At 43.5% G+C, this 55579-nt stretch overlaps 3 protein-coding genes, 1 long non-coding RNA gene and 2 pseudogenes across 6 annotated transcripts in view; 4 read left to right on the top strand and 2 right to left on the bottom strand.

Annotated features, from left to right (window-relative positions):
* Positions 1–9173: 9173 nt before the first annotated feature.
* Positions 9174–10278, top strand: LOC311341036 (annotated as a pseudogene). Its single transcript has 5 exons — positions 9174–9287; positions 9388–9516; positions 9638–9778; positions 9852–9957; positions 10090–10278. The product of its transcript is annotated as an uncharacterized misc_RNA (transcript).
* Positions 10279–10662: 384 nt separating this feature from the next.
* On the bottom strand, positions 10663–12734 carry LOC311340187 (annotated as a pseudogene). Its single transcript, XR_014684113.1, has 6 exons — positions 12420–12734; positions 12039–12169; positions 11804–11951; positions 11464–11712; positions 11074–11334; positions 10663–10866 (listed from the first exon to the last, which is right to left on the bottom strand). The product of XR_014684113.1 is annotated as an uncharacterized misc_RNA (transcript).
* Positions 12735–30302: 17568 nt separating this feature from the next.
* foxe1 (forkhead box E1) lies at positions 30303–31427 on the top strand (the record flags this gene model as incomplete). Its single annotated transcript, XM_084465742.1, has 1 exon — positions 30303–31427. One exon carries the CDS (start codon positions 30303–30305, stop codon positions 31425–31427), a length of 1125 nt encoding a protein of 374 aa, XP_084321868.1.
* A 1453-nt stretch (positions 31428–32880) lies between these two features.
* Positions 32881–47336, bottom strand: spag5 (sperm associated antigen 5). The gene is made up of 24 exons (XM_084465937.1): positions 47295–47336; positions 46716–46791; positions 46494–46622; positions 44124–46393; positions 43449–43641; positions 43248–43364; positions 42850–42942; positions 42153–42287; positions 41469–41588; positions 41278–41370; positions 40763–40897; positions 40289–40382; positions 39842–39989; positions 38278–38328; positions 37945–38119; positions 37427–37560; positions 36650–36818; positions 36092–36224; positions 35539–35806; positions 35046–35178; positions 33893–34021; positions 33645–33719; positions 33445–33525; positions 32881–33319 (listed from the first exon to the last, which is right to left on the bottom strand). The coding sequence occupies exons 2-24, from the start codon at positions 46740–46742 to the stop codon at positions 33248–33250; spliced, it is 4974 nt and encodes a 1657-aa protein (XP_084322063.1). The 5' UTR covers positions 46743–46791; positions 47295–47336; the 3' UTR covers positions 32881–33247.
* Positions 47337–52715: 5379 nt separating this feature from the next.
* Positions 52716–53331, top strand: LOC311341334. Its single transcript, XR_014633305.1, has 3 exons — positions 52716–52824; positions 53059–53163; positions 53299–53331. It is a non-coding gene; the product is annotated as an uncharacterized lncRNA (long non-coding RNA).
* A 1770-nt stretch (positions 53332–55101) lies between these two features.
* Positions 55102–55579, top strand: part of LOC311341035 (uncharacterized protein) — a gene marked incomplete at both ends in the record, with an annotated part of 3725 nt that continues 3247 nt past the window's right edge. The window contains 2 exons of the mRNA XM_084465955.1: positions 55102–55198; positions 55309–55383. Coding sequence (XP_084322081.1) covers positions 55102–55198; positions 55309–55383 — 172 coding nt within the window. The remainder of the gene's footprint in view (positions 55199–55308; positions 55384–55579) is intronic.

The raw sequence follows: 55579 nt of genomic DNA, 5'->3' as shown, positions 1-55579 counted from the left end.
ATAAAGTCATATAAACAACAACAAATATTAGCTAAGAATATATTTCTGTAAGGAACTTATATGACATGTGAATTGCTGTGGAGTAGAGTAAACCCACTGAAACCAATCGGCTAAATCTAAATAAGATTAACATTTTTAAGATTATTTATACAAAGATAGAAAAAATTAAATAAAACAATATGAAGTGTCAGACTACTTATGTATTTGAGCCAGTTACCAATGAAGTAACGATGAAGTAAGATTATTAAACTGATAAAAGTACATCGTAACTGTTTTGAAGTGGCGTACGAGGGCAAAATCTGTGTTCCCTTCATAAAATACAAGTTTCAATCCTCCAATATGTATTAACAACTTGAACGTGGACATATTTGTGAACATGGTTGATGTGTTTATGTGCAAAGCCTTGCTGTTAAATCGGGTCGTTTTTTTCCTCTTCTATACAGCAGGTTGTTTTCTTTTGGTTGTAACATAATCCCAGATAGTCTTTTAGTGTTGGGTAGTTAAACTGTCTATATGCCATAAATACAAATGCTAAAACCTGAAGTATTGTAGGTCAAACACTGGTCTGGGGGACTTCATATTTCACCAACGGTTAGATTAGCAAAGAGAGTCGACTTCCTTTTGTTTTGTTTTCCTTTTCTTAAAATGAGCAATAGTGATCAAGTATAAATGACAGATCTACATAGTCGGTCTAAACTCACCAAATACCCAGACCCATAACACAGGTTCACATTTCCCGGATTTCCATTGTTAACACATGCAATGACAACAGCTCGTCTGTTGTCTATTGGTCTATTGTAAGATAGCAGACAAACGTTACTACAATATTTATATTATTGTCCTCTGTTGATCCATGTGCCAGTTCGGTGCACGCTCTTCAGGACCCAAAGACATCTCCACTCTTGTGCGTTTGATGCATTAAAATCTCCACAAAGCGTGTGTGTGTGTGTGTGTGTGCATGCGTATGTGTGTGTGTGTATGTGTGTGTGTTTGTGTGAGAGAGAGAATGTGTGCGTGTGTGTATGTATGTATGTGTGTTTGTGTGTGTGTGTGTGTGTGTGTGTGTGTGTGTTTCTGTGAGAGAGAGAAAGTGTGCGTCTGTGTGTGTGTATGTATGTGTTTGTGTGAGAAAGAGTGAGTGCGTGTGTATGTGTGTGTGTGTGTGTGTTTCTGTGAGAGAAAGTGTGCGTCTGCGTGTGTGTATGTATGTGTTTGTGTGAGAAAAAGTGAGTGCATGTGTATGTGTGTGTGTGTATGTGTGTGTGTGTGCGTGTGTGTGTGTTGTCAGCGTGGCTTAAACAGCACTGCTGTAACAGCAGCTCGAGCGCCGTCTCGCGTCTGGCTATTTTTAGGCATCCCCCCAACTACTCTGCGTGTTCCCTGGAAAAGCATAAACTCTAATATCTAACTATCTGTGGGTATGTGGCGATACGATTGTTTCACTTCGAATAATGTTGTATTTGTGCATGAGTGTTTGGAGGGGTTGGGGGGTGGGGGGTGGTATAGTTAGGTGGACATACTTTTGGTGTTATGCGCACAATAGTGCGATAACTGTTACGAGATAACTGCTGTTTATAACGCCATAATGTGTCCAGACTAAAGGCAAACAGAGATGTCTGTTTGATGTGAATGGACCTACACAGTTACATGGAATAATATTGTGTGATTATGATGGAATAATAAAACAGCCCACATAATTGTGTTGTGATGAGAGGGAAGCACAATGATTAACGGAAAGTATTCTTCGACTGGGATAATGATATTGATTGAAATGGTCTCGCGTTTATTTAATTTTTTTCAAGGTTGTTTAATTTAATTAATTTATTCCTTCTTTTATCTTTCTATTTTTTATCAATTGTTACGTGTATTTTTGCCCTCAATGAGGACTTTACAGCTTTTGCGTGTTCTGTTTTCACCTTGTGTGTGTATAGTGGCACATCTACAGTAACGTATCTTATTTTTGTAACTGTGATAAAGTATATAAACAATATAATCAATCATTATGTAGAAACACAGAGGGAATGGGGAAAGATATTTCATGTGACACACGGTTGTTGTTTTTATTTATTTTGTTGCATCATTCTGTTTCCAGTCATTTTGTTTCTGTTGACTGTTTCTTCATTCCTGCACCGGATTAAAAGACAGAATGCTTGATGTAAAAAAAAAGGTGATGACAAAAATCTCTAAATGTAACTTATTGAAATAAATACTAAGACGTCCCGTCTGTCTCCGTCATTCATAAACACACACACACACACACACACACACACACACACACACACACACACACACACACCACATTATCGAATTCATGTTGTTTTGATCCAGCACTAAAATGTATAGGCTACAATTAAATATACTTTTTTTTTTTTTTCATATAGGCCTACATTAAGTGGTTGATCAAAATAACATGAATAATATATATTACGTAACCTTGTCTATTAACAATCAATAGTGGCTTAATAAACGTTCAATAGCCGTGTAAAACAGAACATACTTCAAGGTATGGAAGCATATATGTAGTAAAATTCAAATGGCAATGCAATTTGCAATTTGCAATTCAATAAGTCATTACATTGTGCAATTGACAATTCATTATGCAATTGAATAATGTAATTTGTAAATACGTTATTCAAAGTGTATTTTAATATGCAAAGTGAAAATGAAATCCTCAATAAAATTTGCAAAAGTTATAACAATAAAAATAGAATAACATTTTGTCAAATTTTTGGAGTTCCTTTATTCAAATTGAAAAGCTATAGCGTCCCCGTGATTGCAATGCACTTCGCCACGCTCCGTGTGTTGCAAAATTCAAATGACATTTCAATCCGCAAAACACTTTGCAAATCGTTTTGCAAAACGTTTTCCAAAACGTATCAGCCAATCGCGTCTGGGCGGGAACTACGTCACTTGCTCGTCAGACCAGCTGATCATCCACGCACGTTGCAATTTGAAAACTGAAACTGAAAATGGCGGAAAAGACCGTCTGGCAGCTTCTGCGGGAGGTCGCTACAGCTCTAGAGGAGCAGCGGGATGCAGGGTCCGAAACAGCGACCAACACGCCTGCACCGGATCGCACCGGAGAAGGGAGCGCAAACCGGGGTATGTATGTTTACAATAACTGTGTATAACAATGTTTAGCCGTAACTCTGCGTTCACACCTAACGCGAATTTAGTCTCCTGTGTATGAGGAGAGGTTTCCTCTTGTGACCGCTATGTTATTTCTGCCATTTCAATCTCAACCATGGCCAGTCTTCCACGTGTTGTGGAAGTGACAGAGACGTCAGAGAAACCGACGCACTAAATAATATAAGATCATATATAGATATTTATATAATATATATTAGTATATGCTACACGTGAACCTCCTAAGATGGCGCAATTTGATTGGTTCGCTATCTCGGGATATTGGGCAATATCCCATGATTGAGATCTTAAACTCGGGATATTGATTTCATCGTAAAATGTCCCGCTTTGCAACGCTACTAAAAATAAATAAATCCTGGCAAAAATTGTAATCTTGTTTATTTTTGGAGTGTTCACGTGTAGTGTAAACAATTATTCACCTCAGGCTCTGTGAATAGTGAGACCGAAGGTCGAGGGGGCTATTCCCCACTATTCACTTCGCCTTAGCTTAGGCCAGGGGTCGGCAACCCAAAATGTTGAAAGAGCCATATTGGACCAAAAAAACAAAAACAAATATGTCTGGAGCCGCAAAAAATTAAAAGCCTTATATAACCCTTATAATGAAGGCAACGCATGCTGTATGTATCTATAGTAGCTATATTAGCTTATCAAAATGACTAAATTAACTACAAATACATAATGAGCCTTCATGATTTAGGCCAAGTCCACACGTACCAAAACGATCTTTTTTTTCTCCGTTTTCCCTGGCATCAAGAACATTTGCGTCCACACGGATCCATCTCAATACGACTCAACACGCTACTTCATGTTCCAGGCGTATAGGTGGCGCTGTTTTAACCCTTTTGATCGTCTCAATTGGCGCACGCATGGCTGTTGTTTGTTTGTAAAATGTGGCTTATGTGGTTGTCCATCAGTCTTTTTTTCTCAGCGTGGTGGCACAGGAGCATAATATTTTGCGTAGTGGTGGGCCGTTATCGGCGTTAACGTGCTGCGTTAACGCGAGACTCTTATCGGGCGATAAAAAAAATATCAATTAATCTATTCTCAAAATTGAACTAACCAGAAGCTGAGTGTTTAATAAAATATACTGTCCATAATCGCGCCATATGCTGGAGACAATGTAGCAATGATAATAGAAACAACTTGGGTGAGCGATGACACGTTTTGGGTTGATCGTGACATCAGAGCGTCGAAATAGTTGGTGTTGTTGTTGTTGTAATAATCCAAATCTTCCTCCGAGCTACCCGCCTTGGTACGGCGGTAGGCGGACGCGTACCAGCCGTCTGCCGTCAACGCCGCCGCCCCGGCTGCCGCGACGCGCACCGGAGACGAGCGTGCCGTGGACCTGTAGCGAGAGCACGTCCCGGCGCCGTTATATTTTCCCGCGTTTGAGTTTGTGATAGTAAGCGTGTAGTAAATTATACTAGAGTTTGTGATGCATTTTGGAAACAGGAGATGAGCCCCTGGTCTAATGCGCCACCTGGCTTGAGAAACCCCATCTTTTTCCATTTTCAAACATTTTTGAAAAAGCTCCAGGGAGCCACTAGGCGGCGTTAAAGAGCCGCATGCGGCTCTAGAGCCGCGGGTTGCCGACCCCTGGCTTAGGCGAATAATTGTAAAATATCACGGCCAAAATATGTGTGCGCCTCCGGATGACTACTGCCGGTGTTCTGCCAAATTCTGCTCCCTTGTCAGATTTTGCTACCGTAGTGCGACTCGATAGCGGAGTCTATCAAATCATGCTACCTATCAGAAAATGCTACCTTACGTCACAAGCGTGACGTAAGGTGCGTGTGATCTGTAGAACAATCGCCTCTATCAAATAATGCTTCCACTGCAGAATCGCGTTACTTTACACCAATGCTCACCCTATGTACACTGTATGAATATGGGGAGCATATTTTGATGTTTGTTTATAACGTCTTTATTGAAGATTTCAGGAGTACCGTATGTGGATAGACCAATCGCCTCTAATATAAATAATGCTCCCACTGCAGAATCAAGTTATTTTACACCAGTACTCACCCCATGTACACTGTTGATGCTGTTTTATAAAGTATATATTGAAGATTTCAGGGGTACAGTATGTGCAATGTAATGTATGAAAACAATTCATCAATTAAACTAAATAAATAACTTCAACAAGAAAAGTGTAGCAAAGTATTGTTAAAACTTGTATATATTTTGAATGGGATTCTGTATGTGTGGGCTTATATATGCAATAAATAATAATTATTCAAAAGATCCACAAAAACAACAAAAGATCTCAAATCTTTATTTTATTTTGAGGCATTTCTTGCAGATATATACAGTGCTATTGTCATGGCTATATTGGGCACACTCAAAATGTGCCCACCGACTGTACAATATACACACACATTTTTGAGTCAATTAATAATACAAAGCACATATTTTATGTTGTACTTTACCATTTCAAACATGCTCTCATCTGCATTTTTTTTTTCCGGCAAAGGAGCAGACCACACAGTAGTCCTCTGCATTCCCTAGAAACAATGGTTTTCATAAGCTTTTAAACGGTGGCAACTCCAATCATTCTGTATAAACTAAGTAAATAAATCCATCCGCATACTCTACCCCTGAAATCTTCAATATACAGATACTCACCCTGAATTTCGAAGCGTACCTCCTAAGGTTTAATTTCTGGGACTTATCAAATCCATCCGGGAATGTTCCAAGAGACAGGAGGTCAAATGATTCTTTCCACCTTTCCTCCATAGCTTTACAAACAAGTATTTTGAATTCATTAAACACGATATCTTGTTATAACATGACAAGATGTCGTCGCCCCCCTCCCCACCACTGACGAAAACTTTCTCCGCTCCCAGTCCTGTAAAGATAACACATGTATCATCTTATTTCTACATTCAGCAGCAAAGCCAGTGTGTACATGCACATATTTACATGCTTACAGGTCAAAAGGCGCAATGTAAAACATTTGTAAGATAATTTCGCAGTTAAAACCATGTTTTAAAGAAAATACTCACCATCAGCAAAAAGGTAGCAGAAATGAATGGATGCGCACGCAGGATCGATCGTGAGAACCACTAGGTAGCTGCTACCTACCTAGTGGTTCGCATGCGCAGAACCACTAGGTAGCAGAATTTGATGGGTAGCAGAAATTGGCAGAACAACGGCAAACAATCACTTTCTCCTCCATGCTGCGGTTTAGCTCCAGCAGTGCATGATTTGGCTGACTGGAGGGGGAGCTCAACTCCTGTGGGCTCCCCCCCCCCAATTTCAACCCCTGTAGGTATTACAACTAGTATGGAGGAATGTCTGCATTGTCTCAGCAGCATGTGTGAAAGTGTAAAAGCCCTACGAAAATATTTATGGCCATTGGTTGTTTTATTGCAGGAGAGGTTGTACGGATGTTTAGGCCATACCAGGCCCCCCACCAGCGCCGTGCACAACCACCACGTCGCACACAACCACCACGTCGCACACCCAGGAAAACATTTACACACAGGTTTTTCTGTCTCACTGGAAGGCGCCAGGAGGAAATCCCTAATCCTGCTGAGCGATTTCAGTCGGAGAGGGCAGGACTGGGTGAAAAAAAAATTACATTCCCAGGTAAAAGTACAAAGCATTATGTCCAAACTGTTGAATCCAGACCATTAACAAGTGTTTGTGTCACTTGAGTTCTTGATTTGTTTTTACAGATAAATTCTGCACTGCTACAGAATTCACTGCAATTCTGCTAACTAACTATCCGGCCCTGAGGGACTGTGGGGGATACCAGCTCCTGAGGTCGAGGGGAACTACAAGGTCAAAATACCTCATCCCCATCGACTGTCCCAGGGAAGGGTACACGCCACACTACTTGTGTAGTACAGCAAATATCGGGCAGGCAATTCTGTATGCCAGGCCCCTTCAAAGGGATATTGATATTGAGGTAACAATATTTTGTTTATGAAGACTGTAATTGCTTTGCATGATTGTCTATATCTATCATTCTATCCATCATGTGCTGTATGTAAAATTGAGCATTCTGCATTAGTGCTGGAAGGCCATGTAGTTAATGTAGCCATGTACTCTCCCTTCCTTTTCCTTTGCCCTACTACTATCTCCTCTAATCAAGTGGTTAATCTTGCACCTAATCTCTGTATTTGTTGTAAATTCCTGCTGTTAATGTAGAGTAGTATGTAGTTCCCTTTTACACTAAGGTCTCTGCTGCAACAGAGTTTGAATTCTCTAGAAGTTGGTTTGTAAATTAAATTGTAGCCCACCATATCAGCTGTTAGTATGCCAAAGCCAGCCCACATCAGCTGATCCACACCAGCTGACAGAACTCTTTTTCTTCACTTCATTTTGTCTTTCCAGACCATCTCCCAGACAGAGGAGCCCGGGGCATACACACAGTGTGAGGTGCAGTGTGTGTTCTGTGGTCAAGCGATTGACATGGCCAGAATCCAAGACCACATTGATGACTGTGAAATGTAGGTAGTCATCCAAACAATTGGACAATTTTACTACACAACAGACCTGACAAAATGCCCTATGGACTTCCTTTTTCCAGCCATGTGCAATACAGTGAACAGAGACAGCACCATTGTACAACCTGTGAATTGCCGCTATCAAATGCATCAAATGTTTTATTTGCTTTTGTCTTATTCTTGCCCTCTGTCTGTGTTTACAGGTCTGCCCAGTCCTCTGCTGCCCAGTCCTCTGCCCAGTCCTCTGCCCAGTCCTCTGCCCAGTCCTCTGCCCAGTCCTCTGCTGCCCAGTCCTCTGCCCAGTCCTCTGCCCAATCCTCTGCCCAGTCCTCTGCTGCCCAGTCCTCTGCCCAATCCTCTGCCCAGTCCTCTGCTGCCCAGTCCTCTGCTGCCCAGTCCTCTGCTGCCCAGTCCTCTGCCCAGTCCTCTGCCCAGTCCTCTGCTGCCCAGTCCTTTGCTGCCCAGTCCTTTGCTGCCCAGTCCTTTGCTGCCCAGTCCTCTGCTGCCCAGTCCTCTGCCCAATCCTCTGCTGCCCAGTCCTCTGCCCAGTCCTTTGCCTCGACCTCAGCTGCCTCGACCTCGTCCACTGGCAGAGTGTCAGAGATTTACAATGAAGGTGCTTTCCCTACATTAAGATCATCGTTTTCTGTGATTCTGTATTGATTTGTTAAATGTGTCCTTTATTGATCCAGTTGATTTCATTTTTTTGTAGCTTAGATTTACTGCATATGATTTTAGATGTGTGTGTCCATCTCTTGTGTGTCCTCTATTTCATGTAAGAGTTATGCTACTGGTTTAACACTTAGAATGGAAGCTGGAGCCAGATGCCAAAGCAGCAGCCAAAATGTTTCAGACTCATGTGCTCAAAGATGCCGACCAGAAGCCAACCCTAAAGTTGACTTTGGACATGCACGTCACAGAAGAGGACAGAGAAAGAGCAATTATCGGCTTCTATAAGCAGACTAATGTTGATTGGACCCGTCCTTTTGAAGTCGAACTCAAGGGTATGTAAAAAACTAAAACATGTATGCATCCTCACCTGCGACTTCCTTACTCAGTTGAACAATCGGTAAAGCACTTGAACTTTTTCCTATATACCACCTGTATACCACAAGTTATCCCCCCCCTCTCTCCATGCTGAACAAAACATGTACATATGTACTGTATGGTACATCTACTACATCTAGTAACACACCTAAAATGTGCAATCCTCAAGAATTCTGCATTGTTTTGTATATGACAGGAGACTGTGCAATTGGGGATGGTGTGAAGAAATATTTCTTTTCGCTATGCCTGAATAAGGTCCAAACAGGCCTACATTTACACCTTGGTAAGTCAATGTTAAGTTTTATGTAACGTTTCTGAATATATGTGGATATACGGATGTGCTGATAGCTTAGTTCTTGGTTTATCTCCTTAGACTACACTGGTGGGAAAACAATCCTGTTCACTGGAGCGGCAGACCACTTGGTCCCATCCACCTCCTTGCCATTGCTCCAGGGGGATCTGTTCCGTGTGGCAGGGAGAATAATCAGACATTCTTTCATAAATCGGGGTCCACTTCTGACAGGGATGGGCCAGTGCCTTTTCCCTCTGCTGGCCAGCAAGGACATGGGGGCCATAGATGCTGCAGTCTTGCAGTTAGAAGATTGTCCAGATTTGGACATTGTGGAGATTGTCAGCCTTGTAAGTGTAACAATTCAATTTGTGCTGCCTCTTTTCATCTGCCCATGTGTCATCTAATTGTTGACCAGTGTTGTATTCAATTACAAATGCTTTCTAACAGCTTGAAAGCCAGACTGTCCTGACCCCCGAAAATGTAGACCAGGTGAACAACTTGGCCCTCAGCTGGGACCTGCCCACTCTTACAGAGAACAACAGGAGGTTGTTGTCACAACAAATCCTCCATCATGGGGTATGAGAATGCCCAATCAAATTAAATAAAAAATAAGAAAGCTATTTACATGTACAGTAAATGTGTTCTTGGATACAGTATGCTGCTAAATATTGTTTCTGGTGCCATCTCCTTTCTAAAGGTAATTGTCAGACGTGAGAGGCAAATGGTGCAGTTGCGGCAAGGGCTGAAGGACACTCGCGTCCTGAGAATGTTAAAAGAACGGCCTGAACTGGCATCTGCCTTGTTCCCCAGATCTGCAGAGGCAGAGCTGGAGCCAGAGGTAACCTGTCGTGCCTACAGACCATGTACAGGGCTTGCATGGTCGTGTTTTTATAATTCATGTTCTCTTTCAGATGATAATAGAACGAATTGTGTGGCCAGAACCAGACAGTGATGAAGAGGAAGAAATTGACGATTACTGCAGTGTGGTTGCTCACTTGCGGCAGTACATCAGCTTAGGTGAGAAATGTATAGCTGCAGCGCTCTCACTCACTCTCAATTATTCCCTCACTCTCACTTATTCACACACACACACACACACACACGCGCACACACTCAAGCAACATGTGTTTTTTGTTGTCTGTTCCTTAGCTTCTTCCTCCGAACTGCAGCAGCTTATTGAGTTTTGGACAGGTTGGGCAGTGCTGCCGGACGAGCTGTATGTCAGTGTTGACCGGGATGCCATCTACCCGACAGCTTCTACCTGTTTCACCACATTGAAAATCCCAACAGGATGTGGGTCCTACAGGGATTTTTGTGTTAAGTTGGGGGCAGCTGTGAGCACCACTAGGTTTGGCTTTGGAAGGATCTAGGTTTTGGGTCTTGGTTTCTATGATTTTACCTTGTCTTACCTTTTCAGTGCACATTGTTCGTTTTCGCAGTTGGCAATGTAATATTATTTTACCTTTCAGACATTCCTCCATACTATTTGTCCGCCAAAAAGGGCGTTTCAAGCATTGAAGTTTGTTTTTGAATAAAAGCTAAGCTCAATAGGCAGAAGCTAGTTTGTCACAGTATTGTCACTCACTTATATTATTTTGGTTCAGTTCATGTCAGTGGAACTGCAGTATGTTTGGATGAGGAAGAATTAAGCATACACTGCATGTAAAGGGGAAGGTAGATTCATATATATTTACAAATATTTGAAAATCCTTGGAGAGAACATCATGCTGTTTGAAAAATGTCTTGTAACTGCTCAACAACTGAGCTGTAAACAGCAATAGCCTCATTCAGTGAGACATTTCGCTGAGGCAATCGTGAGAGCTCCTCAGCAGTCAGGTCACGTGGTAGTTGGATCTCCGGAACGTCGACTCCAGCCAGGTCTTCCAGGTCCGGACCATCTACACTGGCACCATAAAGATCGTCAACCTTAGGAAATAATACCAGACAGTACGAGCAATCAGAGCAATAGCAATCTACATAGATGCATACAAAGACATTGCTAGCACCATCAGAGTAAATTACATGAACAGAATTAGGAGTTGCATAACCTCTATGTGGATGTTTGGAAACCCTAATTCAAATTTACTTATTGTAATGTCCTAGTTTTGGGCCCATCTTTATAGCTGAACCTACCTCTGGGGGATCAGCAACAGCACTTATGTTGCGTAGCCACAGCTGGTAAGGTGACTGGCTATTTTCAGTCCTCAGGCTGTGGAAATTCCAGGCATCTTGGAAATGCCTGAGATGGCTCTGGACGACAGGAAAACCCAGTGGAGAGCGAAGAGGTGGATCTCACTGTCTGGATTCAACATCCATGATGCTTCCATTTCGTGGAAGAGAGTGTGGAAGAGATCGAGCACTTGTGTGTATACATCTCTCCAAAGTCGCTCAATTCTTAAAAACAAAAAGGTTATGATTAACATAATATGGCCTCTGACTATTTAAGATATGGGGTAAAAGATGGAATAAAGCCAAAAGAGCTTGGTTGGTTGTTGGTACAATTCAACAACCTATTCAACTTACCTTTGATTATGCACACTCCTCCCAGTTATGTGGGAATTGCGGTTGGGTCCACAGTTGTCCACCATGTAATATGCCACCTCAATGTTCTCTCTCCCCTTATCCGACCGGACACGAGATGGCACACCATACTGCCGGACAGCTCCAAGAAAAGCATCCAGCACTGTTGTGGCACGGTTGTTGGTGGCTGCTGACAAGAACACCACTAGGCGGCTGAAGCCATCTATCCCACCGTGGATAACAAATCTCCATCTTTTTGTTAAAGGATAAAAGCTGTATAAGTTTACTGAACTATAATTACTGTCAAATACTTGCCTGGATTATTTGACATTCATTTACGTACCGTATTAATTTGTGATTGCCATCAATATGCCACATACAGTTGGGCCCAGGAACTGAATATTGCCGCCTATGTAGAGTTCGGTTGGCCAGGGCTCTTTGTTCTGTGCCCTCTGGGTCCACTCTTTTTAAGGATTGGCGTACTCTGTGAACTTCACATAGCACAGAAAATCAAGAACAGACATAAAACAACAGCATCAGTTTGGGTGCTTATAGGTACAAGAGGTAGGTGAACATACTTTGGACCAGATGGCCTCTTCCCTGGAGATGGTATCGCAACATCCGGTATCCACACAGATGGATCCTGTGGATCTCCAGCACCAGGGCGTCCAGCTGCGTGTCACTCATCTCAGAATACATGGCTGACACACTTAAAAAAGGGATTAAAAAAATGTCCTGTTACTGTTCCACTCTTAAACGTGTTCATAGTAATTGATGAAGATAAACTTATTTTTAGGACACATCGGCCAGCAAAATATTTGACTTTACTGACGAGTGTTGCCCGACAGTGACCATACTGGCCAGTGGCCACTGGCCACACACATAAGCACAGTCATCCCACACCTGTGGTTACATTTTTATTTTTCTCTCTCTCTCTCAGACTACATTCTATCACTCACCTGAGTCCATTTTGTTGCATTTTGCAGTGTACGGTGGTTCTGTGGACACCATACAGGTCCGCGATCTCCTGCACCTTTAGGCCATGGGAGAGGTATCCCTCTATTGCCTCCAAGGGGATCTCCACGGTGGGTCTCCCGACCCTACGTTTCGCACCCAGTGCCTGTAGCACTTGGGAAATCTTTATGTTTACCACACTGGCGTCAAAACGTACCAGTAAGGATAATTCGTCTACCCTATCTCCCAGAACACGCACTCTATCTACTGCATCTGTGTCTTCAACACGATTGTTCTCCAGATCATCGGCCAAACTTCGGAGCGCATCAACAATCTCCTCCATTGCTGACACATACGAACATGAACAAGGAAATTACGAGCAAGTGACGTAGTTCCCGCCCAGACGCGATTGGCTGATACGTTTTGGAAAACGTTTTGCAAAACGATTTGCAAAGTGTTTTGCGGATTGAAATGTCATTTGAATTTTGCAACACACGGAGCGTGGCGAAGTGCATTGCAATCACGGGGACGCTATAGCTTTTCAAATTGAATAAAGGAATTCAAAAAATTTGACAAAATGTTATTCTATTTTTATTGTTGTAACTTTTGCAAATTTTATTGAGGATTTCATTGTCACTTTGTATATTAAAATACACTTTGAATAACGTATTTACAAATTACATTATTCAATTGCATAATGAATTGTCAATTGCATAATGTAATGACTTATTGAATTGCAAATTGCAAATTGCATTGCCATTTGAATTTTACTACATATATGCTTCCATATCAAGGAAATGCACGGTACGTTTATGAGCTATGCTGCCTATATTTGCTGTCAATGACATGGGAAGATTTTGGCTTCGTTAATACATCGGATTACAGCTAGTTTTACAGGTAATACCCTATTTTACGGTTGACAAACTGGTGGCACCCCTGTCCTCCACAGCCCCTATCGTCTTTCACCACCACCACGAGGCTACACCCAGTTCTTTACATTTCGCTGTCGCTTTTCGCATACAAATGTAGGATGGACACAAATATGACATACATGAACGTCGTCCCATTATGCCGTATCATCCCATCAATTGACTCGGATCCAACAACGATGGCAGCGTATCGGTCTGAGTCAGCGCTGGGCTTTCAGCTCCAACAGAGCATGTCGGCCCTGCAGTCACACACCCACTAGTGATTCCCCTAGACCAGGGGTCGGCAACCCAAAATGTTGAAAGAGCCATATTGGACCAAAAAAACAAAAACAAATATGTCTGGAGCCGCAAAAAATTAAAAGCCTTATATAACCCTTATAATGAAGGCAACGCATGCTGTATGTATCTATAGTAGCTATATTAGCTTATCAAAATGACTAAATTAACTACAAATACATAATGAGCCTTCATGATTTAGGCCAAGTCCACACGTACCAAAACGATCTTTTTTTTCTCCGTTTTCCCTGGCATCAAGAACATTTGCGTCCACACGGATCCATCTCAATACGACTCAACACGCTACTTCATGTTCCAGGCGTATAGGTGGCGCTGTTTTAACCCTTTTGATCGTCTCAATTGGCGCACGCATGGCTGTTGTTTGTTTGTAAAATGTGGCTTATGTGGTTGTCCATCAGTCTTTTTTTCTCAGCGTGGTGGCACAGGAGCATAATATTTTGCGTAGTGGTGGGCCGTTATCGGCGTTAACGTGCTGCGTTAACGCGAGACTCTTATCGGGCGATAAAAAAAATATCAATTAATCTATTCTCAAAATTGAACTAACCAGAAGCTGAGTGTTTAATAAAATATACTGTCCATAATCGCGCCATATGCTGGAGACAATGTAGCAATGATAATAGAAACAACTTGGGTGAGCGATGACACGTTTTGGGTTGATCGTGACATCAGAGCGTCGAAATAGTTGGTGTTGTTGTTGTTGTAATAATCCAAATCTTCCTCCGAGCTACCCGCCTTGGTACGGCGGTAGGCGGACGCGTACCAGCCGTCTGCCGTCAACGCCGCCGCCCCGGCTGCCGCGACGCGCACCGGAGACGAGCGTGCCGTGGACCTGTAGCGAGAGCACGTCCCGGCGCCGTTATATTTTCCCGCGTTTGAGTTTGTGATAGTAAGCGTGTAGTAAATTATACTAGAGTTTGTGATGCATTTTGGAAACAGGAGATGAGCCCCTGGTCTAATGCGCCACCTGGCTTGAGAAACCCCATCTTTTTCCATTTTCAAACATTTTTGAAAAAGCTCCAGGGAGCCACTAGGCGGCGTTAAAGAGCCGCATGCGGCTCTAGAGCCGCGGGTTGCCGACCCCTGCCCTAGACCGATCACAGCAAATATAGACACAGCCCTGTCCGTATACAGCGAGGCCCGTTTCACACTGCACAGTTGACATCTGTCAATAAACGCCAGACACCCATTGAATTTATCATATTATCATATGTGTATTGTTGGATATTGTTGGTTAAAGTAATACCAAATATAGCAATATTTCTGTCATCAGTTACCTTATAAATATTTACTTGTCCCAATGCGTTTTGTTTTGAAAATGATATAGCACCCCCTATTGGTAGCATATATATTGTTATATATAACCCTATAATCATTTTAACATGATTAATTTCATTATTAGGCCTACCACTGTTGTTATTTCTATCGATGGTGGTGACGATATTTCACACGTAAAAGCTTGTTTATTTCCATTCTGGAGAAATTCAAGTCAAGTCGTTCAAGTGTTGAAGTGTTTCGTGAGCGCTCCGTGACTACACCATGGCGTGGTCGGATCAGCATGTAGGCCCACCACTCACAACTCATTAAAGACATCAATCCAATACACACTAACAGGTTTTCACATGTGTGATGAATTTGATGTAGTTGCATGATTCTTGCACTTTCTAGCTTGTACCTTCATTGTTGAATGGACTTATTGTAAATCCCATTTGTCAAAAGCGTCAGCTAAATAAATATCATGCAGTGTAAAGCAAAAATTCCGGGCATGTGTAATGTCTGATAGTCTGTTCATCGCACACACACACACGCGCGCACGCGTGCACGCATACACACACAATCAAAAACACACTCACATGCACACACGCACACAAACACACACGTAGACATGCACACACACACACACACACACGTGTATGTTTGTGTGTGTGTGTGTGTGTGTGTGTGTGGGGGGGGGGGTTGTCTGGAAGACAATCACTCCAGTAAAGTGCATTCCTCAGACCCTCATGGTGGGTGGCCCCAAGAGACAGGGAAACGGCGATCGCTTCTTCAGAAAATCTGAAAGCCGCCGGGTAATTTGTCTGCTGTTGCTGCTGTGGTATGGACGCTGACACACACACCCACGCACACACACATACACACATGCAGACACACACACACACACACACGCATATACACTCACAAACACGGCAGGTATAAGTGTCGAATAATTTGACAAGTTATGTGTTCACATGTCATAATTACATGGCGAGTGGTCTACCCACGTCAGCAGCCCTCTGTTTGAGGTCTATTTTCCTCACCAAAGACATTTCATTTAAATATTAACCAGCCACTTAAAGGCCTTCCCCGTTGACATGTTGTCTGGTAAGTATCCAAATTTAGAAGAAGAAAAAAACTTAGAGGATTGGTAGTGATTCATGCTAGAAGAGATTAACAGCTACTGTTGATGTCTCAGTAATATAACCGCCGTGTGGATCAATGCTAACAAACCTGTTGTTTGGGTAAACGGGGCCGTCGGAGCAGGTGTCGGACTTTGTTTGCTGGGAGTTGGTAGGTATTTTGCGTATGTTGGGGATAGCGTGTCTACAGATACCAGAAAAAAAAAGCGAAATGCGAAAGCTAGCTAGTCAGTCAGCCATGGGGAGCTTTACCTGGCACCAAGAGCAGTACCACTCCATCATATCTGACTCTAAAATCAGCCATGGCCCGGCTCGCTTGAACGGCAGTGTGCATCTGTGTCCGCCCAACCACGCATACACACACACACACACACACACACACACACACTCACACTCACACTCACACTCCACCACACAGACACACACACACACACACACACACACACACACACACACACATACGAACACTCCACCGCACAGACACACACACAGACACACACACACACACACACATACACAAACACACACACAGACACACACACACACACCCATACAAACACTCCACCACACAGACACCACAGCACGACCGCCAGACAGTCGCTCCATTTGAAGACAGGCTGCGGTTCTTTTCACAAAGTGAATACTCAAGTAACAGCAGTGAAAGGGTGCAATGGAACTAACTGCTACGTCCACGTATTCTGCATTTTTTTGTGCTTATTTGTAAAGAATGTGAAATTACATCATCTTAAAAAAAGGTGTAGGTGAATACAATAAATTGCAATAAATAACAGATCATATTTGTAATGCATAATAATCTCTCCAAATCATTGTTGATCGAGAATCAGAATAATAGGGAGGACAGGAAGTAGAGGGTTTACAGTAAGAGAAGAAACACAAATAGTACAATAGCGGAGTTAAATTATCACATACTCACACCCTGACACAGACTCTCTCACACACACACACCAACGCACACACAAATACACCCACTCACTCAGACACAAACAATAGAATAGCAGAATTCAATTCTCACACACACACACTCACACACACACACACACACACACACACACACAAACACACAAACACACACTGATGCACCCACTCACTCAGACACAAACAATAGAATGGCAGAGTTCAATTCTCACGCGCACGCACGCACACACACACACACACACACACACACACACACACACACACACACAGGGAGAGCAGCTGTCGGTGGGAGTGTGTGTGTCATGTCTTGTCGTGGCGTTCTTGCATAGTTTCTCCATTCAGGCGGCCGGGCTTGCTCTCAACACCACGCTGGAGCTGCTAATACCTCCTGTCTGTCACGCAGAGCTCCGAGATGCTGGCTCAATGGAGTTGACAAACGAGCCTGCAAGACGAGTCAGACCACTACAAGAGGGGAGAGGGACGAGGGAATCATAGAAATAGGGGGGAGGGGGAGGGAGTGTGTGTGTAGTTGTATACATGTATGTCTGCCTGAGAGAGAGAGTGTGTGTGTGTGTGTGTTTGGTTGCAGAGGGACAAGGGAATCATAGAAATAGGGGGGAGGGAGGGGGAGAGTGTGTGTGTAGTTGTATACATGTATGGCTGCCTGAGAGAGAGAGTGTGTGTGTGTGTGTGTGTGTGTGTGTGTGTGTGTGTGTGTGTGTGTGTGTGTGTGTGTGTGTGTGTTGGTTGCACTTGTTCTTGCATGTGTATGTACCTGAGAGTGTGTGTATTGACTGTGTGCATGTGTGTGTATGTGTGAGAGTGAAGGTCGCCCAGGGTCTGATGTGTCCAACAGGTCTATTGAAGAGAAAAGTGTCTGTTTCCGCCTCTCTGTCGTTATCTGTCTTTCTCTCTGTCCCCCCCTTTCTTTCTCTCGCTCTCTCTCTCTTCCTCTCTCCATCTATATACCTCTATCTCACCATCTGTTGAGGTTACCTGTCAATCTCTCTCTCTCTTTCCATTGAGGGTCCCTCGGTCACTAAGGCTTATGCTGGGATCCAGGAGGAAGGAGTGTGTGTGTGTGTGTGTGTGTGTGTGTGTTTGTGTGTGTGTGTGTGTGTGTGTGTGTGTGTGTGTGTGTGTGTGTGTGTGTGTGTGTGTGTGTGTGTGTGTGTGTGGATGTGGGTGTGGGGGTGTGTGTGTTCAATCTAGGTAAATCCTCCAATTAAATCACCCATGCAGACTTTATTCAATATTTCTTTTTTTTAAATGTAGACATTATATATATATATATATATATATATATTTTTTTTTTTTTTTTTTTTTCTTTGAAAGAAAGAATGCAAATATATGTTTTCAGGTTTGACTCTTCCCTGCCATGAGCCGATGGGTAAAAAACAATCACATGAGCCATATCCTTCTCTGTTTAGTTTTATTATGTTTGAAGGACCATCTCAACTTGGTCAGAACAACATTCACATAATCTTGTACTTGCTTCTGCTGTTTCTGTATATAAAATCATTTGACTGGATTTAAAAAACCTTAAATAAGGTGTATGACATATATGGCACGTAGTCCTATGAGCGATATATGTATTTCCATTTATATTATTTATTTGTTATTATTTGTTATTTGATATTGCACTTGTTTTTCTAGTCAACAAGTTCCTTTAGGCTTTATTTTTGGATTATCACTAAAAAAATACCTACATTTTGTTTGTCTATTTTCTTTGGCAGTCTCGAGCATTTGTCAAAGGCTTTTTTTTCCTTTGAAAAATCTTGGTTTGATGAATCTGTCTGGAGGACACACTGGTGAAAATGACCCCGAAGAGCTATTCTTCAAATATCAGAAAATGAAACAGCTGATACTGGGCAAAATGAACAGGCACCCTCATGAAAGTCTAATAAAAACAACAAACAATTACAAAAACATTTACTGAATCTTAGTTAAAAAAAACGACGAAAATGGAGGTAATAAAAAACGGAGAAAAAAAAATGCACAAATTCGCATACGACAATGAAAACAAGGAACACATTTAAATACACCTATAAGACACTGAGAGTCAAATTATTGCACACCTTCCAGCCCTTTTTAAGCTCCTCACCAGTCTGGTGATTTTAGGTGTGAGACAACAGAAAAAAATACTTTCATGACAAATGGTGCTGGGTTTAGGGTCCCGCCGCACAGCATGCAAAACAGAGCCCTCGCACAACATTTGGTGTGCAAATCCATCAGTCCATTCAAATGGAGCCCTGAGCAACAATGTGTACACAGCAGCCCACGGTGCCTGGGATCCCTGAGCCCATTGTCTGGCCCCCGACAAAGGGATCTGGGCCTGGATCACGGACTAATCTCTCGACACTTGAAAACACGTTTTCATGTTGATCAAGACCAGTGTCAAAGTCCTGTGACAAATTCTGATAAAAAAGTACAACAAGGAGCTAATATTGATGAGGTGGACATACAGGCAGACCTGCCTGCCTGTGTGTGTGTGTGTGTGTGTGTATGTGTGTGTGTGTGTGTGTGTGTGTGTGTCAGGGATGATCGAACAATCGACGGACAGAAAGACAGACAAACAGACAATGATATAATACATTTAATAGATCAATTGATTGGTCCACCGACAGACAAAGATAGACAGCAAAACAGGCACAATGACAGATGGATAAATAGATTGATCGAGAGACAGACAAAGATAGACAGACAGACAGCCGGACTGATAGATAGACAGACAGAGAGATAAATAGAACGATCGACAAAGATAGGCAGACAGACAGACAGACAAGGAAAGGCAGACAGACAGACCCATAAATAGATAGTTTGAGGGACAGACAGACAGAACCTGGTCACACCGGTTCTTTGAAACTTCCAGTTTCCTTGGCCTGCCGACCAACAGACCCCAACAGTTGGCCTCCACTGAATGTTTCTGCGTGTTGATTTTAAACCTCTTGACTCTGGTGTTATAAATGTGGCATTATATGAAACACGATGTGGCGTTATATCAAACTTAATGTGGTGTTATATCACAAACTCGGTGTGTTCAGTGTCAGTGTGAGTTTCTGTGGTTTGGTCCATTGACATGCTATTGGAACTCCTCTCTTTACAGTAATCCCAGAAACAGTCACGCCCGGGCCAACCCCTCATCCCTCTAAACCGTGTGTGTGTGTGTGTGTGTGTGTGTGTGTGTGTGCATGTGTGCGTGTGCGTGTGCGTGTGCGTGTGTGTGTGTGTGTGTGTGTGTGCATTTGTTCGTCTAAAACACATGAATGAACTGTCAGTTCCTCAGATGTAGATTCCCTGAATAAACTTTAAATTATCACGTCCTTTCAACTGTTCACAGTTAGCACCAGGTTATTGAAGTAAAAACAACAAAGTGCCAACAACCCCTTGTATCACCTGCAAAAGAGACCAACATTATAATATGAACAAGCTCAACAAAGACCACTATAAAAACAGGCCTTGCATCTTTATGTGCAGAAATGATCCACCACAGGAAGACTTTTGTGCAGGAGGATTATGAATAAACTCTCTCTCTCTGTCTCGCTCTCTCTCACACTGTGTATTCATCTCAAGAACTGACTTACCTTTAAAATGTGCGTGCATTCAGGTCTGCTCTGCACTGCCAAGGCACCAGCTGGCTGCACCTCTGAGAACCTACATGGGACCACTCAGCAATACAGCCAGTCAGATCCCCAGCCCATCGTATATGTGTGTTTGTGTGTGTGTGTGTGTGTGTGTGTGTGTGTCTACGCACTTGCATGTGAGTGAGCATTTGTGAGTGTGGTGTGCACACTCACAAATGTTTCTCTCTCCCTCTCACTCTCTCTCTTCCTCTCCCTCTCTCTCTTCTTCCATCTCTCTCTCTCATTTTGGAGAAAAAAACATTCATTCCATTAAAACAGCACACATCATTTCCCCAGTCCTAATTACCACATTTCCACACAAGTATCGGGGATCCCGAGAGCCGCCCGTGACGGACCTCGCATTGGAGGCCCTGATTGCTCTCACACAAGACGCTACTTGCGCTGGCGTTTTGACTTAAGTACAGATAATCCACTTGTGGCAGTGATTGAGGACGTACAAATCCCACAGTAACAGACACACAGGTGGTAGTGCAGAAAAAAAAAACACATACCAGACTCACTGTTCACCAACACCCAGTTCCCTGGCCCTACGCCTTAAAAACATATCTATACATTAAGATTGTAAGAGCGGCTTTAAGAGCAACTTCAGAAGCAGCTTCCAGGCCAGCTTTCTACCCCGGGTTAACCCAGCTGGGTGTTCTTAGTTTGTTCCTCTGTGTTTGCAGTCTGGTGGGATCCTGCGAGATGCCTATTAACCTCAACCTGCTCCTTGATGACACGTAGCTTAAAAAACGATTTGTCTTTTTTACTGTAAGTCGCATTAAAATATTGATATCCCCGGTAATTCTGTGATTTATACTTTTGTTACCGCCTTTCTTTCTCCTTCTCATGACTCATTGTTGACTAGTCTATTCAATGTTGTGTGCATTCGTTACTGTCGTGATGTATTTATGTATTATTCATAATCTGGGCACTGCATTCATAGATGTCATACATTTGAATTATATAAGTAGGTCTACTCCTAAACTAAACTAGGTAGGTCAACTCCTGCTCTTTAATGCAAGAAACAAACACACTCGCACACACACACACACACACACACACACACACACACACACACACACACACACACACACACACACACACACACACACACACACACACATACAAACACACACAGTATGTGTGGGAAGAGGAGGATGGAGATTACCTTAAAGGGCCATGGAACATTAGCTTTACGTGAACACAAATGATATGCTAATGATATGAGCACCCTGGAGATTGGAAAGTCGAAAGTATGCCACATAAAACAGTACAGTCAGGATGTAGCTCTCTTTAATGCATAATTAATATACTTAATAGACATAATATGATTTACAATAATTACAAGATTTGTTTTACAATGTTTTCTTCAGCACTATGTTTGCTCAAATGATTAATATTGTCAACAATCTGGCCCCTTCACCTCTTTTGGCGTGGTAAAAACAAAGAATGCATGGGACTACATACACAATTATGGATGTATCCGCCGATGTAACCGCACGAACACCCTGTCTTCATATCGAATAATCAGATAATCCGACAACAGACATCTTGAAAGACACGCAGTCGTGCACCCCCCCCCCCCCCCCCCTTCTCAACCCTAGCCCCCACCTTCATCATTTTCCACCGGTCCTTCATCTCCCCGGCTTAGAGCCACACGTCAGGGGTCTGACGGCTGAAGCCAGCCCCCCCACCCCCACCCCCACCCCCACAGAGAGCTTCTCCTGGGAGCGGAGGAGCCAGGCTTCCTGCTAGGCAGTGGAGGAGGATTTAGCCGAGCGGTGAAAGCTTGTCAGAGGGAACACGTACAAACAGGGCTGCTTGTTGTTGTTGTGTGTGTGTGTGTGTGTGTGTGTGTGTGTGTGTGTGTGTGTGTGTGTCGCTGGTTGCAACATCTCTGACGCAGAGTGGATGTCCAGTAGATGACTCGGTTGTTATTTGGCAGCCATTTTCTGATAGGTGGTTTTGATGACCATAACCTAAAGGGCTTTTCAAAGACTTGATTATTGTATATTTTATTTTAAGCGCTTTGTCAAATTACAAATTACTAAATGACTTTACATTTAAAACATTTTAGCAATACTAATAATGAAAAAAAAATCTATATACAGTATTTTAAGTGCTTTTCAAGGTACACAAAGACACTTCATATTCAATCAAGAGTTAAATTAGAGGGGTTTATAAAGCATGTTATGATCATTTGGTACATGTGGTTGGTGCTGGCTTGTTAATATGTTTGTATTCCCCTAACTGATTTCATGGTTAGCTTGTAGTATTCTATTAGATTGCATGTTAAGCCTTACATACACAACCTGTTGTCCAGCCCCTCGCTAAAGGCTGCCCTCTGTGGGAGTGTGTATAGGACGGTTGCTTTAGAAAGCCTTACCTGACAGAGTCTGATTGGACTCTGGGGCTGGGTGAGGCTGCACACCTGTTAACCATCTCCACACATAAGCTGTGTTCGAAATCTCACCGAGTAGAGGGAGTACCATTGCTGCATGTCCTCCCCTCTTTCTCCCATACCTTCCTCTCTATAATAAACCATCAAAAAGAGGAGAAGCCGTTGCTGCTTCAGATGGTGGCCCAGCTGGTGGAGGCCAGGGCCCAGGAGGAGAAGTCGGCTGGTTTAACCTGTTGCACACTGACGTGCAACAGGTGTGCAGCCTCACCCAGCTCCAAAATCTTTCAGACCCTGCCAGGTGAGGCTGCTTCAACCAGCCATCGTCCACACACACCCTCCTACACCATGTGCATGCACAGTGCCAAAAATACTCTTCAACAGAACCACGGGCTAGAAAACCGTTTGCGGTGAACAAGCTTTCGATAGACACTCTCACACATGCTAATGCACAAGTGCGTACACACAGACTGTCTGGCGGGAGACAGGGAGACGGCTTGGTGCTAATGAAGGAGAACCAAAGGGGCAGAGCGACGCACGCAGCCGTGAAGCCGCGGCCGCTTTGAGCTGCAGGTGAGGGGAGGGAAACACTGAGGCGGCCGGCGGGCATGGGCCCACACAGGCCGGGACAACTATGATGGGGTGTGGACCCACACACCCACACAAAGATACATCAGCAAGAGACACATCAGCACCACAACTGTTCCCACAATTGCAATCAAGCATGGAGATAATGGTTGCAACATCCTCAGTACACCTTTGTGTGTGTGTGTGTGTGTGTGTGTGTGTGTGTGTGTGTGTGTGTGTGTGTGTGTGTGTGTGTGTGTGTGTGTGTGTGTGTGTGTGTGTGTGTGTGTGTGTGTGAGAGAGAGAGAGAGACAGCATGTGGTTAGTCACAAAAGGGATCTAAGGATAAACCATGCTGTAAGTGAGATGTAGAAAGGTAGCGATACACACTTTAATTAAACATCATTCATATTGAATCCCTGATGGGCTATTTGGATGATAGAATGAAGCAGTTAAAAAGAGATAAGTTAAAATAACTAAGAATATTACAATTATATATATATATATATATATATATATAAATAAAAGACAAACAGAAAATTGTCGTACTTTATATGCGATAAAATGTCCTGCTCCCTCTTTGCTCACAGCTAACTGGAATGTTTAAAGGATAATTACTTTAGGTATTTGGTATTTGTTTTCCATCTGTTTAAACAGCCAGTGAAACGCTGTATGAACCATTTGATCCGCTCCCTCCATACACAGTTTACCTTGATTTGTTTCAGCTTTGTCAACTGTGGAAGTTCATTATGATAGTCATTGTAATGATAACAGTAATTTGTAGTCATCTTTATCTCAACCACTTTAAGAGACAGGTAGACGTAGCTGTGTTTTTTGGAAACAAAACAATTGATACTGAAGGACATGTGGACATAAACAATGAGGAGGCTAGGTACACTGTTCCTCCTGGATATGCCCCTAAACACATGACACGGTTATGTTTGACTATCAGGGACAGAAAGGGATGTAGAGAGACCCAGAGAAGAAGAGAGAGAGACATAGAGATCCAGAGAAGGCGACAGAGAGAACAAGAAAGAGCGAGAGAGAGAGGGGGGGAGAGCGGGAGGGAGAGATAGGGAGGGAGAGAGACCCAAAGCCCCAGAGAGAGAGTGATTTAACGGCAGTGTTGCTGCCCAGCACAGTGCTTCAGTTATGTAAACTGGCCCAGGTTAGGAGCCAGTCAACCGTCAACGCTTTGCATCCTCCCCAAGCCTCTGACTCTGCTAATGCAAACACAAGCAAACACACACACACATACACACACACACACACACACACACACACACACACACACACACACACACAAAGACATATACATGTAGATACATGTTGACACACACGCACACACATGAAAACAGACACAAATGCATAGAAACACACCCTCATATTCAAACAAGCAAACCCATTTACACACAAGCAAACACACAAACACACATTTTCAAGGGAAAGCCATGTAGTCCAACATTGTTATGAATAATGTTGACAAAATTGTCAAAAGGTTTGCAATGATCAATTATTTGTGTTGTCTGCGATAGCCCAGTGGATTCACTGCAAACCAAGGGGCAGTTCTTTCCTCCCTCCATTATGAGTTAATAGTGTCCCATTAACCCGGCTGTGTACCGACCCTGACCACAGCCTAGTCTCTACAGGTGTGATGTGTGCGGTGCTGCTGCTGCTGAGGCCGGCCCATAAACCTTACACAATGCCCGACAAGTCCCAGACCCCTCCAATGTTCTCAAGTCAAGTGTTCCAAATTCAAATGCATCAATTTGTTTGCTTTTGTTTGGAGAGAGCCGTTTCTCTCTGGCGCGGCCAGAGGGCTATGTGAGACACAAATTAAATCTGACCTCATTTGCCTCCGCTGCTGTATGCCTGGCCGTGTCGCGCGGCAGCTGTACTCCGCAGAGCCGGCCTTCATTTGCCTCTCCGGGGCCCCATCTGTGACGGGACAGCTGGGTGCAGCCCCCCCCCTCAGACACCGGCGCATGGCCCCCTGGACCCTTCTCTGTAGACGGCCGCTCGTAGCGGGGAACCGGTGGCATGGGACCACCGCTCCGGTCCTGCTTCAACAGGAGGTCACTGCGAGTCGGAAGCACACTGTCAGGAAGACACTTCACCACGTTCAGAAGTCACTAAATAGATACATACATTTCTTACATAGAGTTCTGCTTACATTTGCTCACTTTGAAGAAAATGCAGCACATATTGCTTTTATCCCCTTACTCGCCATTCAATTAATTTGGGAAGGGGCTTCCCAAAATGCTGTGACAATATGTTTGAAATAGGATAGGAAGTTTCCTTTTAGGGTTAGGGTTTAGGGTTTGGTATTAGGGTGTAGGTTTGGTTTAGGGTTAGGTTTTACACTTATGGGTTAGGGTTTCGGTTTACACTTAGGGTTATGGTTTCCTCTAAAGGTTTGGCATTAGGGTGTTATTTTTTTGTTCTACGGTTTGGTTTTAGGATTTGGGTTTCCTCCTGGGGTTAGGTTTTGGGGTTTGGTTTTTGGTTCTTGGGATTGATTTAGGGTTAGGGTTTACTATTTGGGTTACGTTTTAGTGCTTGGTATTTGGTATGAGTTTGGTTTTGGTTTTAGGTTAAGGGTTTCCTCTTAGGTTAGATTTTAGGGTTTGGTATTTCTTTCTTGGGATTGGTGAAGGGCAGGCCCGGGGTGGCCATCGGAACGTTCCGGAGGTTTCCCGTTGGGCCGGTCCACTTTCAAATGTATTTTGGGACACTTGGGTGGAAAAAAAAAATACTTTGACCATTATTTTATCTTCTCCTAAAGACGTTCTTCAATCATCTGACATTTCAGCCCCAGCATCGCAGTATATATAATATGGATTATACAATGTACGGTAGTTCAATGTACGGTAGTTTGCACTGTTCATTTATTCAAATTCGTCCACCCCTGAAAAAAGTGGGCCGGTATGTGCCTGGAACTCTCGGGCTGAAAATGGGTCCCTGGTGAAGGGTTAGGGTTTCACCCTAGGGTTAGGTTTTGGGGTCTGGTTTTTTATCCTAGGGTCTGGTTTTAGTGATTAGGGTCTCTATTTGGGTTAGGGTTTAGTGTTTGATATTTGGTAAGGGTTTGGTTTTAGGGTTAGGGTTATTGTTTCCTCTTCAGGTTAGGTTTTAGTGTTTGGGTTTTATTGGGATTGGTTCAGGGTGACCTATTTGGGTTAGGTTTTAAGGTTTGGGTTTGGTTTTAAGGTCAGGGTTTCTGCTCAGGATTAGGTTTTAGGGTTTGGTTTTCAGTTCTTCGGATTGGTTTAGGGTTAGGGTTTCCATTTAGGGTTTTGCTTTTTTGTCCTAGGGTTTGGTTTAAGGGTTAGGTTACCTAACCCTATTTGGGTTAGGTAAGTGTTTAGTATTTGGTAAGGGTTTGGTTTAAGGGTTAGGGTTTTCATCTCAGGGTTAGTTATAGTGTTTGGTTCTTGGGATGGTTTAGGGTTTCTTATTTTATTTTTATTTCTTATTATTTGAGTTTAAGGTTTGGTTATATGCTCTATCAGTGTTGTGTTATCTCATTGGGCAATAGACAGTGAACAAACATTCATTTTTAAATTAAATATTTGAGGATCTCCATAGATTTCCACTTTAAGCAAAAGTTATTAATGTTCACTTGCAACCACACTAATCAAACAATACAGTTCATCAATTGATGAACAGGCTACACAAAGACACAAACACAGTCCAAAAGTGTAATTAGGCTCAATAATAAGTATCTCACGTCTGAATTAAATAAGAATCATTTCGTTCATCCCGACAGCTAAATTTGCTTCCTCATATCAAACGCAAATAGATGTGGCATTACTTCCCGCTCCAAATGTGTGGACAGGGTCATCGTTGAGCGACGTTGGTTGTTTTTAAAACTCACTAACAAGAGTAGTGCAAAAACAGGATCACAAGTAAATATTGGTTGTCAATGGTGTATGATGCGATGCGATGCCAAGTTGTGAGGCATAACCAAACTATGGCAGGTATTAGTCCCGGCCCCTGGAGACGATGTGTATATACAAGAGATTAGTCATGTTTAATTGTTCATGGCCATGGAGCATGCAGTCTTCAGAGCAGGGTGAGGTCCAGAGCAAATGATATGTCTATCCTGCCTGTCATCTAAATGGACCTGGCTATCAACCATATACAGGCCAACTGTTGTATAAATAACTCAACTACCATATGAATGTTTTTCATTGTGCAATATTGCAATATTGTGCTCAAAGTTGTAGGCCATTTTAGGAGAACCATCATTCAGTGAACTAAGGGAAATAAGTAAATATATTGGTAATACTTAACATGAGTTAATGCAGTAATGAGCATTATTATACAGCATTGGCATAGGGGTCAGTGTAAGGGTTAGTAAGTGGTTTAGGGTACCTTAACCCTAATCATACTTAAGGGTTAACTCTACACCTAGTAAATAATTGAGAAACAATTGCCCTAGATAGCATGAACATCATTACCTTTAAATAATGGTGTTAAAATAAAAAATATTGGTAAACATGGTACTATCTAGTAAATTACCCCGTCTACTGATTACTAGACCATAAGTTAACTGTTAATTAACTGCTAGTTAATTGTTAGTTAATTATTATTACTGCATTAATTAATGTTAATGAATGCTTAATTAATTTACCCCTATTGTAACAATATTGGTTGTATTACTTTGCTGGGCTTGCTGAGCATGAACTGTGTTGATTAATTGTGTTCTTCCTTAACCTGCATGTCTTTCGGGGGAACCCAGACCACCTGGAATTATGTTGGCCTGGAGAACCAAACAAAGTTGAATAGAACTAGGTTTTAAGTGTAGGGTTAGGGTTATGTTAAGGGTTAGAGTTTTTGGTAAGGCCTCAATTTAGGGAAGGCTCAGGGTATTGGGTTAGGGGGTCAAGGTTAGGGTTAGGAACTTCCAAAGGTTCACATTGAACCTTCAAAATCTATGAGATATGTAAACTGAACGTGGGCTTGTTCTTGGATACACATGCATTGAATAAACCCTCACACGAGGCTAGCACCTCTCTCGGTTCACCCAGGGGAGAATTCCACAGCTCTGTGGAAACACGGGGAGATCCAGGGGGGAGGGGCGGAGCGGGCTCCACCTCGGTGCTGTCAGCGGTCATTGGCAAGGCCCTCGGAGGGACCCAGCCCTGCTCCGCACATCCCCGCGCGAGTGAAGCTTTCATCGGGGTTGTTGTCTGAGGGACCAAACCCTCGCCTCCATAGCTCCCTCCCTCCCTCACCTTGCATTAACTCTGACACCCGGTGGAGTGTTGAGCGCTGTAAGCATGCGGCCATGTTCAGCTCTCTCTGTCTGTTTATTTAAGAGCTTAGGATGGTTGGAGTCCGGGTCTCTCCTGGAGGTTAACAGAGAGCTGGTGCTTCCTGGTGAAGGCCTCTTCAAGAGAGAAAGAGAGAGAGAGTCCTTCAGCATCTGCTGCACGTGTTGGTTTGGGTCAAAGCCCAATGTCTGCTTTTAGGTTTGAAGCCCACTGCAGGAATGGAAGACGTTGCATTTAAATATGAACTGTGAGTTGGTTTTGTTAAGCATAAAATACAACTTTCGTAATAAATGAACATTACTCAGAAACATAAAAACATAAATAGATTTAGTACAAACAATGTCAGAAAAATAAGTAAATAGACCACTATGAATGTAATGTATCTGGCGGCGTGGAGAGATGATAATGATGATGACCCATGCTTTGCATAACCATAGTCTTTGTCTGGATATTTACATTGACTACTGCAGCTGGCTGGACCAACTACTGGTGCAAAACAAACAGGGAAAAAAGGAACAATAACAATATCTAGGTTACATTACCACTAAAGAGGTATTTTAGTGTTAAACAACAAAACAGCATGGCCCATTTTGGAGGTTTTTAAATAAACTGAGGTCTACTTAAGAAGAGGATTTGAATAGTAACATAAAGTTGTGTGTCTTTTTGAGTTTGCCCAAAACAAGATTGCATGAGGCAATCTTGGGTTGCCAGGATTATAATTATATAATCCTGACCTTAAAACAAAGAAGGAAGAGTATGTTTTAGGTAATATAACTAATTCCTTTTCAAACCATTGCGAGGTAGGAGTGTTTAGTTATTGTACTTAAAAAAAAGATTTAAAAAAAAAAGATAATTTCATGTCATAAATATTATGCATAAATACTGTATGCACGCAAAATTGACACCGAAAAGGAACATGTTCCATCTCATAATAAAGTGTATTTTCTGAACCGTCTATACAATAGATCCTTATGAGCGCAGGTATGTGAGGAGCATGTGATGCGTTCAGGTGGAGGTGTGGCCCCTTAGCAGCTCTCAGCCAACTACTGTCTTCAGGTTACCAGCGGAGACTCGCACTCGCAAAAAAACCCTGGCAGAGGAACATTGAGTCACCTCGACTCCCCACACATACACACACACAAACTCCTAAACACACACCAAACACACGCAGACCGACTCAAGGAATAATCCGCCCGTTGCTTGGAAAGACGACCGAGACAAGCTGATTTCTTATCTTGGATTCGAAGACAAGTGAGTTATTTATAAAGTAAACAAACAACAAATATATAATAATAGTGTTTATAACTTCTCGTCTCTTTCTCGTCTCTTCAATTATTTTTGTTGTTGAAGTATTAAGCTAAGAAAGGTTGGCCGTGAAAGCTGCAGTTTCCTCTGATAATTTTATTTACTATAAAGCTGACCTTTCGTTGTTGTTTTTCTCCTGAAGGCGTCGAGGGCCCTTCATGACCATGCCCATGGTGGTGAAGCTCGAGAAGGAGTCTCCCACGGAGATCTCCCTGCCCACGGACGGCGCCGCCGACCAGGGCGAGGACCAGCCCAGGGGGGGCCGGCGGAGGAAGAGGCCCCTGCAGCGGGGGAAGCCCCCCTACAGCTACATTGCCCTCATCTCCATGGCGATCGCCAACTCACCCGACCGGAAGCTGACGCTGGGCGGCATCTACAAGTTCATCACGGAGCGCTTCCCCTTCTACAAGGACAACTCCAAGAAGTGGCAGAACTCCATCCGCCATAACCTGACGCTCAACGACTGCTTCATCAAGATCCCCCGGGAGCCTGGCCGGCCGGGCAAGGGCAACTACTGGGCCCTGGACCCCAACGCCGAGGACATGTTCGAGAGCGGCAGTTTCCTGCGGCGCCGCAAGCGGTTCAAGCGCTGCGACTTCACCACCTACTCGCCATACATCCATGAGACACCGTCCGTCTTCTCGCCGGTGCAGATCGCCCGCTCGGCCGGGTACGGGAACACTCTCTACCCCAACATGGCCGTCAGCCCCACCTACGGCCAGCAGCTGCCCTCCGCCTACTACCCCTCCCCGTCGCCCCCCGGGTTCGGCCCGGCTCAGGCCCGCATGTTCAGCATCAACACCCTGATCGGACCGGAGGTCATGCAGCAGCAGCAGCAGCAGCAGCAGCAGCAGCAGCAGCAGTCCGTCCGGGGGGGGTACAGCCCGGAGGGGCCCCAGAACTTGACGTCTGGCCCCTGCGGCGCCGGGATGCCCGGCTTCCAGGGCCAGACCTGCGGAGGGGCTGCGCCGTCACCCCGGGGGTCCACCCACGTAGGGTTCCCCTACTCCGGGCCGCACGGCCCCCCCAACCACCACCACCACCACCACCACCACCACCACCCCCACGGGGCCCAGGGCTCGTACGGACAGGGGCACGGCCAGGGGTACGGGATGGTGGGGCGCTCGATGGAGTCGATGGACCATTACGGCAGGGCGTCCCCGGTACACCTGGGCTCCTTCTCTCAGTACAACGGGGCCCAGGGACCCATGGCTAACACCGGGGGTTACCTAAGACACACCACGTACCCAGGGAACATGGAAAGGTTTGTGTCGGCTATATGAGACTTTGGGCCCCTGAACAATGGGAAAGACTATAATGGAGATATTTGTTATTATCAAGGACTTAAAACCTTAGAAAAAAAATTATGTGACATTTCCGGACGGTAACTGTATCCTCAGACAGAGTTGATAAATAGAAAAAATAATGACACGTTAAAATAGGCCCATTTTTTTACGAGACTTGTATGAGAGCCACTTAAAAATTGGCCTTCAGAGGGACTATAGGAGGACTTAAAGCACTGTCAAAGGAAAGGTCCAATAGGCCTTTAGTTGAGTGAAAGGTGATTTATAAAAGTTTTATTGAAGTGAAATTTGTTAGTATAAATTATGCATAATAACTTTCAATAAAGGGTTGCTTTGAGAAAGGATAGCAGTACGTGTGCATGTATTTGGTCGGCAGATTGCTGTATATAAATGTGGAATTCAACTATTTTTGCTTCGCATTTTGCATACTCAAAACGCATCGGCTATGTGTACCCATTTCAAAAATATTTCGTAAATAACCTTTTATCCTTAAACACAATTAAAGAATAAGGCAACTTTATTTTTGTTATTTTATGTTTTTATTGTAGGCCTATTGCGTTAATTTTAACTCGGATCGTTTTATCTAAAAAAAAAAAAAAACAACTTTGCAGTAGGCACAATGAATAACGCAGGAAAAGTGAAATATTTAAGACTAAGGGCTTTGTTTTAGTTTTGTGTTTGCGCTCTCTCCGTTTCTGCTCCGGCGCGTTTCAAGAGTCTCCTGGAGCCACGGTGACGTCCGTCACTGCCCGGCTCCTTATCACGGCCAGACATCTCCACAGCACTCAGGACACGAGCTGCTCCTGTATAGCCACCGCGCACATCCACCAATCAACAAAACCTGTTCACTTGCAACTATTACAATGTATGTGCATGTAGGCATATTATCTTTACAAATATTTTAACGAGGCCATTGAGAATGAGTAGACTATAAATGCAAAGTTTTTGTCTCTAATAAAATCACACCGCTCCCACACGCTTCAAATTCTAGTTTGTAGGCTACTCTAGTAATCCTTTAAACGGAGACCAGTTTATCATCAGTGATTTGATATCACATTTTTTCCATGACTTCTTTAATAATTCGAAAATAAACTTTGATCAAACAAATGGCAGGCCCAGGTCTTATTAAAATAGATTAACAAAGAGCCTACCGTGGGGACTTAAGAAAAGACCAGAGCGACCAAAAGACCAAGGCTACAGAGCGGGTGGAAGCAGGAATCCCAAATAACGATTTATATATTATAATATTTTATAAGATTACTGACAAATTTAGAATAAATTATAATAAATGTAGAAAGGATAAATAGGTTTACTGTGACAACGTCATGGTCAATGTCAAAGTGTTGGGCCGGTTAGACCTTTATTTAAAAAAAAATAGATCTGGAATATAAGGCCATGAAGTGCCTGTATTTCGTTTTACTTTTTATTAAGAACATTTCTGCAACGACTAAAATCAATTATTAATGTAGGTATTAATAAAATACCTAAAAAAAATAAAAAATAAAAAATATATAAATATAATGTATGTTTAATAAAATGTTCCACTTACACATTGTATACATTGTCTCTACTTAGGGTATGGCACATATTTAAATGTATTCCCAAAAATAAACCATAATAACCTACATGGTGAAGTAGATAACGACAAATTATTAAACATCAACCATAAACAAGTTATTTATTAGAAAAGGGAAAAAGACAGGTGTTAAAAAATTGGAATAAAAACAAAACAAATACAAACAGGACTGAAAAAGAAAAGAAAGGACTGCAGAAGAACAAAATACAATAAATATTACAAATCAACTGATGTAATCTTGCAGCTTTCTGAGCTCCTCATAGTTCTGCACCACATCTGGGATGGACTTCAAGGTCTGTCCGGAGACAAGGGAGCACAGGCCTCCGTCAGCATTGGATGATTCATGATCATGTGACGATATCATTTTGAAGTTACACAGCACAGAATTCACTCTACATCTTTATGAAAACGCGCTGATACCTTTCGAGCCGTTTCCACCATGTTGTCCAGCATTCCCAGTTCTTCCTCCATCTTCTGCTCGTTTTTTAGATAGACCATTTTCTATGGAAAAGTAAAAAAAAAAAAAAACACACCATGAAGCTAGAACAACACACCTTAAGGAAAGGTCTGTCCGCTTGGAAGACGTTTCAGACCATCCCGTAAACAGCATGTGTCCTTACATGTCTTTTAGCCTTGTCCAGGAGCTTGGTCCTGGCCTGCTCAGACTCCACCAGACCCTCCTTCAGCCTCTCCACCTGGAGGTCACATGTAGAGGAGATGCTTAGATTAAAGAGGACCCATTTCTTGTGAGAATTAACAACCTCGACTTTCAACAGAAATCCCAGTGATCTGAACGCCATGGTTCTGATTTTCAAAATAAGAGCCCGTATCTGTCAACCAATCGATATAAGCACGGGGAAGACGGTACCTCTTGGAGGAGCTGGATCTTCTGGTCCATGAAGTGTGGCGTGCCGTCAGGTGTGGAGCCCCCTTTCCGCAGCTCGTCCCTCAGGGCCCACGACTCCACCTGCGACTGCTGCAGCATGCGCCGCAACTCCTGATAGCGGAGATAGGGAGAGGGACGATGGAAGAGAAGAGGGCTTGATGACAGTTTCACAAAAGAGTGTCAAGTATATGCATCTCTAATTAGTTCATTAATAAGTACATCTCTGCCACACCCAGTTATTATCCTGTAGCTGGGGAAATGCCGCCTCTTAGTGGCATGGTGTAGCATTGCACCAACTGTTTCCACCGCCTTGGATATATTTTGCAAGTCGTGGAAGCAGGCACGCAGGCACGCACGCACGCACGCACGCACGCACGCACGCACCTGTACAGTGTTTACCGTACAAAAATAACTCCACTAAAACAACCTTTCCCGGCAGGCTATGTCTTCCACTATGCTCACAAACAGTTGGCAAAGCCACCATCACCTACAATGGTGCCGCCTGAAGCCAGGTCTGGCATCCAAGCATCACTGACCAAGGTCAAACAAAGCCTGTTGGCACTACCATGGAGCCGTCCACCCTGGCTAGGTGGGGCTTCAGAACGGCTACCAGACCTTGACAGCAATTAATCCCTCTTCATCCCTGGTCTCCAGACACTGGAGCCAAAACACATGCGGCTAATAATACACCTAGAACTCAAATATCGGTATCAAAATAATATGGTACAGTGGTATGGCCCGGGGAGACAGACAGTGTAATGGATGGACACTTTGGATGGAGGCCAGTTTCTTTTTAGACACCGGTCATTAAGGGGTCAGGGCATCTTGCTCATGGATGCCTACAGTTGCAGGTGATTGAACAAAGAACCCACATGACTATCCTGCCACTATGATGTATATCATATATTTTATTCTGTGTTATATTGATACAAATTACAATGTGGGTTTCTAAAGAACGCTGGGGTTTAAGACCTTTCCTGTTTTATGCTACTTTTGTGTTACAACTTTGTTTGTGTCACTTGTTTCCTTGTGTAACCTGTTTGTGTCTCTTACAAGGCTCTTGGCCTTGTTTATTGAGAGTCTTCCGGGCATTGTTGACCCTATCAAACAGGTTAATTAGTGTACTAGTTCTAACCTGGGTTTCCAGCTGCTGAGCCAGTTGGCCCTTCTCCACCTGACCGCTAAGACGGCTCAGCTGATTGGTCAGCTGCACCACCTCATCACGATGTTTGCTGGCTGCAGCTTGCTGCTCCCTCTGCAGGCCACAGCTGGAACAACAGACGTGGCATTGAATAGACACACCGGGCAGCCGGGCAGCAAGATAAAGACAAAAAAACAGGCCTTGTGATACAAAGGACACATTCAAATCCAAGTAAAAGACTATGAAAAGGCCATGTCGTATAGGCTGTCCTATATAAAAAATAAATGGTTTTCTCAACATGTACAAAAGAACAACAAAAGACAAGCAAACCTTATGAAAGCAAGGCCAGATTTAGCTTCAATAGTGCAGCACAAATCACTTTTTTTCGGAGCTACTCCCTTCTTTCATTAGATGCTTTGATTTAATTCTCAATCGAACGACTGGATGTGACTGGAGTGTGAGTGAAAGAGAGGAGAGGAGGACCTACTTGGTGGAGTGCATCTCCTCTAGCTGATCGTCTTTATGCTGCCGCATGCTGTCCAGGGAGGAGACCAGCTCACTGACTGTGCTGGACAGCTCCAGCAGCAGCTCGGGCAAGCCGAAGCTCCCCAGCTCCGTCTCCTCCTGCTCCACCTCCTCCACCTCCTCCTCCAAATCCACCTCCAACTGCTGGATCTTCTTAGGCGTGACGGCGGGCGTGATGCGTGTGAAGGCGCTGGTTTTGCTGAGCAAACCTTCAAACTGAGGCTGATCGTCTAAAGAAGAGAAGAAGAGAATGATTTCTCGATTTTTCACGTTTCAATTCAATGAGCGATATCCCTGCATTTGAATCAATTTATGGGATTTATGTGACGTGAGATCTTGTGTAAATATTTTTGTATACATGCATACATCTCCACTCAATGTCCAATTGATCAATTCTATGGCCTTAATATATTTTTGTGTTTAGTTTTTCTAACAAAAACATCATAGTGGTCCATATAATTGTCCCTACACGCATCCAATGTGACCACAATGGTGAACCAAAAGCGCTACCAGACCTTGTTCCTCCTCATCCTCCTTCTCAGCGCTCAATGCCACCATGATGCTGTCTATGAAGGAGCTCCTGCCGTGGCCATGCTCCAGGCCTGGGGTCGCGGCTTGGGAAGCAGCATTCGTACCGGACTCAGAGTTCTGCGAGACAAAGACACATGGGACCCTCAAGATGAATGCTTATTTTTGTGCAATGTGGTGGACACTTTTCTCCATAGAACCTATAACCCTCCCACACACCCCCTCCCCCGAGGTCCATAACCTGGACCTGGGATGATAGTGCTGCTGCTGCATCCCTCCCCCTCCTCCGAACCCCCCCCTCTGCCAAGCCAACACCCTTTTCAGCCTCATAAAGGCCCTGGAACCCCACTGATTCCGTTGTGCTTACGCCACTCTATTTGTTTCTTTGTTGTTGTTGTTTCATGTAAAGCGTCTTTAGTAATATTTCCGTACCAGCCTTCTACTGGTGTTTGATCAAGAAAAGGGACGTTGATTGTAGTGTTGCATTACCCACCCCCGTTATCTGAATACGTATCACAGCGCAGTGCTTGTGGTGGTGGTGTTACCTGCTCTCCCAGAGACACATGGAGGCTGTTGGTCAGGCCCTTCAGTGTGTGGAGCTGCACAGTGAGTGAGGTGACCCCCTGCACCAGCTGCTCTCCCAGGCTCTGCTGGATGTGGGAGGCCCTGGACCTCGTGGCCTCTAGCTCGGCCTCGACCGAGGCCTTCTCTAGCCTGGTCAGACACAGACACACAAAGTGGTTATTGACCAAAATGGTCCCTGCAGACTCATGTTTAGTTTGAAAACCTCTGATAATTTTTTTTGGCATTTGTTACTATTTGTACACTTCTTACTAGATAGATAGATAGATAGATAGATAAATACTTTTATTGATCCCCAAGGGGAGATTCAAGGTCACAGTAGCTTTAAAGACATCACACATAGCATACACATACAGAATAAACATGATTATAAAAAATAGATCTTCATGAATACTATGGACAATAAGAGATACTGAATAAACTAAATAAAATAAAAAGTCCACATGAATGTGCTAAGGGCTGATTAAGCTTGCAGTGACAGGACGGGGACTGACCCTTTGATACAGTAATATAGCCCTTGTATGGTAAGGTGCTCAATGATAGTGTGTGTCATGATGGTAGTGCAAATAGGAAAGGCAGTGCAAAGGCAGTACTGATACCAGGTGAGCAAACTAGGCACTGATTGAAGCCAGAAACCAGAATAACTTAAAGAAGGCATGTTACTGTCCATGCAGTAAGAGCTATTGTACTTTAGTTACTCCCCCGAACCCCAAAATGTTGCTGAATGAAGTGAAGCTTACTGAAGTCGACTGAGGGCCCCTTTCAGGTCCTCACACTGAATGTTCCTCTCCCGGAGGCCTTGCAGGTTGGCCTGGAACAGCCCTTCGATCTCCAAGGTCTGCTCCCGCACCGCCTCGTTCTCCATCTGCAGAAACTGAGGAGAACCACACACAATCACACACCCATCCTAGTCTTAAGAGTGTGAACTTCTTGTTTAATGTTAAAACATAACAATCTCACACAAGGACTCATCTACAATACACCTGGAAGTGAAACACTTCCTCCCATGGTGTGCTTTGACATCACATTTATTTTGTTGACGCTTTTGCCCAAATCAACTAATAATAAGTGCATTCAAAAATGAAGATATAACCTAAAAAGTGCAACAATAACTTGAGTACATACAATTGATAAAAATGCTTGTCCAAAACTTCTGCACCACGGCCATGCGGGAATAATACGTATATTAATATGTCCATTTTGGAATAACATATAGAAAACCCCTGGTGTGTCTGACCAAGAGCTCCAGGTGCCTCACCTCGTTCATCTCCCTGGCCGAGGTGAGCTGGGTGCAGGTGTCTTCGAGCTGCTGGAGCTGCTGGGCCTGGGTCTGGGAGTGAGCCTGCAGCAGCCCCAGCTGCTGCTCACTGTGGGCCAGGTCCTTGCTCAACTCACACACCCGCTGCTCCGACGGGCCCAGCAACGCCGCCAGCCTGGGTACATAAACAAACACATAATGTTGGTCCACAATCTACGAGAAAATGTAGTGTTTTTTGGCCGACACCTGGTCAAATGAAGGCAATAGGGACCATCTGGAATAAGGGTAGAGACAAGTAGGTCCCACAGGTCAGAGGCCATTGGTATTACTTACTGGTCTGCCTGGTAAATGGCCTGCTCGTGGTCTTTCCTGGACTGCTGTAACCTAAATAGCAGTAAAATAAAATCAAACTTCTTATCCTTCTGCATTTCATATTAGGGTTAGTAGTACAACATTATTCTTTAGTCATACTATCAGTCAATTTGGCCTGTAAGCATTCCCCTATTTCACACCCTCATCTTAAAGTGAACATTTACTAGCCATTGAATAATGCCTAATGCCTTCAAAACTAGCCCTATTTGCTGTCAGGTCAGGATAAAGTTCAGTTTCTATTAGGGGTGTAACGATACGCGTATTTGTACAGAAACTTTTCGGTACGGTTCATGCACGTTTCATTTCGGTACGTACCGAAAAATAACAACAATTTTAATTTTTTTATTAAAAGGTCCCATGGCATGAAATTTTCACTTTATGAGGTTTTCTAACATTGATATGAGTTCCCCTAGCCTGCCTATGGTCCCCCAGTAGCTAAAAATTGTGTTAGGTGTAAAACGAGCAGTAGGTATCTTGCGCCGCCTTTGAAAAAATGAACGCTCAAATGCGCAGATTTTGGATCTAGCCCGATATGTCGTCATATGGGGCCAGATTACCTCCCCTTTCTCTGCTTGGCCCGCCCAGAGAATTTGGCCTGCCAATGAGACAATGAGCTAGGACCGTGCGAGCGCCACATGTGTGTGTGTGAATACACACACTGTAACGCAAGTGTTCTTTGTTATTTGGATAACTGTTCTGCTGTTGGTGTTATGGCGCATAACACGCAACACAATAACGCAAGCTTGCATAAAGCTCCCATTTGGTGAAAAGACTAGACTGCGATTCGTAGTGGGGGTTATCTCAGCCATGGTTGAGAAGGAATTGGGAACCGCGACATGGAGGAGAAAAGGATTGTTGCCCAGGATTGTCCGCCGGAGCCCCGCTGCCTGCTGAACGCTGCCCGGGGTTGTCTCCCGCCGGAGCCCCGCCGGACCCCCGCGGTTCAGTCTGTACTTAATATTGACGTGGAAGTGGAAGAACCAGAGGCGTTTGAGAACCCGACGCAGTCGTTTGAGATTCATAATATCATCCGGAGGCACAAACAGCTTTTGACCATGATAATATATATATTATATAGATATCTAAATATAATATGATATTATTTAGATATAGAGCTCCAGGACTCCCGCCGGAGCACCCCGGAGTGTTTAGTGTTCCACTGTAAACACTAGCACTGTATTAGGGGCCCACAAATACTTATATTAAAGCATCCATAAAATAGCATGCCATGGGACTTTTAAGAAAAGTTTTTTTATTGATTATCACACACTCTGTGAGTGTCTTGTCTTGTCCTGATGTTTTGTGAGGACCACAATGGAAATAAGTCTGGAATGTGTTTTTACCCTCAATTGTATTTGATGTCTTTTCATGTGTGTAAGGCATTTGTTCGATACAATTTAATAAATAAAAAAAATAAAAAAATAAAATAAAAAACTACTGTACCGAAAAACATACCGAACCGGGACTTAAAAACCGACTTTTGTATATCGTTACACCCCTAGTTTCTATTGGTGGTGGATCTTACATGGTGTTCTCTGAGGCGAGGGCCTGCTCCAGAAAGGTGTAGGAGGCCAGAGTGGAGGAGATGGTGGCAGAGAGCTCTGTCACCTTCCTCTCCAGCAAGCTGCGCTCCTCCGCCCCCTCACTCAGCTTCTCCCGCAGTACACCCAGCTCTGGACACACACACACATTAAAAATAAAAAGGGCTAATCTTTTATTTTTTTGGTGTGATTAAATATTACAATAAATCCCCCTATAGTAACGTCACATGTGGGAGTGTCCGGTGATTTGTACACTTGTAGCTAACACATCATTATTTTCATCATAAATGTTTTTGCTCCAAATTTGATGATATATTGTTCTCAACTTGACCATTGTCTTCCAATTGACCTAATCAAAATGTAATCTGTGGACAGCCCTAGCTAACATTCAACAATATATTGTCAAATACTGTATGGGGTTCGGACCTCACCTGAGTTCATGATGGTGGCCTGGATTTTCAGATCTCCAATCTGCTGGTCGGCTTCTTCGAGATCCAAATGAGCTTGCTGCAGCGCTTCCTGAATCTGTCGAGAGCAACAACCCATAACTTAACCCAGGGCCTTGGATCTGTTGAGAGCTACAACCCATAACTTAACCCAGGGTCTTGGATCTGTTGAGAGCTACAACCCATAACTTAACCCAGGGCCTTGGATCTGTTGAGAGCTACAACCCATAACTTAACCCAGGGCCTTGGATCTGTTGAGAGCAACAACCCATAACTTAACCCAGGGCCTTGGATCTGTTCAGAGCAACAACCCATAACTTAACCCAGGGCCTTGGATCTGTTGAGAGCAACAACCCATAACTTAACCCAGGGCCTTGGATCTGTTCAGAGCAACATCCCATTACTTGACCCATGAACAAGAGACAAAGCAATGGAGGTGGACCTGACAGAGGCCTGTACCTGCTGCCTCTCCTCCAGGGCCTGGTCTCTGTCCAACAGGTGCTGGTTCCGGTCTGTCAGCGCATCCGCTGCCTTCTCATTCAGCTTCAAGAGCATAGGAACAGTCTTCTTGAGAAGGCCGCGCACTCTGGCCAGCTGCAAGACAAGGGGATAATGCGGACCAGGGAATATCCGGTATTATTAGGCTTTAGTCAAATTAAATATCGCTGCCGTATTCAAAGCGAGTTGACCATTGAGCATTGAGCTTCTATCCGCTGTGACTTACAGTGGATGTATTTACATACATGGCATACAAATTCAGTACTCTGTAACTAGACGACTTATAATGAATAGTAAGCTTCACAAAGTCATGCAACTTCAAACCCTGTTCCCTTCATCTGAGCAGGATTCATTCCTAACAGTTCTCATTTTATTATAAAGAACTTTTTAAGATCAGGCCAAGTGTTTTCCAGAAAATAAAAATTAAAAAAAGTATTTTACGACAGAAACCAAGGAGATGCACTCTCCCACCCTACCTCTTCTGCCAGGCTGGCCTGGTCCTTCATTGTCCTGGAGAGCAGAGCAGAGGCGCTGCTGAGGGTCTCCACGTAGGCCTGGTTTAACGCCACCTGCGCACCTCCACAAACACATGCGTCATGTATGGTGGAGAAAGAGTGACGGCACGATGAAAGCCTGTACCTGTGTCTGCAGGCGTGTGTGTTTCTACCTGTTCTGGGTAGGTCTTGTTAAGGGCCCCCATGAGATCTTGGTGACAGCCCACACTCTGTTCCATCTCAGATATCTGCTGAGCACAGTAAACCCGCAGCTGCTCCGTCACACTGACGGCCTGGAAACATACCCAGAAGATGGAATCAGGCTTACAGGAATAATATCATGACATAAAGATGTAGCCAGGCTTAGAAGTTAAACATCAAGACGTAAAGATGACAGACACTTTCGAAAAGCTGCACACTTGGGGTCTGCATTCAGCCATTTTGTTTAATTTGTATATTCTAAGCCACACAAGTTGTTCTAGATTGATTAGTTGGTACGATCAATGCCACGATACACCACCCAAAAAACATTACATTTTTTATTCCAACAAGCCATATTCATCAGTTTGTCCTTAAAGGGGAACTGTCACTCTCACGATTTTCTAATACAACAGAGTATTGTTTTATACGCAATGAATGTTCTTAAAAATAGTCTGCAACATTGACTCCATTTTCACTGAAAAGTTCAACCACTGATGTCCAATTAAGTGAATGAAAATTTCAGACCAATGACAACATATCAATTTTTTTTGGACTGTCTGCAAACATAGATCCATCTGAACACCAATAGAAGAGCTGGCATAGGCCTGGAGCCCCGACATAACTTTAATAATAAAAATGAGAAAAGCGTTTCTTACGGCCTCCTTGGTGCTGAGGGCCTCGTCCATTTGTCTCCTCATGTCCTCCCTCTCCTGCAGGGCATCTCGTACCTTCTGCGCCATCCTGGCCTGGCTGTCCATGAACCTCCCACATAGACCCTTCATCTGCCCATACTGGAGGGGAGGGAAAGAAAGAAAGAGTTTAATATGAGAGATGTACGCATTTGATACGTGTTTGTTAGGGGTTGAGTGTCAAGGATGTTTTTCAAAGAAAGAATATGAGCAAGGAAGTTTAACGTTATCTTGTGTGAAAGACATTAATAGTACCGTCCTACAGAGGACACTACAGTGTATTCACCTATAGTGGATTCACATCAGCTATGTTCTGTTCTGTTGAGCCACTTTCATAAAACACAATCCCGATGGAAGAAAAACAAGATTTTAAACAATGGCCGACACCGACGGGCAGGTAAAACCCGAAGCAGAAATTTACAAACCCTAGGTAAACCACACAAAATATCAAATCAGACACTTTTTAAATATTGTATCACAATTCTAACCGAATAAATATTGTATCAGCAATCAAAAACACGTATCGTGAGGCCTCTGCTAATTCATGCACCATGTGACGAATGCAGGCCAATGGCAAACTGCATGATGATCAGAGTGTACACTGGCCTAGCAAAACCTCAAGCAGGGCAGGGGAGAGTAGGGGAGAGCAGGAGGGGCGGCCTACCTGGGCTAGGAGACCACAGCGGTCCTCCCTGACAGCCTGCTCCATCTGCTTCATGGTAGAGATGGCTGTGTCCGTGTCTGCACTCAGCGTACCCTGTCGGAGGACAAAGAACCACTTAGAAAGACAGCAGCTCGAACCAGACCAGATGTGGAGGTGGGCTACGGGGTGGTTGTGTAAATGAGAAAATATTGAAAAAAAACGGTTCATCAAAATTAAATTTTAGAAAGATCCAACTTGTAAAAACATATCATTTATAACAAAGAAAACCAAACAACAATTTTGCGTGTATGTCTCTTTTATGTCTCCAAGAAGGATGTCGAGAGAACAGAACAGAGCTACAATACATTTAAGAAAAACAATGCAAGACAAAATGATATAGTAGTTTCAATGGACGTTACCATGGTGATCTTGGTGTCCTCCACGGCTTGGATCAGACTCTGGAGAGAACTCTCGTCCATCTCCAGCTCCTGGATTCGACCGAGAGCTGTCATGTAGAGGTCTCTGTATGTTGAGGTCTAGCAGAAATAAACATGTTTAAATACATTTCACTACTCTACTATTTAGCAGACAGAAGTATGCTGAAGTATATCTGGTCTTACCTGGTTGAGTTCAGTGTGGTCCGTCTGCACCAGTGCGTCCCTGAGCTGGGAGGGTGGAGGACCAGCAGGGGGGCTCTTCTGTCCCCTGGACGCGTCCAGCTGTTGCAACAGGACCTCCACATTAATCATGTGGGACCTCAGCCTCTGCTCTAGCTCCCGCTTGGGCAGACCCTCCAAACTGCCTGGGGGCACACTGGGACAGGTGGAGAGAGGAGACATAGTAAGTTGTGGCATAGTCCTTTCTTGAAAATGATTGATGTTGTCAATTAATCCACTTTTTAGAGGCATTGAAAGAATTGTATTGTATAATTAAGAACCCTTTTTCTAGGACAGGTTTATTTTCAACATAGAATGTTGTTATTCAGGTACAACGTACAATGCTTGTCTGACCATTGTGTAGAAAGTGCAAAAGTAGTTTTCTGGCCTTTTAGAACACACATTTCGACACATCAACAACGGTTTACAGCAAACATGTCATTAATCCATTGTAAAAAAAAACTTGCTCACAAGTTCAATGATGATAGACTGTTGACTTGGAGATCCAGAACCTTTCGGTCAGAGTCAAACACTCTAGCCACTACCCTATTCCGCCTCCATAAGTGTATGAAGTAATCGTAATACGGTCATTATATAGAGTTCACTATGTAATGGAAGAACCTTGGGGTAATAACTCACTTCCACAGAAGAGGGTCAGTAGCGGTGCAGCCGTCCGCCACAGAGATCTCCCTCTTCCTCACGAACTGGCCGGACGTGTTGAAGCAGCGGTCAACCCACTTCACGGGAGAGGTTCCCACACAGATGCTGTGGGACTCAACCGCGGGTGGAGCGATGGCATCCACGGCCACGGCCACAGGAGAAGACTCGGTGCACATCTTCCCCGAAGCCATGATAAGGATTTCAGCCATCTGGCGGAGCTGCTGCTGCAGGGACCCGTTGGGGATCAGGGGGGGGTCCGGGAGACTCCTCAGCTCCTGGGACGCTGGTACTGCCGCCCCCACACCGTGTCTGGCCTGCGGTATTTGCTCTGGCACCTCCCTGTCCCGGATGGTACGGGGAGTGACTAAGTACCTGGTGTGCAGGGCGGTGGAGTTGAACAGGGGCCGGGATATGGGGCTTTCTAAGGGCCCGACGAGGGGCCCCCTGAGGGGCACCGTGTAGGGCTCCTTTTCAGCCAGACTCTCCCTATCTAGGAGAGAATCTTCAGCCAGATATTTAGCCAAAGGAGAGTCCTTGTAAGTCCGGATCCTGGTGAAGGGGCTGAGGAGATCAAACTGCAGTACGTTTGGTACCGCGGGAAACTCCGGCAGCTCCGCCAGAACATCAGAGCGGTGTCCGGCAGGTGCTTCATCTACAGAGCCAGCGGCACCTTGGGCGTAGCCGGACATGCCTAGAGCCCTGTCCGTCTGTGCCCCGCTGGATGCCAGAGTGCTGCTTCTCAAATCTACTTCGGAGTCACTGATCACATGTCCCTCGACTTTCACAGTGATAAAACTGTGAGGCTGGGCTGAGGCTTCACATGCTCCATGATCAGTGGTGTCGAAAGGCTGAAAAGCACAGGACACGGCATTCACTTCAGCGGGGGACAAGTCAGTCTGGGAAACATCTTGCAGCTGCTGGATGTTAGTCACAGGGATTGATTCATCAGTTATTACAACATCATTCAAAGCTGCAGCTTCAATGGATTCATCCCTTTTCAGAGCACAAGGTTGTTGATGCTGTGAGTCTGGATCTTGACTCTCTACAATGCTAACTGCTCTAATGTCGTTGTTGTAGGAGGTCAGGCTAACCTCTGCAGGATCTTCCAACAGAGGCAAAGGCTTCTCCAACAGGATGAAGGCCTCTGTAGGGTGGACATCACCTCCTGTACCGCTTAGGGAATCAAAGGCTGCATTGGTTTTGCCACCATCAGTTACACGGTCATGCTCGTCCAGCTGATGAGCTTCAGCACTTCTTGAAAGAGGCTCCTGGGGTGCTTTAAGGTCACTGCTTGGACTTGGACTGTTGAGAAGATCATTATTAAAATAGCAGTGCTCTAAATGGCCATTACATGGATCAATGATTTCATTGGCTGCCAATTCGCTTTGGTTTATTATGCTTTCATCTTGGGCCAAATAAGTGCTCATGTTGAGCAGCACCGAAGGTAGTGGAATTGTCTCCTCTGCAACTGTAGTGGTGTCTGACAGCTCAACCTCTCCTCCGGTACAGACAAAAGACTTCAAGGTTATGTCCGTAGGTCCATCTGTAAATTTAGGGCTTTGTTCGATAGAACAAGAAAATCCACATTTTTTGCTACTGTACGGATGATCGGTGTGATCTTGTTGGTCTTGATCTCCACAGTCCTCTTCCATGATGCTCATACAGACACCATCTCCGGGATGCTGGTATACAAGCTCTTCCTTGGGTAAAGAGATCGTCTTATTCAATGGATGTGTGGTGGCATCCAGAATCTCCACTTCACCTCCATCACAGATAAAGGACTTATAAGTAACATCAAATTCAGCTTCCCTGCAACCATTAACCAGAGTAGGTTCTTGCTGGGCATTCATGTTTTTGGATGCCCCGTTTGGGATTGAGTTTGACTGTTCAGTCAGTGAATCAAACTGTTCCTCCAGTACAGTGCGTTTCATCACCACATAATTTTCCTCCTCTGGGTTAACATAGGCATGGTCAATATGGTTGCTCCCCGATTCATTGATTATCATGCTTTCAGATATGGTCACATCCCCTTGTATCCAACTTTCAGAAGGCTGGTGTGTTGGTAGAACAATGCTATCTTCTGCTACATCCGAGTAATCCAAAATCTCAATATCACCACCCGCACAGGCAAACGATTTGAAGGTTATATCGCCACTGCAGGCAGTAGAGGCATTAGGTATGGAATACCCATCTACAAGATTGAAGGACCTGTTGCCATTCTTATTGCCTGGCCGGTTTGGGACATCAGTCTGTTGATTAGAATGAGTGGTAGATTAAAAACAAATAGCTAGATAAACTTGAAAGAGAGTTGGCAAAGAAACATGCAGTATAGTGGTATGCATGACTAACCGTGGTTTTAGAAACGTCTCCAATGGCTAGTAATCTGGATTGGCGTTTTGATGATGGAGTTGATTGCATTTGTTGCAGGTCATTCTCCAGACTTCTTAAAGGAACACGCTCCCCCGGTCTGAGGGGTTTCTAATGAGAGAAAATGTAAACATAACATCACTGTAAATACACCCAAACGTTATAGTAAACGCAAACATGTGAAGACCAAGAGATAATCCTCACCAACTCCACCCCGTTTGATTCTGACATTCTTACGAGGGTTGAATCTTTTGTTGGTTGAGCAAATCTGGCTCTGCGTCTACAAAGAAGAAAAACGTTTACATAACCTCATCTTAAAGATACACGTAATAACCGCATTTCCCTGTAAATACAGACAACATACACTCTGAAAGCATGTAGTTATCCAGTAACTGTTAGCTAGTTAACTTATTTAACTAGTTACACGATAAGCAAGCAGCCGTCAAACTGTCAACTTGCTGCTTACGAGCGTTGACTCTATAATAATGTGTGTTGCTTTCTATTATGAAGCAACACACTTTAACGTTTAGCTACACCAGTGGCAGAGGTTAATTCACAAGCAACGACTTTTTAATAAACGTGTGATAAGATATCCAGTTGAATTATTTCACGTCCCATGACATGTTTAAGCCAAGCCATAAGCGTAGGACAATGTGCGATTCATTTCGGTTGATCGACTCCGGTACAATAAGTAAGAGCGTTAACTTATGAAATATAAGGCAAAAATAAATAATCAACCACCGCTAATAATTCGAAAAATATTAGTAGAACATGTAAACAAACCTTTCGTTGCACTCCCGTCAACTACAACCGCTCTGGATTTCAAACAGACGTTAGAGCGTCGCAATTGGTCCACCGAGCTGTACGTCATCTTGATATAATCTCTATTAACCTGCATCCGGTTGGTGTAGATGTACCGCCCTCCTGTGCTCATTGGGTTGTACTACACCTACTACTACCACCGCCTTTTTTTAGTTTACAGATGTTCTCAAACAATGCTCTGTTCTGCTCTTTGATCGGTGATCTATTACAGTGGTTCTCAAAATTTTTACCATGAGTACCACCTTAGAAATGATTTGGCTCTCCAAGTACCACCGGAATTAAAATAAAGTTTACAAAGAAGGCATTAATATTAATAATATGATTTATTATTCACATAACTTTACTTGACTGAACAACCAACTGTAGACTATGTAAACTCATGTATTGTATTTAAACACTTGCAACGAGACAATACTAACAACAGGTCAGCATATAATGTTTAGGTTTGAAGGAGAGCCTACTCAGGCACAAATTGAAAATTAAGAATAGTAGGCCCTACTGTGACCTTCTCAAAGTAATCCTGGGGAATGTACCCATAAGAATAATAATAAAAAGGAAATTGGTAATGGCGACTCTGGGCCCATCATGCTTAGTGAGATGGGTGTGCGTGGCTCTGTGAACAGAGTTCTGTGATGTCTGGGTCGATTGAGGTTAGCTTTAGCCTCAGACTTGGTTCATGATGTTGTGTCAATAAGCTCCACCTGTGTTGCGCAACTTTACCGTGCATTCACGTCGCAGCCGCGATTGCATTTGGATCACGGCAGTGTTTCCCACAGACCAGGGGGGTATTCCATCAAAGTCGCTAACGAAAGCGGCGATTAGTTGATTAAGCCTGGTTAGAACTAGCGCAAACTTCCACTTGAGGCTAAAGCCGTTCCATCAACGCAGTTCAGCCGCGCCTTGCTCAGGTTAGTTCAATCAAACCAGGCTCACGTTATCCTGGATTACGCGCGTTCACGAGATATGTAACCAGCCCAGAACCGTGAATGTCGAATCATGGATCAAATGTCCGAAAAGGACCGAGCAGGATCTTTTCCAGCGGCGAACAGAAGCTGCTTGTGGAGGTCTATGAGGAGTACACGCATATAATAACTCAAAAAGGGAACACGTAACCATTAATAGAAACAGGGAGGCTGCCTGGCACAAAAATCGGCGATCTGTTGAATGCATAAGTAGGCCTAGTATTAAGCGTAACAAATTTTAATTCAATATTGACCATGGATTTAAAAGCAGGGAGATAGTCTCGAGTTAACGTGTCGGACTTGCACTCGGTCGTCCGGGGTTCTATCCCCACGCAACCCAGCAAACATTTTCTCGACCTGCGTCGAAGCGAACAAGTCCAGTCGACGTCGAGTCACGACGTGACTTCATTTCGACATGAAAACATAATCATTAGAGGAATGGTGATTTCAAGGAAGACTTATTTTAGAGTGGTGTAACCGAATAAACACTTCCAGCAAACATTTATGCATTCAACAAGTCCAAAATACGCCGGGTCACAACGTGACTTTATTTCGACCATTTGCCGACATGAAAACATATATGCGTACGGAAATGTTGTTTTTGATTAAAGCTTGTTTGACAGTGGTGTAACTGAATAAACACTGTTTATATCGCTATTTAACTTAACAACGATGTAACTTTGTAACATTAGTGTGAACGGTAATGTTTACACATTAATTATGTTATTAAAAAGTGTTATTAATCCAAACGCAATATGCTATCATGTATATGGCCAATATTGGTGCTAAAATGTTTTATTCCAGCATTTACTCAAGTTCCATTTAGGAACTATTTTTCCTTGCGCACCAACACGTAATCCCAACAACAAATTATCACTTTGTCCTCTAACGCGTGCACACAGTCGTCACACTGCGCACCAGGTGATTTGTTCGCAGTCAAGGCAAGCGTCGAAGTTCCAGGTGAGTTCCGAAAATACACTCTTATTTAAAATGAAAATGTATTTGTAAAGACATTATCCTTTTTTTCATTTGCATGCTTAACTGTTACAGTCTACATGGCATATTCTCATGGATAGCTTGTTTTCGTATTTGTAACGTTACATACGAACGGGGAAGGGAAAGCTAGCATGCTAACATTAGCTTAGCTCAAAAACGGCCCGCTTTGGAGCCCCAAAGCGGCCTGCTGGGGGGTAGCAGCATCCCGTTTCGGGGCTAACGTTAGCTGTGTGTTCTTGAAAATAAAAGACGTGCATAGTCGGGTGGGAAAGAACTTTTCTCGTGCATTAGTCCTGTGAATGTGGTTAATGTGAGGACCGATTCTTCTCTATTTATTCGTCATTATTCAAAGAGGGAGGGGTGATAGCTACTGATGTTGCTAGCTAAATGGACTTGATGTAGCAGACAGTTGCTGTTTAGGCTGGGGGGCTAGAAGGCGCATGCCCTACACCTTTTACAATAAATCACAGGAAGGTGCATTATCAGGATTTAACAGATATAGTTTATATTCATACAAATGTAATTAAATAGTCTGCTTACTGTTTTGAATATTTAAGTTGATGTTTAAATAAAATGTGAAAATGTTAAAATGTGAGATTTGCAATTATGAAACACATTTTACAAATGGGTCTATACAGTTTATTCATTAAATATTTTTTAAATGTCTGCTATTAAAGGTAGTATTCAATGTGTTAATTCGGATTTAAATATGCAACTGTTTATCATAAAAAAATATTATAAACATGGTTAATAGGCTATGCTACATGTAAAGCACAGTCTCCAACCAGGAAGACCATGGAAGCTACTGATGAAAGACACTGATGGCACCAGTATAAACTTGTATCTTTTGTGTCATCTTTTGTTTTGGCGTAGCGTTGCAGCTTTGTTTTATAACATAGCACAATGGCTTCAAACTACTTGCGTGACTGGAGAAGACTGAAGTCGGGAGCAAATGATGAAGCACAAGACAGTGATGCAGAAGATGATGCTGCGGAAGATAATGCTGCACAGGAATGTACCTCCTTGCACGACTCTGAGGAGTCACTGGAAGCAACCACTTCACAGCAGGGAGAACTGTCCCTGGTACAGCAAGGGTTGTCAGATGATTCAGAACTCCCTGGTACTTCAACTGATGAACAATTGATGGCTACATGCAGTCATTCCGATTCTGACGAAGAGCAAACATTGGACTTTGAGCATGATGTCGTTGATTCGAGTCAGTCTGATGTAGATCATTTTGAGACAGACAATTTAGATATTGAGACTGGAACTCTAGCTGGAGATTTGGCTCAATGGGCAACATCCAACAATCAAACTCTAACAGCTGTTAATGGTTTGTTGACTATTCTGAGAAAACATGGCCACCGTCTTCCCAAAGACGCCCGGACACTTCTCCAAACTCCCAAAGATGTAGAATGCCAGTTCAAGTGCAATGGGCAGTATGCATATTACGGTCTTGAGTCAGGCATTCTTGACTATCTTACCAAAAATGCAACTTTCACAGGAGACATAGAATTGACGTTCAACGTTGATGGGGTTCCTGTTTTCAAGTCCAGCAAAAATCATTTTTGGCCCATCTTGGCCACTTGTAATGGTGCAGATCCATTTATTGTGGCGCTGTATTTCGGAAAGGGCAAACCCGAACCACTAACTGACTACGTACAAGACTTGCTCGAGGATTTAGCTGGTTTGCTGGAAAAAGGAGTTGAACACCAGAACGTAGTTCACAAAGTGAGCATTAGGGCATTTATCTGTGATGCACCAGCTAGAGCTTTTCTCAAGTGCATTAAAGGCCACAACGCAAGCCAAGGTTGTGAGAGATGTGAAGCTACAGCAACACGCATAGAGAGTAGGATGGTTTACACCTCTACAGATGTCAGTCCCAGCAGAACGGATGAAATGTTCAGCCAATTGAAGTATGCGATCCATCAGAAAACGCCATCTCCTCTTCTTGATGTGGGGATTATGTGCGTAAATCAGTTTCCTCTGGATTACATGCATCTGGTGTGCCTTGGTGTTGTGAAACGCATCCTGGTCTTTCTAATTCGAGGACCCTCAAAGTGCAAACTGCTACGGAGGCAGCAGGAGGAATTATCAGAAAGGCTGCTTAGCCTTAAGGGAGCAATGCCAGGGGAATTTGCAAGGCAGCCCCGGGCTCTTGATGAAATTGACCGTTGGAAGGCAACTGAATATCGCCAGTTTCTCTTGTACACAGGGCCAGTTGTCTTGCGCAGTGTTCTTCCACAACCCCTCTACAGCCATTTCTTGACATTAACAGTTAGTATGTCTATTCTGCTAGAAAGTGACGCAGAGAAGAGAAATGAGTACTTGGATTATGCAAGGGATCTCTTGATTCACTTTGTCGATGCAAGCATTGACTTGTACGGACAGATATTCCCCACGTACAATGTTCATTCTTTGAAACACTTGCACGAAGACGTCAGATTCTTCAAGTGCTCGTTGAATGATCTGTCGTGTTTCCCTTTCGAGAACCATCTTCAGGTCATTAAGAAAATGGTTCGCAACAGCCGCAACCCTGTAGTGCAGGTCACAAAAAGGGTTGCAGAGAAGGCAGAGACCCATCAACTGCATAAACGGCAAAGACATACTCGTGTCATTTCTGCTAAACCACAAGACAGATGCTTTCTGCTTCGGAACGAGGACTTTGCCTTCATCAATGAGAAAAGAGGGGATGGAACAGCAGTGGTTGACGTTCTCAGCCCAGATGACACGGCTGATCTCTTCCAGGATCCCTGCAGTTCTAAACTCTTTAACATTGTTTATGTGGGGAGCTTTGAAAGAGCTAAGCGGAAACTCATGAGGATTGAAGATCTGGACAGGAAAGCGGTTTGCCTTCCCTATCAGGATGGGTTTGCCATCTTCCCTCTACTGCATGCAGTGGAGAAATAAAGTTTGCATTTGGTGGTATGTTAAATGTCACACCGTCGTTAATAAAGCATCTGACCGATGCTTACCTAACCCTAGCATGTTTTCTGTGTTAATGAATTATCCCCATTATTTCTGTAATTTTTCTTTTTCTCTTTGATCTTTCACTAACCCTTTCTGTACCACTAGGTAGCTTGTGGGCTTTCCCTAATGAGTATATTGAATTAGTGGAATGCCTCAGTAGGTGAATTGGTTTGGTGACTTTAATAATAATTGTTGGGATACTGGCACTGATGATGTGGTGGAGCACAGTCATTTTTCGCATGTCCTTGTCTATTGTTGTGCAAGCATGGATTGCTGACGTTGATTAACAGCTTACTTGACTCGTATGGCATATGTTGTCTATACTCACACTTTGTCTGTCAATGCTATTTATATTTTTGTTTAGGCTGTCATGGAATTTGTCCAAGCCACGTGGATAGCAAAAGGTGTCACACAACAAGGTGCGGTGCCAATTACCTGGATTGATGAAGAAAAACGAACATTGAGATGGCCCAAGTGTGGTGCCACCACTGCCCTCAATAGGAAACTTGAACCTGATGATGGCTGGAATGCTTTTCCCCTCATCAAATATAAAAAAGATAAGGGTAAGGACATTGTTTCTACATCAAGGTACTCATGGACTCTTGTACTGAGTTGCCTGGCACACAAGTGAAGAAATGTTACATAACACATCACATCTCAAGTCCCTCATCACCCCTTTAATTATATTTATTTATCTTTTGAGTCGTTTTTTTCTTTTGGTTGCTGTGTTATGTTTTAGGGAGGTTAACTCTCCTGTGCTTGCCTCAAACGGTCTGATAAAATATATTTTTCCACAGATTCTGCAGAAATCGAGGTGAATACTCAACTTCTATTTGAGGAACCTGAAGAGGAGAAGCCCAAAAGAATCCGAAAGAAACGTCTTTTTGAAGACTTCGTTCAAGGTGAGTTTTTGGTATTTGTAGTATTGCTTTTCACTTGTTGTTGATGACGGAGTAGGGATGCTTGTCATGTCTTTTAATAGTGTATGACCCATGTTTAATACTAATTCAAAAATGCTCATGCTGTGATACATGCAGATATGCCTTCTCCAGAATCCCCAACAGTTTCTGGTAAGCATTAAAGTGGAACCCCCCCCCAACCCCCCTGTTATACTTTATACATGGCATAAGTAACATCTTACTTCCAACTCTTAACATTTGTTCAGATGCCTATGTATGTATGTATGTATGTATGTATATGAGAAAATATATCTTCTTCCACACAGAGAAAAAAACTCTAAAGCCGTTACCACAACCACCGAAGAAATTTAAGCGGAGGGTGACCGACATGGCAGGTAAAAGTTTAATGTGGGTGGACATGGAGAGCATTGTTAAGGTTAAGTTAATGTTTAGCTTCGGTAGACTCAAATAAGAAAGCGAAGCAAAGCCTTCAAATGCACTTCAGGCAGACAACTCGAGTCACGTTGCATGCAAGTGATACACACACTACTCCTACACAACTTATCAAGTGCCCCCCTCTCAACAAGGCAGGCAAGATCTATTTAAGCTTCCTGTACCTGCTAACGCACTTTCAAATTGCCATGTTGCCGCTACACTGCTCAGACGGATAGTTACTGATGGTTACTGCTGCACAGTATTTCTGCTGCTTACCATACATCATCTCACCCACCTCCACCCCAGCATCCACCTGTAGGCTCTGATTAAGGTTTCCGGGGGGGGGGGGGGGGGGGGGGGTTCCCAATTGTCACTCCCTGCTCTCTTAGGCTAGACAAGTGTGTGCTGCAGGGACTGACAGGATCAGTGCCTACACACCAAACTAAACTCTGTATATATTTGCATTCATTCTCAATATTCTTTTTACGCAAGTTGGCAGACTGAAGATATTATTTATTGTGATGGGATTTAATTGGAATGCAGTATATGATCTACATTTCACCAAAATGTATTGTGTTACAAGGTGTGCTAATTCACAGTGTATTCCAGGTCAAAGATACTCTAAAAGGCAAATTTTGCTTGTTTGTTTTTGGCTTGAGCTCACTAGTGATGTGTGTTACGGTAGCGTCATCGCACAACAACATTCATAAAGTAAAGATAATTTATATCTATAGGTTCCCAAGGGCTCCTTCAGACCGCCACATCATCCAAAACCCCAACTGCCAGCTGCACCGCAGTAAAGGATCGCACACGTAAATTTTTTTTTTTTGATGATTGTGCAAAAGTGAACTTGGCAGGAACCGTGTTGCAGTTCTATGTAGTCATCCTTTATTTATTTGAAATTGTTTGTTTTCATGTATGCAGATAGTAAGAGTCAAATGCAACACACAAGCAGTACAGGTACTTTGGGAATTGCCCCTAGCAAATACAACCTTCAAGGTAAGTGCAATTTTATTGTTAAATCTTAATGCTGCCGTCACAATGTTTGATATCCAGATTTGAACATTCCCCAATTAAGGCCAGTGTTGTATAAAAGATTTTAAAATTATGTATAGCCACAGGTTCCCGAGGCTTCCAGAGACCTTCAATTCAGACCGCCACATCATCCGAAACCCCAACTGCCAGCTGCACCGCAGTAAAGGATCGCACACGTAAAATATTTTTTTTTGATGATTGTGCAAAAATGAACTTGGCAGGAACCGTGTTGCAGTTCTATATAGTCATCCTTTATTTATTTGAAATTGTTTGTTTTCATGTATGCAGATAGTAAGAGTCAAATGCAACATACAAGCAGTACAGGTACTTTGGGAATTGCCCCTAGCAAATACAACCTTCAAGGTAAGTGCAATTTTATTGTTAAATCTTAATGCTGCCATCACAATGTTTGATATCCAGATTTGAACATTCCCCAATTAAGGCCAGTGTTGTATAAAAGATTTTAAAATTATGTATAGCCACAGGTTCCCGAGGCTTCCAGAGACCTTCAATTCAGACCGCCACATCATCCGAAACCCCAACTGCACCGCAGTAAAGGATCGCACACGTAAAATATTTTTTTGATGATTGTGCAAAAATGAACTTGGCAGGAACCGTGTTGCAGTTCTATATAGTCATCCTTTATTTATTTGAAATTGTTTGTTTTCATGTATGCAGATAGTAAGAGTCAAATGCAACATACAAGCAGTACAGGTACTTCGGGAATTGCTACTAGCATATACAACCTTCAAGGTAAGTGCAATTTTATTGTTAAATCTTAATGCTGCCGTCACAATGTTTGACAGTTTACATCCAGGTTTGAACATTCCCCAATTAAGGCCAGTGTTGCATTTATTAATTTAAAATGATGTATAGCCACAGGTTCCCAAGCCTCCAGACTCCTTCTTCAGACTTCTTTTCAGATTGGTCATCCGTTTCAAAGACCAAC

This window comes from Micromesistius poutassou, assembly GCF_964030765.1.
Source record: "Micromesistius poutassou genome assembly, chromosome: 3".
Lineage (NCBI taxonomy): Eukaryota > Metazoa > Chordata > Actinopteri > Gadiformes > Gadidae > Micromesistius > Micromesistius poutassou.
This window is presented reverse-complemented; position numbering and strand designations above follow the sequence as displayed.

Coding starts and splice junctions, on each gene's coding strand:
- spag5 (XM_084465937.1), bottom strand. CDS start 46,742: ATGTCAGAATCAAACGGGGTGGAGTTG. Junction 38,329..39,841: donor CTCGCCTCAGAGAACACCAT/GTAAGATCCACC, acceptor ACTGCTATTTAG/GTTACAGCAGTCCAGGAAAG. Junction 38,120..38,277: donor GCCATTTACCAGGCAGACCA/GTAAGTAATACC, acceptor TTATGTACCCAG/GCTGGCGGCGTTGCTGGGCC.